This window comes from Macrobrachium rosenbergii, chromosome 2, assembly GCF_040412425.1.
Source record: "Macrobrachium rosenbergii isolate ZJJX-2024 chromosome 2, ASM4041242v1, whole genome shotgun sequence".
Lineage (NCBI taxonomy): Eukaryota > Metazoa > Arthropoda > Malacostraca > Decapoda > Palaemonidae > Macrobrachium > Macrobrachium rosenbergii.
In genome coordinates, this window is record NC_089742.1 from 76,961,125 (window position 1) to 77,031,124 (window position 70,000).

The window sequence follows — 70,000 nt, forward strand, 5'->3', positions numbered from 1 at the left end:
ACACTGTTTGTTCCGAGAGAGAGAGAGAGAGAGAGAGAGAGAGAGAGAGAGAGAGAGAGAAAGGGGCAGGAGGTCACGGTACGAAGCAAGTGTACATGTTTTGCAAATCCTGCTACAGTTTTAGCCGTATTACTTATCATAGATCACACAATAATAAAAGAAAATGAACAGAGTTCAGCCGTTTCCTTACATCTATGGTAAAATAACTTCAAATGGCTGTTCAGATAAAGCTCATAATCTAAGCAAATGGACTTGAATTTTTTTTTTTTTTTTATTCTGCTGCATCTAGCGTAATCTGTGACCTTCCCTGACTTCCCCGTTTTAACAAAGCTACCTATTCAGTCAAGCATCAAATATGAAATTAAACTTGCATCTCCTTAGTCTGCATGTTAAAGTTCCAATGCATTCATCATTCACAATTTTCCAAAATTACGGTGTTACCCGGTGACGTAACGTCAGCTGGAGGAAGCCTCTCTTTTTCAGCCAATCAGAGGGTCGGTTCCTCCTCACGTCTGTAAAGGAATGTCACTGACGTTCTGATTGGTCCAAAGATTGTTAAAGGCAACCGGAACTTCGAAAAGCAAGAAAAAGGGCAGTGTTATGACTGTGTTTCGTCTGTGGGATTCTCAGCTATATTCGTAGGATTTTTCCACATTTTTCCGACGTTGTTGTGAAAAAGGTACGTTTTTTTGTGATTTGGGTTCATCCGCTGAACGAGGTCTTTGGTGTCAGTCTAGAATATAATCAAGTTACGAAGGCGTTTCGTCCTCAAGCTGAAAGCCGCCCAGAGGAACGGTCATATGGTCGACCATTTCAGTAGAGAAACTGGAGTTGAATTCAGTAATATTGTGAATAGGAAAATGATTAGTGATTTATGCAATGAGATTTCTTGCAAGGGCGATTAAAGTGACTAGGCAGCAGGATAAAAGTCCTGGGGTTTAATTCATATCTTTACAGGGTCTCCTATAGGCCCTCGTTTAGTGCAACAAGTACTGCTTATCATGAGATATCAGTTGATGGCATTGCTGGCCTGCTTCCCCGTGCAGTCGGGTCTCGACTGAGGAAAACTAATCATGGTTTTCCCGACTGTCGTTGAAACATATTAAAATGGTTACTATACACTGACCGGAGAATAAATTATTTTATTATGGGTGTTGTTAAAGTACCTTGTCTGAAGCGCTGAGAGGTTTATAATGAGGCGGCGAGTAGGAGGCCGAGTCAAGGTGTACCCTGATTTATTATTGTTGTTTAAGATTAAGCTAGCATTGCGCTGGCACGGTCTCTTGCTCTAGGAGCAGCCCGTACAAGATTTATTGGCACTGTTGTTGTCATTGATTGAGCTGGCTTTATGCCAGCACTGGCTCTTGTTCATAGAGCAGCCCGTAATTATTGACACAAAATCTCGGGCAAGTCAAGAGCTCTTGTGAGCTTAAAAGTAGCCAGATGTGTTTTCTCACACCTGGAAAAATGGGTAACAATTGTATATACAGATTGGAAAGAGAGTTAGTACATGCGGATGGAAAGCTTGCAATGTCTGACTTGCGTTCGTAATTACAGTTCTAACAATGTCATAAAGTGGCTTCCGAAAAATGCGCAAAAGATCCTTTGAATCAGGAGCGCTGGATCTGTGTTTCTTGAGAGTACTGTACTCGGTGCGTCGCTCAGATTTTTGTTTTCGAAGCGAGGATGCCCTGAGGGTCAAGGAGACCGATCGGGACCTCTTAGGTTTTTGTTATAATTTTGGCAAATTGAAGTAACAAAAAGTCTTTATTCGATAGGGAATAATAGACAGATTTCTTGAAGTTATTCATGCTGGGTATTCTTGCTATTCTTAACAGCTGACGGGATAACATATTCGTTTCAATAACACCATCATTTGACTTACAGGTCAAGAAAGTACATAAATGAAACTTGCTACAGTACATCACCCGCTCCACGAAATAGCTAAGGGACATATCCTGTAATTTAAAGCCAATACCAAAGAATACCAGTGATTTATTGAAGCAAATATTACGTTAATATTTACGTGTAGTTAAATTATAGTTCACACCCACGTCCCTACCACCCCTGACAATGTCTATATACTGTACCTCTGATGTGCTAAGTTTTTCTATTGCTATGGGGAGAAGTCTAATCTTGATGCTTAAATAACGTATAATTGGAATGTTTAAAAGTTCTGTGGACGGTGAAGTTACTACTTGAATGCCTTATTACTTCAAAGCCAGATTTAAACTTATGAAGAGGTTTGTGCTTAACGCGACACCACTGAGTATATCGTATGGGTTTTCCCCCTTAAATGCCTCTGTTTATATTGACTGAAATACTTTGCTATCAGAAAATTACATTCAAAATAAATCATATTGGTGTTAAAATTATCGTTCAATTCGTCGTTTGCTTTCAGAACAAGCGTGTTTTAAATGGATCCTGTCAGACGTGTTAAAATCCAGATGGATTCCAATCAGTTTTTTGCACAAACAATGTATAGTGTCGTTCAAAAAAACTACCACGCCCCCCTCCCCAAAAGTCCCACCGCCTTCCTTCGCACGAGGATTGAAGTAAAAAACTTGAGTAGGGCAGGAAACGAGACAAACCTATTGAATGGCTAAGCCTCTACATCACATAATAAATCAACAAAGACAAAGTGTGAGCCACAAAAAATGCATATTTCATGTCCACGTTTCCATGTTTTCTCGCCGTGAGATTCTCTCTCTCTCTCTCTCTCTCTCTCTCTCTCTCTCTCTCTCTAACAAGGCAGACCCAGTTACGGTAAAGCTGGAGATGGGTGAGAAGTGGTTGGTAGTAGAGTGGGAGAGGAATGTTGGTGTGTTTTTTCTGCCAATGTCTCTGAGGAAGGTAGGTGGATTTTATTTGTCCTAAATCATATTAAATCCAATTACATATCAAATTTATATTCTCTGATTAGTGCTTTATCTTCCTGAACCTACAACGTTTACTCTATGCATTATGGTCATTATTGATGATTTTCCGTAAATTGATTGATTTAGGTTCATTTAAAGTGGCTTCGTTAGTGATACGTTGTTTTTGATTAAGCTGGCTCTATGCCAGCACGGGCTCTTGCTCATAGAGCAGCCCGTAAATAGTGAAACAACCCGCTTTGTAGCTGAGCTCAAGACGGATTGTTTATTAGCAAATATTCGCTCCTCAGATGTTAAAACTTTTTGGTCTGTTGCCTGGATTCCAATGTGAGGTTCAGAGGAAAATGGTATCCGAATGTTAGACCAAATGAGGGTCAATAGTAGGGCTTCCAAAAATTGACATCAAAAGCGTAACCTAGAAACAAATGGTACAAAGTGAACTCTTCGTCCTGTTTTTGCAAGACGTTCAGTTCCACCTGTTGCTGAGTGTTTTACTTTTAAGATTAGCTCGGTTTTTAACTCGTTTCTGAAAATGTATATATAGCTGTTGTCAAATCTTTCTCTTGTATTGCTCCAACCAGGGAAGCTTTTGATTTGATGTCGAATCTGTCTCTTAATTAAGGACCTTCACGTAGCTTCAGACCCTTGTAGAGGGTTAGTTCCGTCAGTGAACCTCACGCGGAGCACTGAAGGTATTACTTACGGTTCTTTGCAACGGTCTCGGGCCCCCAGCTGCAATCCCTTTCATTAATTTTAATGTACCTCCGTTCATATTCTCTTTCTTCCATCGTACGTTCCACCCTTTCCTAACAATTGTTTCATAGTGCAACTGCGAAGTCTTCCCCCTGTTAAACCTTGAAAGGTCTTCTGTAGTCTCAGCACTGAATGACCACATAGGCCCCAGCTCTTGCTTTTTTGCCTAAATTTTATATTCCATTCCATGTCGCTTCAGACATTTCCTTTGAATTTCGGATGGTGGAAAGGGCATATGAAGCCATGCATCGAAAATGTGTGAGTTTTGGATTTTTATTTCTGGCGAATGTACAATGCTCGACAATGATGGTCATATCGTAGATTTGAAGGCCGTGACCTGAAACGTTTTCACAAGTTAGGCTTTGCCTTTCAACACGATGTCGAACTTCTGATAAATGTGCTAAGTGTGTGCTGTTGATTATTTGATGTCCTGATTTGATTCTTCCTCATTTTGTGACCTATCGGCGCCAGTATACCTAAACGAGAGAGAGAGAGAGAGAGAGAGAGAGAGAGAGAGAGAGAGAGAGAGAGAGAGAGAGAGAGAGCGAGCGCTCCAGTCATTGCTCCATCGTGTCTGGTGGCCATGGCAAGGAAGGTTTGCCCCGCATATAGCTCGTACGTTACTTGGTTTTCATTATACATAACTCCTGACTTCTACTCGCCCATAAGTAGCTATCATTCCGGTTGTTTTGCAGATACAATAATTAGAGAGGGGTGCCCTTGATTTAATTTTCTTTAGACGGACGAAAATCAGGGTTAGTTTCCTTCTAAAGTGAAGACACAGTCAGGTCCAGCTTTCGAATAGAGCGTTATTGAAACTTGAAGCAAACCGTAGCACTCTGCCTAAGCGACAGCTGTTCAAAGAGAGATCTGAAATATCAAAGTTATATGATAAAAAGTTCATGCTTCATGCTTGGCAAGTCAAAATGGTCATTACTCATATTGATTGTTCTTCAATTCTCTCTCTCTCTCTCTCTCTCTCTCTCTCTCTCTCTCTCTCTCTCTCTCTCTCTCTCTCTCTCTCTCATTTCACTGGTAACGGGTTTTCCGACTGACGGGCCAGATTTCTTTCTTTAGTCTGGACTTGGTCCACATGTTATAGGTGACCAACTTGGATCTGCATGAACTGTCTAGTTCCAAACTTTCTTCCCTGAAATAACTGGAGTTAATTGCTTTTACTGACTGTAGATTGTTCAGAATAATTTGTCTGGCCATATTTCGGTAATAGTCTGTGGTACAGAAATGAACAAATTACTAACACGTGAAATCAGATACTTTCTGGTATGTTTCTTTATCACTGTATTAGTTTTCATCCTGACAGAAGTGTTTTTCGAATGACATTTTTTGGAAATTGTGCCATATTCATTGCAATTCGACCCCCGTAGGACGGTAGTGTCGTCAGTGCACCTCATGCGGTGCGCCGTAGGCATCATTTAAGGATCTATACAGCGTCCCTTCGGCCCGAGCTGCAACCTCTTTCATTCCTTTTAATGTACCTCCGTTCATATTCTCTTTCTTCCATCTGACTTTCCACCCTTTCTTACCAATTTTTAATAGTGCAACTGCGAGGGTTTTCCACCTGTTACGCCTTTCAAACATTTTTACTGTCAATTTCCATTTCAGCGCTGAATGACCTCATAGGTGCCAGCGCTTGGGCTTTGGCCTAAATTCGATAGTCTATTCTATTACAATTCGACAACTAACAGGCAAGAAGCAAGATGCCTTGAAAGTTATAATAATCCTGCCCGCCATATAGCTAGCCACAAATAGGAATGATAGCATTTAGTAAGAGTAGCCCCAGAAGAGGTTAATTAACAGATTATGTTGGCGTGTCAGGAAACGAGGTGGTTGACGAGCTCAGTCAACTATAGTGGAGAAAGTGTCACAATGATTATCCCATAGTAGATCAAATGTTCAAGATGCACTGGCAATCCAAGTGGAAAAGAACAGATATAGACCCCTTAGCATCTCATGATACTCCAAATTAAAAAAAAATAAAAGATAATTGTTTGAAGAACACTGGTCTTAACGTGAATCGAGTTGAAAGCAATTGTATGATATTGTCTTTCTCTTCCAGTTAAGGCCTTCCTGAGAACCTGGGTCTTGGTGATGACACAAAAGTGCCTTTGGCCATATGATTACAGACAGGAACCCTAGAGTGGCGTGATGGATGTAGAAAGAAACTTCGGGAAGAGGTTTTATTCCAGCATGGTAAGTTTTGTGCAAGATAGTTGTATTCTTTTTCTGGTACCTGTTCCAGCAGAGTCTGATGAAAGTGCCACTTATTTTGAGGCATCATATTGCACAATTGCAAGGAATTACTTACACAGTTTAATATGCCTATTCTAAAACTAGAATTTTAACAGATACACTCATCACCTATTTCAAAATGTTTATTGAGTCTTGAGAATATGACAGATATTATTACTTCTGGAATTACATGATATTGTCTTTCTCTTTCAGTTAAGGTCTTCCTGAGAACCTGGGTCTTGGTGATGACACAAAAGTGCCTTTGGCCATATGATTACAACAGGAACCATAGAGTGGCGCTATGGATGTAGAAAGAAGCTTCGGGAAGAGGTTTTATTCCAGCATGGTAAGTTGTGCGCAAGATAGTTGTATTCTTTTTCTGGTACCTGTTCCAACAGAGTCTGATAAAAGTGCCACTTATTTTGAGGCATCATACTGCACAGTTGCAAGGAATTACTTACGCAGTTTAAATTAATATGCCTATTTTAAAACTAGAATTTTAACAGATACACTCATCATCTATTTCAAAATTTTTATCGAGTCTTGAGAATATGACAGATATTATTGCTTCTGGAATTACCTTTGTACAAAAGCACGAACCCAAGCGAGAGAATTAATGCCTTTCTATAGCGATAGGTTGAACAAAAGCTCCTCTCTCCCTCAAAATAAAATTTCCTGTAACTCTACTTACAAGAATGTCATGAAGTTCTTTCATTTTTCAGGTTAACGATCCTCGACCGAGAGACTACTGCATCCCTTCACTGCTGTAGAAGGTAATTGTAAGATATATCTGTCATATCAAGCTCCCATCCTTGGACGAATGTTGGCGCCCTTTTAATTGAATTAAGGGATCATGATATCCGTGAGTTTATTCATGTTGTAACACGCTTATATTTGTAAAAGTCGATGAATTATTGCAGTTCTTCTGAGCTTTCATTCATGTTATAACATAGGACTAATTTATATTTAAAGAGAAACTCTTATTGCCTAACATTCCTTATAGCAGTATAACAATGCCTGAAAAATCAAAGTTTACAACAACAGAATTCGTGTTTGCTTAGATATTAACTGACTCTATTTTTGTAGTTTTGGTTTTCAAAAACACTGAAAAAGGGATCTCTTCATTTGGTCACACATTTAGAAAACCCCAAACCTATTACTTTAGGATTAAAGTTCCGCATTGAATCACAACTATGCAAATTTCAAGTAAGAATTCCTTGTGACAGAAGCTTTTGTAATTTAAATAGTCCCATTGAAATTTAAATGAAGGAATGAAGATGATAACCTTGCCAGAAGAAACTTTAGACCAAAACTGTAATATAAACCGTTTGTCTTCTATCACGCCTTGGTTACAGTGAAGGTCAAGAAGGCTTCATAAAGGCTGATCAAATGCTAACTGATCTGATGCAAGAAATTATTGTAAGCTATTTCAGATCAGAGAAGTTGGTGCAAATTCTAAGGGCTAAATAGTGGCTTTAGTGCGTCCATGATATTATTAGCCTTGGCACAGAATATTACACTCGTATTTTAACAAGTTATTAAAAAATAGGCAACTGAAATAGGAAAAGAACTTAATGGCGAATTATTGGTTCATTGCTACTTTCCGCCGACGTCCCCTGAATTCAGGTTTATCGGTTTATTTTCTATTCCCTCATACTGATTTATTCATCACCTTCTATAACTTATCTATATGCAGGCTGATTTCCCTTTGGAGCCCTCTTGGTTTATTCTAGTCTGTTGACTCTGTCCTAAGGGTTTTCAGCTGATGATTTAAAGAAAGGAAGAAAAAGCTGTCCTAATAAAGATGATAGTAAAGTACACAGTCGGAAAAGAACTGAGTTTTACATCGTATATTCATTATACCCTAGGATTTCGTAGATGTGAGATCTGAACTTGAAAGAAAGACGTTTGAATAGTGGAAAGACATGAAGTAATTGGTTGGATGTCCTTTGACACTGTCCCTTGGTGAGTTTTGCAAGAGAGTAAGGTGTTCAAGTGGTGGTGCTTCTTCTGTATCAGTGTCATTCACACTAACTCAGTTCCTTATATTGTGGTGGTTATAGTCTGGTCTTTCCCTTTCGAGCAAAAATAAGTTAATTTGGAAAGTTCATACTTTGTTCAGTGTTTTGGACATTTCTGAAATATATAAAGGAAACTAAGAGTTTTACAAATGGTAAGAAAAGATTCAGCACTGATCTGGTTAACTTAGAGCTAAATTAGTGAAGCACAGTCAGTAAACTAGTTTCTTAGACCAAACTAGGGCAAACTTAAGTCATGCCCCAGAAAGAAACAATTTCGCTTTTATTTTAATCATCACTGAATAGGGTGTTCCTGTACTTCTAAGACAGTCTTCTCAAAGCAATTCCTGTTGTTTAAATGAACTGAAAGAAGGGAGTCAAAGCATTATGGCTTATCAACTCCATCGAGGTCGGTGATCTTCTTCCAGATAGTAAGGATGTCACCACCATCATTATTATTTTATGTCAGCTTTTCCCTTGAAATTGTCAGATGTGGAAGGGGTGGTCTCCACATCTCTCTGTTTGACTGAATCCCCATCTGCTCTATCTCCTGTTTCTTCTATTTACTTTTCTTTTGATGCTTATTTTCTGGTGCTTCCTTATTTCTGCTTTTTTGACCATCTGCTCCTTATTTTTCCTTCTAATAAGTCCCAAAACATTATCATCTCCCACTGACTGCACTTTGTCCATGGATCTTAATATTTATATATAATGATGATGCGTTTCGAGACCCTCATTATACTTTTGTCAGAGCTCCATGTTTCTGCAGCACTGAGTTATGCAAGCCTTATGAATGCGTCATGATTCCTAACTTGCCTGATGATAAGGCATTTTTATAGCAATCATTTTCCTTTTCATCAATACAGGGCTTTTCTCGTCATTACATACTAACCTCTCAATACTCCTTAACAATCCAGTGTCCCCATGGTAACATAGTTTTATCCCTTCCAAGACCTGCCTTTTGGCCACAGTGTGGTGTCCCACCTTCACGTTGTTGTTGTTATGTATTTTGGTCATTGTCAGTCCTTGTATTTTTTTTTGTAATCCTGGCAATCTCTTGGGACACCACCTATAACACTGAGCATATACTACAGTGTCGATTTCACACACATTTTTGCCCACAGCAATTATATGGCCACTTTCCTGACAGGGCCCTTTCCTTTGCTTTCCTTCTAGTCACAATAAGATCTGTTTTGTTTACGCTTATTTTCATTCTCTCCCCAAATTTTATGGTACTCTGTGTCTTAGCAATGACCACCGAGTGTCTTGCTTTTCAGTACCTTTGCAAGATGTACAAGTTTGCCAAATTCTTCCAAATTTTTAGTATCCCGTTTTGCTTTGTAAGTTCTCATTGTCATACTCTTTCGGCACACTTCCGGTCCTACCCGTTCCTTTATCCGATTTTACCATATGTTTTCTAATTATCAGTGACTAGCTCACTTGGGTGTTATTCCTGATGGTCCCTGAATTTTCCACTTTTTGATCTCTTTAATGGTATATTCTCTGTTGGACCCTTCACCATGTAGCACTCTCTAGCTCAATGGTTCTTAAACTGGAGGGCGCGACCCCCAAGGGGGGCGCCAGAATCTTCCAAGGGGTGCGCAGGTAGGGTTGCCAGATGGTGCCTATTATTCTTTTAATTTGTGATGTTAATTGCAAAGTTGCCAAAAACATTATCACTGCTTCCATGTGTTTTCTAATTATTATCTCAAAACATGCCAAAAATTCAAAATAAGTCAATTTCCATTTCAAATCACCCATCCCACTGATGAGTACTACCAAGCCAAAAAGGCCACTGGCTATAATCCACTGTTTTGTTGATATTATTACATGCAGTTAAACTAGTAACGATGGCAAAAAATTGTAATAAATATGGTTTTATTGTCATCAGCGTCTTTTGTTTTCCAATACTACATAAATATAGATAAATAAATCACCAAGGAGAATGTGTAATAATTTTTGGTGTGGTCATGATCCATGAATAAATATATTAATAGTAAAAATTATATTTATTTTTGTAGTAATTATTATTTTTTCTAACATTTTCTGTCAATGTAGTCTGTATAATGCTGAAACTGTTTGAATAAGGATTAAGATAAAATTTGGTTTCATTATACGTTTGTTTTACCCGTTTTCTGTGAACATTGTTTATCCACTGAAATACAGTACAGTGCATACTTATAAAAAATTTAACAGCAACGAAACAAAACTCTATCATTCATCTATATACTCATGAGCAATGATATTTAACATTATACAAATAAACATCATATTGTTTATAGTTTATAGCTGGCAAACATTTCAGGGGCAGGGGCGTGGGATCTATGCATAATGCAGAGGTGGGGTGCAAGGCAAAAAAGTTTAAGAACCACGGTGTCTTCACTGTCATCATTCAGACGATTTTCAAAACTCCTAAAATATTCCATTGGGTTCCTTTTCCTCTTATCTCCATTTTCATCTTTCCTTGACATATCCTCTTCTGAATATTTGTGCTGTGTTGTTGATCTGATTCAACTCTCCTCATCTCGTTTGTCCTTGGTTTAGCCGGCGCCTCTCTTCCTATAGCTTGAAGGATGTCTTTTTCTCTCCTGTAGGCCTTTGTACATCTTGATTCTCCCACCATGTCTCTTGATGTCCCGTCCACTGTGTCACACACACTCTTTTTATGCTATATTTATAGACACTTTTTCTTGATGTATATTCTTTTTAAACCTTTCCATCCTCCAGTCTTCATTCTATCCTGGTCCTTTTCTTCACCTTTTTTTTCTCTCTCACCGTCAGATCATTTCGAGCTCCCTGGTCTATCAGCAGAAACCTCTTCTCAGATCTGTGTTTGTTTCCCACAACAAAATTAATTATTAACTTCTCTCTGGGATGTTTTTTAAACTGCTTCTCCCTCTACCTCATTTGATCAACCTGATTGCGGGCAATCTAACGATAATACTTGTGTTACCTTTATGCATATCTTCTATATTCTTTCATTTATTTGACTCACTCGTCACATTCGCTATTTCCAATCAGAAGGAACCCGCTCTCCTCTAGTGTTCACATATTCACGGTTGGTTGATGCCTTGGCCAGCTTGGTATGAAAATATCGGTGATTTCACCAAACTATTCAAGGGAGATTGGTGCTCCCAATAGTCTGGCTATTAGCTGATGCTTAGGGCCTTCAGCAACCATAGGAGATAAAAGTTTTATTATTGTCACTGCATAGGAATGCAATCTGCTTCAGGAACTGTTTAATTTTCCATCATGTAGGCCTAGTTGATTGGCATGGATATTCAAGAAAGGTTTAATCAGTTGATATTTAGAATATCTACTTACCTCTGTCATAAATTTCCTGTTAGGTGTTCTTGGCGTCGTGGTGGCGTTTTTCTTTTCAAGAGCACGTCATGTGCTGTTTGAGGAAAGGCAAGAAGAGGTTTGTTAGCTCGTGTCAATTTGACCCTCGAATGAAAGGGACCTCGCTGATTTCAAATATTCACGTCTGCTGTTTGAAGAACCGACTTTCTTATCACTTATAATTTCTGTGATTTGATGTGTGTGTTTCGTGTGTCATTTTAAAGGGGCCAGGCACTGGCTGCTATATTTCACACTTGACTAAGATGAGGTAAGAAATCATTTTAACTTGTATTCGCTGAATAAAAGACCATTTCGTTATACAGCTTGCGTGAGGACTTCGTTTTTGGATTTTGAGGAGAGAATAACCATATCCAACTCAATAACAGTCATCACCTAACAGTGTGGCAATCTGCAGTTTTGAGTTCGCTATCCTCAGGTTTGTTGTCACCACTGACATTCTTTCTCTTGAACTGAATTGAATTGAATATAGAATTTAGGTCAAAGGCCAAGCACTGGGACCTATGAGGTCATTTAGCGCTGAAACGGAAATTGACAGTAAAAGGTTTGAAAGGTGTAACAGGAGTAATACCTCGCAGTTACTCTAAGAATCAATTGTTAAGAGAGGGTGAAAAGTAAGATGGAAGAAAGAGAATATGATAGGAGGTACAGTAAAAGAAACGAAAGGGGTTATAGCTAGGGGCCGAAGGCACGCTGTAAAGAACCTTAAGTAATGCATACAGTGCACCGCATGAGGTGCATTGACGCCACTAACCTCCTACGGGGATTCCTTCTCTTGAGTTTTGCTCAATCCATTTTTCTTTCAGAAATTAACTGCTTTCTTCTGCACAGTTTCTCTCGGTATAGGTTATCATGTATTTTATCAGAGAAACGAAACACATTGTCGTTATTTAAAATCGCTTTATTTCATCTGGTCACCTTCAAAAGATCATATTTGATGAAAGTCTAGAAAACACACATCAGAATTTCAGTTTAAGAAGCACTGCTCTGAAGTAAAGATAATAACCTGATAATACAAAGATGATAACAAGGAATCTGTCACATTCCTTTACTAGGTTTTGCATCCTAAATGGGCGTCTGAACTCCTGATCAGTCTAAAATGATGAAAGAGTTTTCACTGAGACTAAGACTGGTTGCGTTGTTGAGTAGGATAGAATGTTAAAGAACGTTTCTTGGCAGTTTGTGTTTAGCATTTATTTGACTACGAGTAGTGTTGGCAAAGTGAAACTGGAAACCTCAGAAAGTGCTAAAGGACTAGAATTGGGGGAGTTTTAGACAATTTAGCAGGCAGTAGTGTTAAGGAATAACCCCTAAGTAGGATATAACCTAAGATTTATTAGGTAAGTGTGGTTAATCGAGTTCATTAAATCACGTTAAAGCTTAGGTTTATTCAAGTCAACTTGTCTTTCCAGTTAAAAAAAATCGTTCTGTTCAGTTAATTTAGACCTAAAATATACACACCACCATACCTCATACTCTGGTCTTTATAGTGGCTGCAATTAAAATTTTAGTATGAAAAGGCAAATACAATAGAATAGCTCAGGGGTTCCCAAACTGGAGCTCGCGAGCACCTCTGTGCTCTCCGATGGCCTGGCAGTGCTCTTTCGAAGTTGTTAAAATCGTGATCGCGAGCACCAACTCATCGTAGGCATAACTGCCGAATTTAAAATACCCTTCCGCTTTTTTCGTTTTGCATATATAACACTGCTTGCGAGTTGCTTTGGCAAACGCTGATGAGGCAAATATAGAAAAGCTAGACAAAGCAGTTCAGCGCCAGGGTTCTCACTGAATCCACAAATTAGCTTGGGTATCAGTATTCAGGAAATAATGGTTCATATGAATTTTATTTGTTCCTTTTTTTGTAGTTTTCCACGTATATCACAACATGATTAACGTAAAGAGGAACATAATTGATAATAAGCATGTGTATGTTTTAGTTTGTTATTGAACAATAAAACTCATTTAGCTACATTTTTAGATATCAATATAATCTGACTTAAGAGGTAAACATATTGCCTGTGAATCATTGTGTGCCGCTAAATCTATGAGTTATGTAAAATATGCCAGATTAGTGAATGTCAGTAACTTTGAATAAACATCGAAGTAGTAAAAGTTCATTTTTGAATTTTCAACGCAAGTAATTTCAAATTTTTGTTACCTTTAAATAAACAAAGACTAAGTCTTTCACTTACTAATTGAAATGCTTCTTAATTCACAATCTATAAAATTATTGTGGTGCTCTCACAGTTATCCAGAAAACAGGTGGGTGCTCAGCTTAAAAAGGTTGGGAACCCCTGGAATAGTTCTTGTATTCCCGTCTAAGTAGTTATAGTACTAACGTTCTACACTGTGAAGAATGAGATGGTAGTGTAGGCCTAATAAAGATCAGTCTACAGATTAATGTCTCCTGCCTTATGATCTTATATGGTCTGCCGCTGGTAGTGTCATTCTCTCTCTCTATCTCTCTCTTTCGAATCTAGGTAGTTTCATCTCGTCAACTGAGACGCAGTGATTGTGTTGTAGTAACGTAGTGATGAGTTCTTGATTGTGGTGTGATTATTTCGGTGGTAACGTCCAAAAAAATGAGTAATTAATGTAGAAAATTTGTATAAGAGCTCAATAATGCCATTTCCCATGCCTCGGGAATAGGTATCTGGCCGTAGTTTTCGAAATGCTTCGTAAAACTTCTTTGCATGAACATATCACGGAAAGCCTAAGTCTAATAAAGTAAAAGGGTACAGATTGAGAGAGCCATGATGTTTTTGTATGAGTTTTTCCATCAATAGAGTTTTTTTTCCTCCACGCGAATATCATAGACTAAATTTTGGTATGTTAGAATAAATAAAAGTTCTCGGCTTTTTCTGTACCGTTTTAGTAAGTCTAAAATTTAGAATTCTCATAATGTAGAGTAAATTTATAGTTTACCATTTTCATGGATTTGCGAGTGGCTTCTACTTCAGATGTAATAATCTTATATCAGATATATATTACCGTAATGGGTAAATGGAGTGAGGTATAGATACATTAACTCGTTAAATTGCATAATCTCAGTTATATAAATACAATGGGGTAAAATTGAGAAGAACAGTATTTGACAAAGTCATGACCGAAAGGAAATCACCCAGTGAGGAAGTATTTCTTTCTCCAAAAGGTGTTGAAGCCGTTCTGCTTTCTGTCTCAACAGAAAATGTAAATTTTCGAAATCCCTTGTTTGCTGATCCAGTAGAGGTTAAAATAGGTACTTAAGTCTGACTCATCCCGCGTACAGTTTGATTAGTGTTACCTAAAGTTTCATTTAATTTACAGATATCTATTTTTCAACTTAGTAAATCAGAGTTTATCCTAGGTCTACGTTTAGTTAGTTACCTTTGCTATATTGCTGTAGGGGAGGTTGTAGTTTGTAATAATAGTCTCTTTCTCCAAGTTAGTCTTATATCACGAAATATATAAAATAAACCCTGTTAAACTGTCTTCCAGTACACAATGTGAGTACGTTGCTGATTGACCCTTGAATGGTTTTGGAAAGTGTCTGAAACGTCAGCAAGACCATTAAAGTACCTCTAGTAAATTTTATATACCAGATATATTTGCCGCTTAATGTACCTGTATTTTCTGACTCTTGTCTTACAGATGACCCAAAATTTTATAAAGAAAACTACTAGATATATTTGAGGAGAATTCAATGTACATGTATTTTGGCTTACATTCACTGCATTTGCACTGGTAACACGTAAATCGCACTGTCTTCATTCAGATCGCACTGGTGTTCATTCACCAAATCGCACTGGTGACATGAAATCGCACTTGTGTTCATTCAAGAAAAATCGCACTGGTGTTCATTCACTAAATCCACTGGTGTTCATTCACTGATGGTTGACTGGAGAATTCACTGGCTCGCACTGGTGTTCATTCACTGCAAATCGCACTGGTGTTCATTCACTGCAAATCGCACTGGTGTTCATTCACTGCAAATCGCACTGGTGTTCATTCACTGCAAATCGCACTGGTGTTCATTCACTGCAAATCGCACTATCTCCAAATATTATTGATATATAGAACTAGCTGGCAACTGAGGGTTATACTTGCCATATAATATGGTTACGAGGAAAGAATATTTAAAAAATCTCACTACTTGGAATACATTTCCTGGTTACATAAAATAATGAACATAAAATAATGACTTGTTTCCGTATCGTTCCTTTCACTATAAGATAAATGAAACCATTTTCGGAAATTTCAGATATTTTATTATATTAAGACAGCCATAATTATATTAACAGCAGCCATAAGTGGGAGAAGCTAAACTATTTATAAATTATAGAAATCTTGGACCACATACCAAACCAAACCGCAGCCCAACCAAAAAAAAAAAAAAAAAAAAATTAAAAATAATTTTGAAATTTCAAAATGTGAGGCGTCCAGAAATTTATTTTCACAGCCCTGGATTACCGGCTTAATTTTATCATTAAAATGGTGTTCCGACGATCCTCTTGGCCTAAAAGTCCTCTCGTGCTGAACAGTATAGTTTCACAGTTCTCTCTCTCTCTTGCCTGTAAAATAGGAAGGGATCTTGAATATTAACAATCTCTAACGAATTAAAATTTCAAAACTGGAAATGGGTACTGTACATCTTTAATCAATCTGCTTTGGACTTTTGTCATTTCAATGTTTTAAACAGAATTTTAAAATTTTGTAACTGACATTACAAAATTATAAGCAAATGATTAATTGTATGGTCCATTGCATTGTTCAATGTTGTATAATTACAAAGAAAGGCTATTTTGAAGAACGGCTACTTTGAAGAACAGGATAAAAAAGAAAGGCTATTTTGAAGAACGGCTACTTTGAAGAACAGGATAAAAAAAAATAACACTTTTCTCGCATATTTAGTCTCGATCTCTTAATAAAAAACAATTGAAGGCTTTCCTTGTCAACCCATCAAGTGCATCAAGAACAATAAACCGAAATTGTATACTGAAGAAAATTTTTTTTAACCTATTCTTTAAAATGCAATTGCATATTCAATAATGTGAAAAGTTTATAAGAATGTGCATCTTTGTAGCATTGTATTCTTTAAAATACGTGATTCTCCTTATTTTGCAATATGTCATTTAAAATAATTTGAAAAGTTTAAATTGCTAAAAGATGTTGGAAATATTCTTTAAAATGTGAAAAGTCCTTCTTATTTTGGAAAAGTCATTTAAAAATTTGGAAAAGTAAGTTATTTTAAAATAATTCAAAATCTTACTCAAATAATCTTACTCAAATAATCTTACTCAAATAATCTTACTCAAATAATCTTACTCAAATAATCTTACTCAAATAATCTTAAATTTTAAATTATTTTAAAATGACAACTTACTTTTCTCAAATAATTCAAATTGAATTATTTGAGAAAAGTAAGTTGTCATTTTGAAATAATTTAAGAAAAGTTTACAATGCTACCAAAAGTAATCCATCTTTATATAAAAGCATTCAATGTTCAAACTATATATACTTTTTAAAAATATCTCACTGAAAATACCTCACTTACATTTACTGACAAACACAGGATGCCTCCTGCACTAACATACAAGTTCGTTAATAGTGCTAAGCTATAATAGACTACCCATCATAACAAAAGATACAGTGAGACTAGCAATATCCAGAACGCTAATTTAAAAGAAGTTTTTAATAAATATACAAATGCTTTTGGATGTATTAAAAACTATGCAAAATGCTTTTTTGAACGCACAATCTTCCTTTGGAACAAAACACTAAATCACGCTTCCCTGAAGATTCAAACAATGACCATCAAATGCCCATGAATTGCGTAGACCAGGCATCGGTCTATGCAAATGAAGAAGTGGGGTTATTAGTGAAGGTTGCTAACGCCTCCGTCTTACGAAAATACGAGGAGTTACTTAGATTTGCAACAAAGTAACAGCGTGGCAAAAGCAGTGGGGGGTAACCTGGAGTTTTGGCCAGCTAAAAATCTGTCTCTTGAACATCTAGGCACGACGGTCTACCTTTGTACCAAGTTTAACTGAAATCCCTTCAACAAGGACTTAAAAACAGGCAGCCAGACACGGACTAAAAACTAGACCCAACCTTCATCAGCAAGCGACTAATAAGTTAACCTTACCTATTATTATTATTATTATTATTATTATTATTATTATTATTATTATTATTATTATTATTATTATTATTATTATTATTATTATTCAGAAGATGAACCCCATCCATATGGACAAGCCAACCTCAGGAGCCATTGACTATAAATTCAAGCTTCCAAAAATTGTGGTGTTCATTAGAAAGAAATGACAGAAGGTAAAAGGAAATACAGAAAGAAGAGATCTCTTATTAAAAAATTAAATTACATTACCAAATTAATAAATGGATAAAAATTTAAGTAAATCACTAAAATGCACTTACTATTAATATTATTCATGGATTAAAGGAAAATTATCTGACATTCCGAAATTCAATCACAAATCGATATAGAAACTTCAGCTAAACCAATGGTTCATTTCATCATTTTTGGACAAAGCCAAAATATATTATACTTTTACAGGAAATTAAAGCCATTGACTATAAATTAAAAAAAGTAGTTATCCAAAAATGTTGATATTCAAGGCCGTTCATTAGAAAGAAATGACAGAAGGTAAAAAGGTAAATACAGAAAGAAGAGATCTGCTTATTAATAAATTAAAATTATAAACCATTAGTCTTCACTATAGTCTGTTCAAATTAATAAATGGATAAAAATTTAAAAGTAAATTGCCAAAATGCACTTATCCTTTAAATCTCTGGTTAATCCCTTGTTTATGGAGATCTGTCAAAACCCTAAAGAAAAATTATCTGACATGATTTTCCTTTCTTTGAAATTCAATCACAAATCGATATAGAAACCATAATCAGCATTAAAAATCAAAATTTGGTTGGTTTCATCATTTTTTCAAGCCATTTGATAAAGGATACTCCAAAATATATTATACATTTTTTTCAGTGCGCTTAAAAAGCAGGAAAAATTACCATTAAAGTCCTTTGTTGTTTCTTTAATATGAAATAAAAAAAAAAAGTAGACCTATAAAGATGTTGGCCACAACTCCGCTTTGATATTCCAGTGACTGGCCGTTGAGGTAACTACAGTTTCAGCGTTAATTAATGACAGGACAAGTTATTTGTTTTTACGATATACACTGCAAATGTGAACAAAGCTTTAAAACGAATAACTTTCCATTACATGGTCTAAAAGGCAAAATTTAATAAACCATTAGTTTGACACTGAGATTCTTTTCCTGGCCCCACCCCAGCGATCTTAGAATGTTAAACAGACTATAAGAAGAGAGAGAGAGAGAGAGAGAGAGAGAGAGAGAGAGAGAGAGAGAGAGAGAGCAAATGCCGAAATCCTCTCTAGGATCAAATCTCTCTTCAGATGGACGTGGCTTCTGCTACGAACCACAATCAGTAGTTGCGGTACTGAGGGGTCCGTATCTTGCCCAGAGCAGAATAAAACTTGAAAAGGGGAGACTGGGCCCAAATTATTATCATTACTATGATTATTCCAATTATCTGTGTGGAAGGCCTGTGACCAGTGAGAAATCTTCCAATGAAGCCATCTATAAGGTTTGGTCATTACTGGACAAACAGACCACAAAAAAGTTGCAAGAGACCTTAGAGTTAGGTATGAAAGGACACGTCTCAACAGTGCGAATTCTGATGACTCGAAAGTGGTAACTGGGTTAGAGAAAATTGGCTTGAAACACTCGAGAATAAATTCCGTTAAAACGTAACCAAGAATACCTTTGAAAAATACTTAACTTTAGCCAATCCCGATGTACGTAGAGAGCATCTGGAAATTCAGTTTGCTAGTACCATTCTTGCTATCAGGAGAGGTGAGGATTTTCAAAAGAGGGCAGGAAAAAATTGACATAGCCAGATGAAAGATGGAAGGTGGCCCCTGAACGTAGTAAGTAGGACTGTAACGTGTCTGCACTGTTCATGACCATAAAGACCTCAACAAGTCTACTGTAGGATGGGTGGCAACTGGGAATAGGCTACATGAACGCATCATTTCGATGTCATGGCCACTACTACGTTCTAGACCCACAAAAACTTTGGAAACTGGATCAACAAGACCTAACTAATGCTTAAGAAGTTAACGTCTAGTTGACGATTACAAGAAATTATGACAAATACAATCGAAATTTTACTAACTTTCAGCCTTAAAACCCTAACACTTCCCTTTTGTATCCAATCAGACACTGCAGTAGTATTACCAACCAAATACAGCACACACACACACACACACACACACACATACAAAGAGAGAGAGAGAGAGAGAGAGAGAGAGAGAGAGAGAAATACGGCAAGGCAAGAGCCTAATAATGTTAAGTTTTAAAACAAGCATTAACGTGCCACAGTCGGCAAATCCAACTCGTATCTGCTGTCGGACAAGACGCACTGGTAATTTTACATGCGCTCAGAGAGAGAGAGAGAGAGAGAGAGAGAGGTATGCGTTCATAAAAGTGCTGAACGTCAAAATCCAGCTGTCACAATATCCAAACCAGACGGATGGAACTCCAGCAACTGTCTGCTATGCCAATGGCCAAGCGCTAGGACCTATGAGGTCATTCAGCGTTTAAATAGAAATTGACAGTGAACGAGTTTGAAAGGCGTAAAGGAGGAAAACTTCGCAGCCTCACTACGAATTAATTGTTGGCAGACGATGGAATGTAGGCTGGAAGAAAGAGAATATGAACAGAGGTACAGTAAACGGAATGAATGGGGTTGCAGCTAGGGGCCGAAGGAACGCAGCAAAGAACCTTAAGTAATGCATACAGTGCACCAAATGAAGTGCACTGGAGGCTCTAACCCCAACGGGGGGAATTTGCAGAAGGTCGGAGGTAAATGCAAAAGTCACAGAATTATATATGACATGGAGTCAAATAGATTCTTTCAGGTACGAAATCCAATGGACGAGCAACTAGATGTCCTCACCAACACCAGGAACATAAGAAAGCAAATGGCCACGAGATTCAAACCTTCGGTTTTTGAGGCAACAAAGACTCTGGATATTTTTTTATGGTTGTTGAAGAGATTAGTAGAAGTTTCGAGTTTGTATGGTCTCACAGAAATGGAGGTTACCTCGTCGAGGCCTTCTGGGACAGGACGAGGTCTAATCATGGCTGGTAGGGGTCACAGGAGAGAGAGAGAGAGAGAGAGAGAGAGAGAGAGAGAGAGAGAGAGAGAGAGAGAGAGAGAGAGAATCTAATCGCGCTGAGAGCTGTTTTCTAGTGGGTCCGTGTGTGTATGAATGTTGTGTGTGTAGAGCCGTGTGTGTGTGTGTGTGTGTGTGAGAGAGCAGCTGTGTGAAGAGAGAGAGAGAGAGAGAGAACCGCTTTCTGTTGCTACCAAGAGCAGCCATTTTCTGTTGCTACTGTAGCCGTGTATGAGAGAGAGAGAGGGAGAAAGGGAGTTGCTAGTGAGAGCTGTTATCTGTGTGTGTGTCTGTTAGAGAGAGAGAGAGAGAGAGAGAGAGAGAGAGAGAGAGAGAGAGAGAGAGTTACTGAGAGAGCCGTTTTCTGTTGCTACTGAGAGCCGTTTTGTGTGTGTGTGTAAGCAGGTTATATTTACAGTAAACACGGGCAATATGGAATAGTTGTATATTCACGTAATCCAATATAACATCATGGGCTGCAATGCACCTAACAATGTTGGTGCCACTCTCACTCAAGCGAGACTGCCGGGCAGACTCAATATCTCCCGCCTTAAACACATTTTGGCGGGAATATAAGTAATGCTTCTTTTATATGCGACATATGGAAACATCCTACAATGTGTGAGAGAGAGAGAGAGAGAGAGAGAGAGAGAGAGAGAGAGAGAGAGAGAGAGAGAGAGACAGAGAGAGACCCGAGAGAGAGTTGTTAAAGAGAGAGAGCGAGAGAGAGCTGTTTTCTGAGAGAGAGAGAGAGAGAGAGAGAGAGAGAGAGAGAGAGAGAGAGAGAGAGAGAGAAAACCGTTTTTGTTGCTACTGAGAACCGTTTTCTATGAGTTTGTGTGTGTGTGTGAGAGAGAGCGAACCGTTTTCTGTTGCTACTGAGAGCCGTTTTGTGTGTGTGTGTGTGTGTGTGTGTGTGTGTGTGTGTGTGTGTGTGTGAGAGAGAGAGCGAGAGAGAGAGAGAGAGCCGCTTTCTGTTGCGACCAAAAGCCTTGTTCGAAAGAGAGAGAGAGAGAGAGAGAGAGAGAGAGAGAGAGAGAGAGAGAGAGAGAGAGAGAGAGAGAGAGAGAGGACGGATATGAGGTCAAGAAGCAGCAACGTAAAAACAATAAAGAACATAATTATAATTAAAATGAGTCACGCTCTAAAAAGCTTTTCTTCAAAAGGTTTAAATTGGACGAGAAAGCAGCCGCTGCTGCTTCAGTAACTGGCATTATTTATTATTATTATTATTATTATTATTATTATTATTATTATTATTATTATTATTATTATTATTCAGAAGATGAACCCTATTCATATGGAACAAATCCACCAGATGACTTGAAATTCAAGCTTCCAATAAATATGGTGTTCATTTTGAAGCAGCAGCAGTAGGTAATGCGAAATACAGAGAGAAACCAGTTATTAGAAAAAAAAATAGATTAATAAATTAGATAAAAATATAAGGCAAATTGTTTTAGGGCAGTAATGCATTGCATCTTCGCCTGAACTTTATAAGTTCCAATTGCACCACATCCTCAAGGAGACAGTTCCACAGTCCAACGGTGTGAGGAATAAAGGACCTCTGGCACTAAGAAGTTCAACAGCGAGAACATTTACCATAAACTGATTTATGGATATTCGACTACAAAGACAAACCAAGGGGGGCGATTTCAGCCATTCAATGCTTTAGACAGTGAAAAGGGTTGTGCTAGAGTGGTTGGACAGCAAGACCGAAGTAAGGAATCAGAATGGAGATAAAGTAAAAGGTTAAAAAGTGTAGGTGCAGCTTCTAAGCGCCGAAGGGACGCTGCAAGCAACCTTTAGTAATGCTTACAGTGCACGGCCTGAGGTGCACTGACAGATCTAACCCCCCCCCAAACGGAGGAAAACAATGAAAGTCTTCTAGTGAAACAAACAGTGTGCATACACACACACATTGCATTGTGGGCTCAAGGAATATAACAGAGGGTTTAAGATTATATACATAGTAGATATAGAGATATATATAACTACCATATAAGAAAGAACTATATATATATATATATATATATATATATATATAGATACATATATATATATATACATATATATATATACATATATATATATATATATATACATATATATATACATATATATATATATATATATATACATATATATACATATACATATACATATATATATATACATATATATATATATATATATATATATATATATATATATATATATATATATATATATATATATATATATATATATATATATATATATATATATATATATATATATATATAGAGAGAGAGAGAGAGAGAGAGAGAGAGAGAGAGAGAGAGTTAAACTGCTATGATTTACCACCTACTCCCACGTATTTGGACATTTCAACTGTAAAAAGAACAAAAAATTCTGTAACCCGATAAAGAAAAATTCTGTTTGGAAGTAGGCCTAAAATACAAACCAAATAAAACTGCATGTAGAGAAACTAACCACCACAGAATACTGATCGCTGTAGGTCAACAAGAAGAATCACCAAGCGCTGTACAAATGAAGTTTGTTCACTATCTATTCATAGCGTCATCTCATTCCTAACAAAGAAGCGACTTTACCCCAGAGTTCATTCATCAATTAAATTTCTTTCCCAGTCATCCAAAACCTCGCAGCTCTAACCACCGTGGGTTACAATGAGGCCCGGCTGCCTCCAATGGAACAAGTCAATTCTTAACGAGTAAACAAAGTAAACAGCTCATTTTACCAACTAAAGCGACTTTTCTTAACACAAGCCCTGCTATTTAACAAATCATGAAGAAAAACACTGAAGAAAAACTTAAAACATGAAAAATGTTTAACATAACTGCTCTATACCAAACAGTACTATTCTGAACAGGCTTTCCTCCCTATGGAGGCTTTACGGAAATAATTGCCATGTCACCATGTGAGACATAGGCCTAATGATTATACCAGACTATAATAAGGTAAGGAGGCCACCGGCTGAATACGTAAAAGCAGCACTCACAACAACCAGTAATTGTGAAAGACCATACAAATTGTTCTTGAGTCCTAAAACAATGTCATATGGAATTCTCTGTCCTAAGCAATAGTTAATAGCTATATCATGGAAATTACTAGCATGGTATCGAGGTACAAGCCCTAAAAAATGCTCCAAGTTATCACAATTTATAACCCTTTGCACTGGTGCGAGAGGTCGTCAGCGTGTCACTAAGGCATGAAAGCTAACAGTCAGCCAGCCAAGTACACAATTCTTGCGAGAGAGAGAGAGAGAGAGAGAGAGAGAGAGAGAGAGAGAGAGAGAGAGAGAGAGAGACGTTTTATGTTGCGTTTTCTAAGAAATGCAATGTAAACAACAAAGAGCATTTAATGAAAGGAAAACCACGCACTATAAAGCTCTCCTATATCAGGTTTAAGCTGGACAGGAAAGCAGCCACTGCTGCTTCTGTAACTGGTATTATTATTATTATTATTATTATTATTATTATTATTATTATTATTATTATTATGGAGCAACCCCAAAGGGGCCAATGAAATGAAATTCAAGCTTTCAACGAATATGGTGTTCATCTTGAAGTAACAGAATGGAATAGGAAACATAGAAAGAAGAGATCAGTTATTAGAAAAAAAATTAAAAGATTAATAAATTATACCCAAATGTAAATAAATTATTAAAAAAGGGAAAATTGTATTGGGGTAGTAATGCGTTACATTTTCGCTTGAACTTTTAGGTTCCAATTGCACAACATCCTCAAGGGGACTGTTCCACAGTCCAACGGTGTGAGGAATAAAGGACCCTTGGAGCGGAGAAATTCGACAGCGAGGAACATTTACCCTTGATTTATAGAAATTCGGCTACAAAGCCAAGCAACGGGGCAATTTCAGCCATTCTGTACTTTAGACAGTGGAAAAGGCGTTGAAATGGCTGAATAACAAAGTTGATGGAAGGAATCAGAATGGAGATCAAGTAAAAGGTTAAAAAGTGTAGGTGCGGCTTATAGGAACTGAGGGGACTCTGCAAGCAACCTTTAGATGCCTACAGTGCACCGCGTGAGGTGCACTGACGCCCTACGGAGGAAAACTATTTAAATCTTTAGTGAAACAGTGTACTGAATCTCAGTAACTCACAAACCTACTCGTCACACACACACACACACACACACACACACACACACACACACAAGGAAAATGAGAGAGAGAGAGAGAGAGAGAGAGAGAGAGAGAGAGAGAGAGAGAGAGAGAGAGAGAGCCATTTAACTATCGCCCAGGGTTCAAGAAGAAACTTTGGCTTCATATGAAGGGAAATACTCCAGTTTTTAAAAACTGCCTTTCAGAATTTTATATTTGTAACTATGAGTACATAGTACATAGAATCTACATACAAAATGTTCCGTCTACCCACATTTATCAACAGTTCAACTAGTGAATCATGGCTAGACCTACAATACGAAACTATTGTATGGTCTATGCATCAAATTTTATGAACAAAATCTTCCGAGATGTTTAAAACACTTTACTATTTGACAGAAAATGCTGATTAGCAACCCCACCCAACGTATTAGTTGTTGAAAAAACTTTACTATTTGACAGAAAATATTAGCAACCCCACCCAACGTATTAGTTGTTATCTCTCTCTCTCTCTCTCTCTCTCTCTCTGTGTGTGTGTCATGTCCTTGCAAGAAAAAGCTACGGTGAAGTCAATAATATTCAGGAAATGTTTTTAGTGTTTACGACAAAAATGCGCAAATCATGTGTCAAGTTTATACCATAAAACTTAAAGATTCATCTTATGATTCAAGATTAATGTTTTTAACGCCAATTTCATTCCAGATTATTAGCAGTAAAAAAACCTTAAAAAAAAAAAACTTGAATAAGGCACCAAGTTGTGATATTGCAGCCTGTGATAATCTTCGTACAGGCCAAAAGCCTTTAGTTCCCATGATAAAAAAATTCTTGATACGACACCGACAAAAACATCACACTGCTGGTCATTCCCATTACTCGCCAGAGAGAGAGAGAGAGAGAGAGAGAGAGAGAGAGAGAGAGAGAGAGAGAGAGAGAGAGAGAGAGAGAGAGAGATACCGATAACGAATTCTGTACTACGTCACTGATATTCATGTGACGGCGTAAGCTGTGAAACGTACACTTAGGCCTGTAACCTAACGTCACTTATGTACTGGGAATTAGATATTTAACTCTAATTTAGTATGTCATAATTTAATTGAGAGAGAGAGAGAGAGAGAGAGAGAGAGAGAGAGAGAGAGAGAGAGAGAGAATACATTTCTAACAAGAGTATTTCAATACATTAACTTTACGTACTACAGTAAATAATACAGATTTAGCAGATGACCCACAACGAGCAACAAGGAGCAAAAAGCATATGAATATAGGACTAGATTTCCAGTCTTGGTCAACACGATATTATCCGAATAATCCTTATACTACAAACTGGATACTAGCGTAATTTTAAACATGTCAACCACACCCATCCCCTCCCCCTTTCCCTCTCTCTCTCTCTCTCTCTCTCTCTCTCTCTCTCTCTCTCTCTTGACTGCCAGTTTAAAAAAACTGAAAAATGGATAACTAGGCCTATTGAGCCATGACTGTTTTTTTATGTAACACACACTCTCTCTCTCTCTCTCTCTCTCTCTCTCTCTCTCTCTTTAAATATGATTATATTCAAGCCCCCATTTCCAAAACTGTTGGAATACGTATATCCAACACACAAAGTTCGCAGTCAATAAAATTCCTAAATTTCATATAAAATGTCACTGAACTTTTAGACAATCTCTGGATACTACTGCTCTTGACACTAACCTTCGATAATCATTCTCAAGATTAATTTTAAACTAACCAAAAAAAGTCCATCCAGTAACCTCGGAAAATACCGCACTGAACTTGGAATGAACAACATTCTACGGGAATTTAAACACGTTCCCGTAATGTAAGAATCAGGAAATTCCCAGTGCACCACTTTAAGATACAAGCCCCACGTACGGGGTATAAGAGGTAATGCATACCTTCCAAGTCATAAAAGTAGAGGCTAAGAAAAAAGTTCCTACGAATATTACCTGTTCTTCAAGAATATAACCACTGACGAATAACAAATATTGGGTTAATATGAGGCAACAGTAAACCCATTCTTACCTGCTTTATCTTCGCTTGCTTCTCCAGCAGCTTCCTCTTGTCACGAGTATCGAAGCTGAAGGGCTTTAGCTTCTTGGATCACCTGCCCTCCACCCCTCCACACGGGTTGGGGAGGGGGGTGGGGTGGCTAGCAGAAGTAGTGGGAACATCCAAGGGCCTCACGCATTTCTTTCAAGTTGGCGCCCAACGCTTCTCCTCCTGCAATGCTGAAAATTTAATGAATGAAAAATAACAAATATGACTATTTTTCTATTAACTTAACTCTAGTCTAACACCAAACTTAACTCCTTTGTAGTTCCTATTTATCTGCAATATCCTGTGATGTGTTACAATTCCTTAATACGAGTTAATGTATCCAACTGAATAGAATATGGAATTTTAGACCAAAGGACAAGCGCTGGGACCTATGAGGTCATTCAGCGCTTTAAGGGAAATTGACAGTAAGGAGGTTGGAAAGGTGTAACAGGAGGAAAACCTAGCAGTTGCACTATGAAACAATTGTTAGAGAGGATGGAAAGTCAGATGAGAGTGAATATGAATGGAGGTACAGTAAGATGAATGAAAGGGGTTGCAGTTGGGACAGTAGGGACGCTGCAAAGAACCTTAATTAATACCTACAGTGCACCACATGAGGTGACTCCTACGAACAGCCCCCTACGGGGGAAATTTGTAGGAGGTCATAGGATTATATTTTACAAGGATTAAAAAATATCCTTCCAGTACGACATCCGATGGACGAACAACATATCCTTGAAAAGACCAAGAACTTAAGAAAGCAAATGGGCGCGAGATTAAGACCTTCGATTTTGATGTAACAAAGTGTCAGCCAGTACTCTCTACCACTCTTCTAGCCTAGAGGCACAAGATAAAAATTATTCGTACTCTTAGCACATTGCCAATCTGTTAAACGTGAGACAGACAAGAACTCTTCTTTGGCGATACAACATAACTACTGATAGGTTCGATAAGTTCATAAAACTCGTGTCATTTTATTAAAACCAGGTACATAATTAACTTCTTAGGTGTACGAGAGAGAGAGAGAGAGAGAGAGAGAGAGAGAGAGAGAGAGAGAGAGAGAGAGAGAGAGAGAGAGAATACATTTCTAACAAAAGTATTTCAATACATTAACTTTACGTACTATAGTTATATAGATTTAACAGATGACCTACAACGAGCAACAAAGAGCAAAAAACATATGATTATAGGCCTAGATTTCCAGTCATTATCCGAATAATCCTTACAAACTGGATACTAGCGTAGTTTTAAACATGTCAACCCCCACCCTCTCCCTTCTCTCTCTCTTCTCTCTCTCTCTCTCTCTCTCTCTCTCTGCATTCCCCCTTTTAAATATGATTATGTCCAAGCCCCATTTCCGAAACTGTTGGAATACGTATATCCAACACACAAATTTTGCAGTCAATAAAATTCCTAAATTTCATATAAAATGTCACTGAACTTTTAGACAATCTCTGCATACTACTGCTCTTGACACAAACTTTCGATAATCATTCTCAAGATTAATTTTAAACTAACCAAAAATATCCCTCCAGCAATGTCGGAAACTACCGCACTGAACTTGGAATGAACGACATTCTAAGGGAATTTAAACACGTTCCCGTAAGAATCAGGAAATTCCCAGCGCCTCACTTTATGAACGAAACCCCAACTACGGGGCATAAGAGGTAATGCATACCTTCCAAGTCATAAAAGTAGAGGCTAAGAAAAGAGTTCCTACGAATATTACCTGTTCTTCAAGAATATAACCACTGACGAATAACAAGTATTGTGTTAGTATGAGGTAACAGTAAACCCATTCTTACCTGCTTTGTCTTCGCTTGCTTTTCCAGCAGCTTCCTTTTGCCACGAGTATCGAAGCTGAAGGGCTTCAGCTTCTTGGACCACCTGCCCTCCACCCCTCCACACAGGGGGGAGCTAGCCGAAGTAGTGGAACATCCAAGGGTCTTGCGCATTTCTTTCAAGTTGGCGCCCAACGCTTCTCCTCCTGCAATGCAGAAAATTTTATGAATGAAAAATAAAAAAATGACTATTTTTCTATTAACTTCACTCTAGTCTAACACCAGACTTAACTCCTTTGTAGTTCCTATTCACCTGCAATATCCTGTGATGTGTTATAATTCCTTAATACGAATTAATGTATCGAACAGAATAGAATATAGAATTTTAGGCCAAAAGCCAAGCGCTGGGACCTATGAGGTCATTCAGCGCTTTAAGGGAAATTGACAGTAAGGAGGTTGGAAAGGTGTAACAGGAGGAAAACCTAGCAGTTGCACTATGAAACAATTGTTAGAGAGGATGGAAAGTCAGATGGAAGAGAGTGAATATGAATGGAGGTACAGTAAGATGAATGAAAGTGGTTGCAGTCTGGGACAGTAGGGACGCTGCAAAGAACCTTAAGTAATGCCTACAGTGCACCACATGAGGTGACTCCTACGAACAGCCCCCTACCGGGAAAATCTGTAGAATGTCATAGGATTATATTTTACAAGGATTAAAAAATATCCTTCCAGAACGACATCCGATGGACGAACAACATATCCTTGAAAAGACCAAGAACTTATGAAAGCAAATGGGCGCGAGATTAAGACCTTCGATTTTGATGTAAGAAAGTGTCAGCCAGTACTCACTACCACTCTTCTAGCCTAGAGGCACAAGATAAAAATTATTCGTACTCTTAGCACATTGCCAATCTGTTAAACGTGAGACAGACAAGAACTCTTCTTTGGCGATACAACATAACTACTGATAGGTTCGATAAGTTCATAAAACTCGTGTCATTTTATTAAAACCAGGTACATAATTAACTTCTTAGGTGTACGAGAGAGAGAGAGAGAGAGAGAGAGAGAGAGAGAGAGAGAGAGAGAGAGAGAGAGAGAGAGAAATACATTTCTAACAAAAGTATTTCAATACATTAACTTTACGTACTACAGTAAATGATATATATAGATTTAGCAGATGACCTACAACGAGCAACAAAGAGCAAAAAACATATGATAATAGGCCTAGATTTCCAGTCATTATCCTAATAATCCTTACACTACAAACTGGATACTAGCGTAGTTTTAAACATGTTAACCGCCCCTCTCTTCTCTCTCTCTCTCTCTCTCTCATTTCCCTCTCTCTTTCTCTGCATTCCCATGATTATGTCCAAGCCCCATTTCCGAAACTGTTGGAATACGTACATCCAACACACAAATTTCGCAGTCAATGAAATTCCTAAATTTCATATAAAATGTCACTGAACTTTTAGACAATCTTTGGATACTACTGCTCCTGACACTAACTTTCGATAATCATTCTCAAGATTAATTTTAAACTAACCAAAAAAGCCCATTCAGTAATGTCGGAAAACATCGCACTGAACTTGGAATGAACAACATTCTAAGGGAATTTAAACACGTTCCCGAACGAATCTGGAAATTCCCAGCGCACCACTTTAAGATACAAGCTTTCCTACGGGGCATAAGAGGTAATGAATACCTTCCAAACCATAAAAGTAGAGGCTAAGAAAAAAGTTCCTACAAATATTACCTGCTCTTCAAGAATATAACCACTGACGAATAACAAGTATTGGGTAAATATGAGGCAACAGTAAACCCATTCTTACCTGCTTTATCTTCGCTTGCTTCTCCAGCAGCTTCCTTTTTTCACGAGTATCGAAGCTGAAGGGCTTCAGCTTCTTGGACCACCTGCCCTCCACCCCTCCACACGGGAGGGAGCTAGCCGAAGTAGTGGAACATCCAAGGGTCTCACGCATTTCTTTCAAGTTGGCGCCCAACGCTTCTCCTCCTGCAATGCAGAAAATTTAATGAATGAAAAATAACAAATATGACTATTTTTCTATTAACTTCACTCTAGTCTAACACCAAACTTAACTCCTTTGTAGTTCCTATTTATCTGCAATATCCTGTGATGTGTTACAATTCTTTAATACGAGTTAATGTATCGAACAGAATAGAATATGGAATTTTAGACCAAAGGCCAACCGCTGAGACCTATGAGGTCATTCAGCGCTTAAAGGGAAATTGACAGTAAGGATGTTGGAAAGGTGTAACAGGAGGAAAACCTAGCAGTTTCACTATGAAACTATTGTTAGAGAGAATGGAAAGTCAGATGAAGAAAGTGAATATGAATGGAGGTACAGTAAGATGAATGAAAGAGGTTGCAGTCTAGGACAGTAGGGACACTGCAAAGAACCTTAAGTAATGCCTACAGTGCACCACATGAGGTGACCCCAAGAACAGCCCCTACCGGGGAAAAAGGTGGTGGTTCTTCGTTTAACGTGTCCCATTTTTTTATATGGGATTATATTATATTCTACAAGGATCAAAAAATATCTTTCCAGTACGCGATCCAACGGACGTACAACAAGATGTCCTTGAAAAGACCAAGAAAGTAAGAAAGCAAATGGGCGCGAGATTAAGACCTTCGATTTTGATGTAACAAAGTTTCAGCCAGTACTCACTACCACTCTTCTAACCTAGAGGCACAAGATAAAAATTATTCGTATACTCAGCACATTGCTAATCTGTTAAACGTGAGACAGACAAGAACTCTTCTTTGGCGATACAACATAACTACTGATAGGTTCGATAAGTTCATAAACTCGTGTCATTTTATTAAAACCAGGTACATAATTAATTGTAAGAGAGAGAGAGTGAGAGAGAGAGAGAGAGAGAGAGAGAGAGAGAGAGAGAGAGAGAGAGAGAGAGAGAGAAATACATTTCTAACATAAGTATTTCAATACATTAACTTTACGTACTACAGTAAATGATATATATAGATTTGGCAGATGACCTACAACGAGCAACAAAGAGCAAAAAGCATATGATAATAGGCCTAGATTTCCAGTTATTATCCGAATAATCCTTACACTACAAACTGGATACTAGCGTAGTTTTAAACATGTTAACCGCACCCCCCTTTCTCTCTCTCTCTCTCTCTCTCTCTGCATTCCCCCTTTTACATATGATTATGTCCAAGCCCCATTTCCGAAACTGTTGGAATACGTACATCCAACACAAATTTCAGTCAATGAAATTTCTAAATTTCATATAAAAATGTCACTGAACTTTTAGACAATCTTTTGATACTACTGCTCCTGACACTAACTTTCGATAATCATTCTCAAGATTAATTTTAAACTAACCAAAAAGCCCATCCAGTAATGTCGGAAAACATCGCACTGAACTTGAATGAACAATATTCTAAGGGAATTTAAACACGTTCCCGAACGAATCTGGAAATTCCCAGCGCACCACTTTAAGATACAAGCTTTCCTACGGGGCATAAGAGGTAATGAATACCTTCCAAACCATAAAAGTAGAGGCTAAGAAAAAAGTTCCTACGAATATTACCTGCTCTTCAAGAATATAACCACTGACGAATAACAAGTATTGGGTAAATATGAGGCAACAGTAAACCCATTCTTACCTGCTTTATCTTCGCTTGCTTCTCCAGCAGCTTCCTCTTCTCACGAGTATCGAAGCTGAAGGGCTTCAGCTTCTTGGACCACCTGCCTCCACCCTCCACACACGGGAGGGAGCTAGCTGAAGTAGTGGAACATCCAAGGGTCTCACGCATTTCTTTCAAGTTGGCGCCCAACGCTTCTCCTCCTGCAATGCAGAAAATTTAATGAATGAAAATAACAAATATGACTATTTTTCTATTAACTTAAGTCTAGTCTAACACCAAACTTAACTCCTTTGTAGTTCCTATGTATCTGCAATATCCTGTGATGTGTTACAATTCCTTAATACGAGTTAATGTATGAAACAGAATAGAATATGGAATTTTAGACCAAAGGCCAACCGCTGAGACCTATGAGGTCATTCAGCGCTTAAAGGGAAATTGACAGTAAGGAGGTTGGAAAGGTGTAACAGGAGGAAAACCTAGCAGTTTCACTATGAAACAATTGTTAGAGAGGATGGAAAGTCAGATGAGAGTGAATATGAATGGAGGTATAGTAAGATGAATGAAAGGGGTTGCAGTCGGGACAGTAGGGACGCTACAAAGAACCTTAAGTAATGCCTACAGTGCACCACATGAGGTGACCCCTACGAACAGCCCCCCTACCGGGAAAATCTGTAGAATGTCATAGGATTATATTTTACAAGGATTAAAAAATATCCTTCCAGAACGACATCCGATGGACGAACAACATATCCTTGAAAAGACCAAGAACTTATGAAAGCAAATGGGCGCGAGATTAAGACCTTCGATTTTGAAGTAAGAAAGTGTCAGCCAGTACTCACTACCACTCTTCTAGCCTAGAAGCACAAGATAAAAATTATTCGTACTCTTAGCACATTTGCCAATCTGTTAAACGTGAGACAGACAAGAACTCTTCATTGGCGATACAACATAACTACTGATAGGTTCGATAAGTTCATAAAACTCGTGTCATTTTATTAAAACCAGGTACATAATTAACTTCTTAGGTGTAGAGAGAGAGAGAGAGAGAGAGAGAGAGAGAGAGAGAGAGAGAGAGAGAGAGAATACATTTCTAACGTAAGTATTTCAATACATTAACTTTACGTACTACAGTAAATGATATATATAGATTTGGCAGATGACCTACAACGAGCAACAAAGAGCAAAAAGCATATGATAATAGGCCTAGATTTCCAGTTATTATCCGAATAATCCTTACACTACAAACTGGATACTAGCGTAGTTTTAAACATGTTAACCGCACTCCCCCTTTTCTTTCTCTTCTCTCTCTCTCTGCATTCCCCTTTACATATGATTATGTCCAAGCCCCATTTCCGAAACTGTTGAATACGTACATCCAACACACAAATTTTCGCAGTCAATGAAATTTAAATTTCATATAAAATGTCACTGAACTTTTAGACAATCTTTGGATACTACTGCTCCTGACACTAACTTTCGATAATCATTCTCAAGATTAATTTTAAACTAACCAAAAAAGCCCATTCAGTAATGTCGGAAAATATCGCACTGAACTTGGAATGAACAATATTCTAAGGGAATTTAAACACGTTCCCGAACGAATCTGGAAATTCCCAGCGCACCACTTTAAGATACAAGCTTTCCTACGGGGTATAAGAGGTAATGAATACCTTCCAAATCATAAAAGTAGAGGCTAAGAAAAAAGTTCCTACGAATATTACCTGTTCTTCAAGAATATAACCACTGACGAAATAACAAGTATATATGGTTAATATGAGGCAACAGTAAACCCATTCTTACCTGCTTTATCTTCGCTTGCTTCTCCAGCAGCTTCCTCTTCTCACGAGTATCGAAGCTGAAGGGCTTCAGCTTGGACCACCTGCCTCCACCCCTCCACACGGGAGGGAGCTAGCCGAAGTAGTGGAACATCCAAGGGTCTCACACATTCCTTTTCAAGTTGGCTATGCCAACGCTTCTCCTCCTGCAATGCAGAAAATTTAATGAATGAAAAATAACAAATATGACTATTTTTCTATTAACTTCACTCTAGTCTAACACCAACTTAACTCTTTGTAGTTCCTGTTTATCTGCAATATCCCAGATGTGTTTACAATTCTTTAATACGAGTTAATGTATCCAACAGAATAGAATATGGAATTTTAGACTAAAGGCCAACCGCTGAGACCTATGAGGTCATTCAGCGCTTAAAGGGAAATTGACAGTAAGGGAGGTTGGAAAGGTGTAACAGGAGGAAACCTAGCAGTTTCACTCATGAAACAATTGTTAGAGAGGATGGAAAGTCAGATGAGAGTGAATATGAATGGAGGTACAGTAAGATGAATGAAAGGGGTTGCAGTCGACAGTAGGGACGCTGCAAAGAACCTTAAGTAATACTCTACAGTGCACTTACATGAGGTGACCCCATGAACAGCACTCCTACGGGGAAAATTTGTAGAATGTCATAGGATTATATTTTACAAGGATTAAAAATATCCTTCCAGTACGACATCCGATTGACGAACAACATATCCTTGAAAAGACCAAGAACTTAAGAAAGCAAATGGGCGCGAGATTAAGACATTCGATTTTGGGGTAAAGTGTCAGCCAGTACTCACTACCACTCTTCTAGCCTAGAGGCACAAGATAAAAATTATTCGTACTCTTAGCACATTGCTAATCTGTTAAACGTGAGACAGACAAGAAAATTTTTTGATAGAACATAACTACTGATAGGTTCGATAAGTTCATAAAACTCGTGTCATTTTATTAAACCAGGTACATAATTAACTTCTTAGGTGTACGAGAGAGAGAGAGAGAGAGAGAGAGAGAGAGAGAGAGAGAGAGAGAGAGAGAGAGAGAGAGAGAGAGCATAGCCACAAGGCCATAAACAAACTTAAGGGCAAATACTGCTTAAAGTCACAAAAGAAGAAACAACGAATCTTTCTACAAACGTCTAGCCATAGAAACGTCTCATATGGACCTTTCACAAAGTCCATAAAATATTAAAACTTTCAACAATAATATTGAAAGCAAGATGACGCAAAAGTGACTAAAAATATTGTGATTTCTGCAGAAACTAAAAACAGTGTGATTTCTGCAGAAACTAAGTCTATTTAATACACAGCCTCCTTGAGTGAATAAAACCATTTTTTTAAAGAATAACAGACGAGAAGTATAATCAAAATTAAACAAGGAAAAATGCGCCGAAGTTTCTTCGGCGCAATCGACTTTTCTGTACATCGCATAATCAAGGCCACCGAAAATGGATCTCTTTCGGTGGTCTAGGTATAACGCTGTATGGGCCGCGGCCCATGAAACTTTAATCACGGCCCGGTGGTGGCCTATCCTATATCGTTGCCATTAGCACGATTATGGCTACCTTTAACCTTGAATAAAATAAACACTACTGAGGCTAGAAGGATGTAATTTGGTATGTTTGATGATTGGAGGGAGGATGATCAACACACCAATTTGCAGCCCTCTACCCTCTAACCTCAATAGTTTTTGAGATCTGAGGGCGGACAGAAAAGTGCTGACAGAAAAAACTGTGGACGGACAGACAACGCCAGCACAATAGTTTTCTTTTTTAGAAAACTAAAACTGAAGACAGGCTTGGTATTTACATCAAGGAAACCTAACAAAGTTTTGATGGAATTAAAATTGTGCTTCCAATGACGGACTGAACATAGCCCAGTGAAAAATACCTATGAGAAGAACATTCAATCTCGAACGAGCTTGAGGAAATTGCAGAACTGATTAGAATGATTTGGATATTTACACAGTAACGCTCAAGAACCCGAATGTGTGGCTGGGAGGTTTCTTGGTTAAGATTCTATTAAGTTACTGATAAAAGCAACTCAAACCAATCTCCATTAAAACCAGTTACAAATACCTAGTTGCAGAACATTTCAATATAAATTCAAATTATCAATAGGAATCAGTCACTATTGCAACTTATGTCCTATCTTTCAGAATTCCAAAATGAACCAAAAACTAAACCAAAAATAACATTGATATTTTTTTTTTCTCTAACGGTTCTAGCCAAAAAAATCTTATAACTGAAAAATAAGACTAATACGAGGACAGGAGCCACATTGCTCACCTGAGACAAATTGTTGCAATGAACAAGTGTTTGACCGAAACGACGTATTGTTATTATGTCAAACTCTGTCCCCCGGGGCTAATGTTTGAACAAACTTGAATCTGACTTGCGTATGGAAGCTGTCTCTCAAGTTTCGTCATTTCTGGTCCTGTACTTCTTTAGATGGGTCTTATTACATGAACCAACCTCCTTTCACTTATTTGTCTCCCCCTGGAAAGGGGGCGTGGCCCCAAACGTATAAACTTTTATCATATTTACCTAAGAATACTTTGTACTAATTTTGTTTGAAAGTAATTCAGTGGATCTGAAGAGGTTCATAACGTGAAAAGCTTACTTTCTACATACATACGTACATACATTTGATAAGTTCGCCTGATCTAAAGATCCGTTCAGAAACTTATGAACTAGAACAGATAAACACAGGAAACCCCATGAGGACTGCCATCAATGTTTCCAAGAATAAAACCAGACAAGGAAGTCACGTCGAAACTCATGTAAAGGGTCGTCGTAGCTGAAGACTTCTACCAGATCAAGGTTCTGAGAAAGTGCAACAGAGCGGAAGAGGAGCCAACTCAGACTTTCAACCCGGTTTAGGGGGAAACGGACAGTAAAAATATAAACGAAGCCCACACTGGAAGTTTTCATTTTACATAGATTTGAGGCGATAATTACATGGCAAGGGGAGGAGGCAATAAAGAAAGAATTATAAGGTAAACAGCCATACATTTGCAGACTCCAGGAAACTGACAACAGACTAAGTTTCATAAAATCATAGGAGTTGACGCTAGTACTAACTAAATCATTCATTTCTTTATCAGTTTATCAGAAAGGAAGGGAAAGCAAAATCATCTGAAACAGAGTTCACCTGGAAATGGAGATTACCTAGTCGAGGCTCCCGCGCCAGGTCGAGGTCTGTTTGCGGGTGGTAGTGGGTCTGAGAGAGAGAGAGAGAGAGAGAGAGAGAGAGAGAGAGAGAGAGAGAGAGAGAGAGAGAGAGAGAGAGAGAGAGAGAGAGAGAGAGAGTTAAAATGCTATAAGGAGAAGTGAGAATTTTTAACAGGGAGCAGGAAAAAGCTGACATACCCAGATTTAAGATGGAGGGTGGCAGCAGAACGTGGTAAGCAGGACTGCAAAGTGTCTGCATTGTACATGACCAAGTATCAATGAAACTTGCAAGAGACCTCAACAGCCTGAGGTGAGAGGATCTGAAATCGGCAGAAACTTTGGAAACTAGATCACCAAGACCTAATACTTGAGTAGTTAGCCCCTAGTAAACGTTTACAAGAAATCTATGACAAATACAACTGAAATTCTTGAAGCTTCCTTTCTGCCAACATCGAATCAGCAGCTAAGGAACAGCCAATGCTAAGATTTGGCGACCAACAAAGAATGGCAGATAATAAGGCATACACTCCCAAAAAATGAGTGCTGAGAAACATACAACAACCTTTAGAGGTCTCGTGTGAGTGGCGACGGATATGAAAAAGCAGCTCGAACAGCCAGAACGGTGAGCGATTGACAGGCAGAGCCAGTTGAATGGACAGTAAAGTATCGGACTCATTACCAATGTGAGGCTTACTTTAACCCAATAATGAACAGAGAGAGAGAGAGAGAGAGAGAGAGAGAGAGAGAGAGAGAGAGAGAGAGAGATAAACATGTTCAATATCAAAACTCAGGAATTACAACATCCAAATTAGAAGGGAAAGACCCCCAAAAAGTGCCTGACCAGAATTTGTAAACAGTCGAAGGTAAATGCAAAAGTCAAAGGATTAGATATTATAAGAATTAAAAAAAATTTTCCTTAGCGTACGAAATCCAATGGTCGAGCAACCAGATGTCTTTGACCTTTCAGAGAGAGAGAGAGAGAGAGAGAGAGAGAGAGAGAGAGAGAGAGAGAGCCCATGAACGGTTTGATCATTATGAGATGAGAATTACTTCGTGGAGATCCTACAATTCCCAAGTATGGGTAGAAAGTATGCATTTTGACGGAGCGTTCTTCAAAGCACGAGTTCATAATCATAAACAAGTTGAAGAACAATGACAACACCACTTTATAATGTCACAAGAGAAGGAACTGAAACTTTCTCCAAACGTCCAGCAGCCAAACTCCCAGGAAAGGTATTGAAAGCAAGGTATTGCAAGTACACACGAAACATGGAGTGATCACTGCAGAAAAAAAGGCTACAGTACGTAGCCCCCATGAATGAATAGATCATTTGGTTGACTAACAAATGGGGCACAATAAAAATGGATAATTAAAGCAACTCACTTTGTCGAATTACAGACTATCTTGTACACGATTGGCCTGGAAACCTAGCAGAAATGTTTCCTAATCACCTTAATGTGCTTCCAATGACGGACTAGACATGGCCAAGTGACAAATACCCTATATAAAGAATGTGCATTCCCTAGAAAGCTTAGGGAAATTGCAGAATTGATTAAAAGAATGAGTGTTTGCAAAGCAACACTGAAGAACCTGGATGTGTGGCTGGGAACAGGTTTCATGGTGAAAATTTTATCTGGCTATTGAAAAAAGCAACTCAAACCAATCTCCATTGAAACAAGTGACAAATACTTAGTTGCAGAACATTTCAATATAAACTGAAATTATCCGGAAGAACAGGAATCAATTACCACTGCAAACTACAATTCAAAACTAATGACTACCTAAAAGCATAAAACCAAAAATATATACCATTGATATTAATTTTTTTCTTTACCGGTTCTAACCGAAAATTCTTATAACTGAAAAAATAAGACTCGTACGAGGTCAGGGGCCACATTGCTCACCAAAGCCAAACTGTCGCACTTGACGAGTGTCTGACCATAACGACTTATTATTATGTTAAACTCTGTTCCCCGGAAATGATGTTTGAACAAATTTGAATATGCCCTACGAACAGAAGCTGTCTCGCAAGTTTGGTGATTTCTGGTCTTGGACTGCTTGGGAAGAATAGTGTCAAATGACCCCCTCCCGCCCAGATCTCACTGTTTTTAAATCACTACCCCTCCCTCCACCGGACAGCGGAGTGGCCCCAAATGTATAAGCTTAAAACGCCTTTACCCAGGAATGCTTTGTAGTAATTTTGTTTATACAGTCAAATATGTAAAAAGTTTACGTTTTATACATGAAGATTTGATAATTTCGCCTGAGCTCCAAAGCCTTTCAGAAAATGATGAACTAGGACACACGCGAAACCAATTTAATGAGGGCGGGTAGTAATGCCTCAAAAAATAAAACTAGACAAGGGGGTCACATTGAAAATCCTGGAACCAGAAGGTAATCCAGACTACTTCTGAAAGCCCAACAGACAGCGGGGAAGAAAACTAATGCAACTTTCAACTTCATTTATGGGTTGAAATTGAAACGCAAACGTATACAACGACAATTGCCCATACTAGAAAATCGAATTTCATATGGATCTGAGGCGATAATTATATGACAACGGAAGGAAGCAACAATGAAAGCTACAAGGTAAACAGTCATAAATTTGCAGACTCCAGAAGCCTTGGGAGACAGTTGACGCTTGGTACGAATTAAACCATTAATTTCTTTATTAGTATGTCAGAAAAGAAGGAAAGGTATGGAGGTTACCTCGTCGAGGCCTCCAGGAACAGCCATTGTCTGCTGCTAGCGAAAGCCGTTTTCTGAGAGAGAGAGAGAGAGAGAGAGAGAGCCAACGGTTTTCTTCTGCTACCAAGAACCGTTTGTGTGTGTGTGTGTGTGTGTGTGTGTGTGTGTGTGTGTGTGTGTGTGTGTGTGTGTGTGAGAGAGAGAGAGAGAGAGAGAGAGAGAGAGAGAGAGAGACCGAAGCCGTTTTCTGTTGCAACCAAAATCCGTTTTCTGAGAGAGAGAGAGAGAGAGAGAGAGAGAGAGAGAGAGAGAGAGAGAGAGAGAGAGAGAGAGAGAGAGAGAGAGATTAGAAAGCAATGTAAACAACAAAGCATTTAATTAAACGGAACCACGCACTAAAAAGCTCTCCTGTATCAGGTTTGAATTGGACGGGAAAGCAGCCACTGCTGCTTCAGTCACTGGTATTATTATTATTATATTGCTCACAAGATGAAACCTATTCATATGGAACAAGCCCACAAGGGCCATTGACTCGAAATAGAAATTTTCAACGAATATGGTGTTCATTCGAGAGAAGTCACAGATGTTAACAGGGAATACAGAAAGAAGAGATCAGTTTAGAAAAAATTAATACAAAATTAATAAATTAGATCAAGCTGTAAGTGTAGAATGGTCTGCAAGACGGTTTATTAACTAAGCCTTAGCGCCACGACGGCTGCACGGTGAATGAGGGGCAACAGTCAGTGTCTCGCCAAAAGGTTAGCGGCCAAACATCAGTAGTGCGCGGTTGATACACGTGCTCCATCGAGCGATTGCATAAGCAGCGCCACACAATCAACATCGTATCTTACATACCCCCCACCAACCACAAGAGCCAAGCACTACCATAAAACAAAATATTAAATAAAACAGTAATAGTTGGTAATCTGCATCCGCACTGCACATCTCTCGACAACCTCACTGTCAAGAACAATGTCATTCTCTATCCTTGCAATGGCGCAATCGCCACGGCAGACGTCCTAACGTCCACATCTTCAGCATCTATGATATCTACGTCATCTGGGGTAGCCTTAAGACTAGGATATCAAGATAAAGTGTCGGCAGCTGTATTTTTCTTGCCAGCAATATATTTCACTATAAATCTGAACTGCAGTGTTTTCTCTTGCAACCGGAAAAGCCTTGGATTGTCAATGTGCTTTAATTCAAGATCGCCAAATAGTTTAACTAAATAGTATAGAAGCAGATTTTAAAAAGTCGCTTATTTTAGGAGTTCAAATCACTTTGGGTTACAAGCTGGCATTCACCCTAGTTCGGTAATCCATAGAGCTAAGCATTACCCCTGGGTGGATGCCACCTCTGATTTTTCCTCATAGGCATGAAATCAGCCTTTTTTGAAATGACCAAACAGTGGGGGGTAAGAGAACTAAACATGCTTGTAGGTTGGCCCAACACTGCAGTAAAAGAACAGACTGTACCCTAAATTGAACCTTGTATTATGCACTGAGACATCATTTTGTCAAATATTGCGATATACCAGTCACCAGGGGGTAATTGAGGTCTTGTTCACTTTGACCCTTTACCTCCCCTCAAATTACCTTTTTCGCCTGGAAATGCCCCAGATTGTGCAAAATTCATAGATTCATTACATTTATGGTATGGAACTTGGAGAAGACATAGAAAGGCAGCTTTTAACCAGGTTTTATCAGCCTGGGGGAATTAGGGGAAAAATGCTGGAGGGTTGCATTAACCTCATTTTTTGGCAAAGACACATGAAACAGAAAGAAACATTAAAGTGTTCCTTTAGAATACATTTATTTTACATTTTTTTGACCACCAAACAGGATTTGGAGTCAAGATATTAACTTTTCTGGTCTATATCAGTCTTAGTGAAATTACTCTATGCATCCTCCCCCTCCTCTCCCTCACCCACTGCCGCCCATACCCTAGGCTACCCTTCCCCCTTTGCAATTTGACAATTGTTGTTCATGAAAATGATCTGGGCAGTAAAATGATAATTTTGTAAGCAGTCTCATTGTTAATTAATCATTTCAGCTCCTTGTTTCACATAAATTTTGTTTTTCAGGTGAATTCTGAGACGACCCCTTAAATACTCTGGCCCAAGTTCCAGGATTGGTCTGTGCAAAACGTAAAGTCAGTGGATGAAAACCTATTGGAGGTTGTTGGCGATGTTTTGGAAATGTTCACAACCAAAGATGAAGATGTCACTGAATCTTTTTGTGTGCTGGTGAGAGTTACATCTACTGTACTTGATCTGCTTAGGGAGTTTGATGAATCAGAATTGGCTCACCCATCATTCAATTTCTGGTGGCAGTATATGGAGATCGTTTCCATTTGGTGGGATCCATTAGAGCAGACCGTAAAGGCAACTGGGCCCTTAATTTGGAACTTTTCTCAAAGATGTTGCCTTGGTTTGCCATTTATGATTACACTAATTATGCTGGCTGGGGCCCAGTGTACCTGGCTGATATGAGAGCTCTCCCAACTGCAGCACCAGAGGTCTTCAATAAATTTGTTGCTGGTCAGAATTCAATCAAGAGAACTGAGGGTAAATTCAAATAGGTGGCGACTGACCAGGCACTTGAACATGTTAACCGGATTGCTAAAGTGAGTGGAGGTAGTGTGGGGATCACACTACAGATTCTGCACGAGATAGATGGTGTTTGATATACAAGGAGCGTGACAGAATTTCAGATGCTGCATCTCTTTGGCCAACAGCATGTTGATACAAATGGCGACTGGACTCTCAATGATGCTGGAAGAGCTGGTTTGAAGAGAGACAAAGATGATGTCAAAAGTTGATGAAAGAGTTTGAGAGGTTCCAGGTCTTTTCACATTCCACGTATGAACTGATGAGCTTGTCAAACAATGACATCGTGCCCAATGAAACTGCATCTGATATTCTGTCTGCAGAGGAAAGGGGCACAAATTAGCGACTGAATTTTAAAAATCTCTTCTTGATGAACAGGACACTGACTTTTACTCCAGAATCACACACATCAAGGCCAAGACCATGGCAACTATGTACAGGTCAACAAGGAAGCTGTCACTGTTGTGGAAGAAGAGCGGGATATACTCAGCAAGCTGCTAGTTGTGAGAGATAGGAAGAAAGTTGACCTTGGAAGCATCCTCAAGTATGAGCTTTGCCCTTTACCACTAGCACTAGCGTGCACAAATAAAAAATTGAATACGAAAACCAAGGCTGATCTGGCCGACATCCTCACAGAATCTACTGAAGTGAAACAAACGCTTCCCACAAGCAGCAATCCAATTTGCCTTCTAGTTGATGGTCCAGCCCTGATTCGGGCATTTGGTAAACCAGAGCATGCAAGAACGTTTCAGGATCTAGGCAATGTATTTATTAAGAACATTTTGGCTAAGTTCAAGTCCGGTTACTCTAGAGTTGATGTTCTATTTGATTGCTATCAGGAGACATCAATAAAGGATGGAAAGAAGCAAATCAAGTTGGAAGTTCACAGCCAGTCAGACGGAAAATAGACTAGGGCACTCTGTCAAATTGCCTCATAGTTGGTCCAAGTTCACGAGCCGCACATCTAACAAGTCTGAAATGACAGCCTTTATATCAAATGAATTGAAGAACTGTTCTAAGCTTCCTTTAGACTGTGAGTTGGTACTTGGAGGGGGCTTCACAGATATTAGAATGGTGTGGTCATCATTATCACGAGACCTTTCCTACTTAATCAGCACCACAGAAGTAGTATACCCTAGGATTTTTTACATGCTAAGGATGCTTTTCATGGGTATCAACGGGTGGTCATCAGCTGTTGGGACACAGATGCCTTGGTATTAGCACCTGGCCACAGATCTGAACTGTCTCCAGAGATTTGGATTCATTCCGGCACTTCGAAAGATACAAAGTACATCCCTGTCCATTCAATCAATCCGGGCCCCATCAGTGATTGACAATCTAATGGCATTCCATGCAGTCACTGGTGGTGATACAACCAGCCAGAAAGCATACCTGCTGGAAAGTATTCTTAAAGGAACCAGACTTACTAAAAGCGACTGGCAGTTCAGCAGAATGCAGTGAAGATGCACAGAAGAGTGCAGAAAAGTTTGTTTGCCATCTGTTCGACTACAGACATTGTGGGTCCATGAATGAAGTTCAGCTGAAGATGTTTGTGAAGGGGAAGTCCTCAATAGAAGCCTTACCACCTAATGAGGATGCTCTTTCTTTTTATCTCATGCGAAGTAACTGCCAAGCTTTCATCTGGAAGACAGCCCTTATGAATAACATGGATCTTCTCTCTCCAGATGGGAATGGATGGACCATTAAAGCTAGGAAACTTACGCCAGTGCTAATGTCCTTGCAGTCAGGCAGTCAGTGCCAAAATCATGCATGGCTTTGGTCAGTTGCTCTTGTAAGAAGGGGTGTAGCCCCACCAGATGTGGCTGTCTAAAGGCTGACTTTCTAGCTTGCACAAGAACTTGTAACTGTGAAGGGTGGTGTAAGATGGATGACGATGATTAATGAACTTAATTTAGCATGGTGACAACAGTAGTTAAAGTTAGTATGTTCTCAAACTCTTGAAACTGTCATAAAGATTTGACACCCCACCCCTACCCCCTCATCCTTGTCCTCACCCTCTCCCCCATTGCTAGGTGGTATGTTTTAAAAAAAATATACGGATTGTAACTAAGCTTCTAATGATACAGAATTACTAATTGAATTTACAACAAAATTTTGTAAAACCATGGAAATAATCACTGAAATTGCATATATAGAGGTTGGATGCAATCCTGTGTAACTGAATATGCAAATGGCCTAAGAAAATGGCTGCATTTGAACTTACCCCTAAGCTAGGGTGTTGGCCTAAGGTCCTAGGCCCTTACCTAAACTCTTCTATTTCGTGTAAAACCATGGAAATAACCACTGATATTGCATATATAGAGGTTGGATGCAATCCTGTGTAACTGAATATGCAAATGGCCGAAGAAAATGGCTGCATTTGAACTTACCCTAAGCTAGGGTGTTGGCCTAAGGTCCTAGGCCCTTACCTATACTCTTCTATTTTGTGTAAAACCATGGAAATAACCACTGATATTGCATATATAGAGGTTGGATGCAATCCTGTGTAACTGAATATGCAAATGGCCTAAGAAAATGGCTGCATTTGAACTTACCCCTAAGCAAGCAAGGGTGTTGGCCTAAGGTCCTAGGCCCTTACCTAAACTCTTCTATTTCGTGTAAAACCATGGAAATAACCACTGATATTGCATATATAGAGAATGGATGCAATCCTGTGTAACTGAATATGCAAATGGCCGAAGAAAATGGCTGCATTCGAACTTACCCCTAAGCTAGGGTGTTGGCCTAAGGTCCTAGGCCCTTACCTAAACTCTTCTATTTTGTGTAAAACCATGGAAATAACCACCGATATTGCATATATAGAGGTTGGATGCAATCCTGTGTAACTGAATATGCAAACGGCCTAAGAAAATGGCTGCATTCGAACTTACAGCTAAGCTAGGGTGTTGGCCTAAGGTGCTAGGCCCTTAAAACTGTTCTATTTCGTGTAAAACCATGGAAATAACCACTGATAATGCATATATAGAGGTTGGATGCAATCCTGTGTAACTGAATATGCAAATGGCCTAAGAAAATGGCTGCATTCGAACTTACCCCTAAGCTAGGGTGTTGGCCTAAGGTCCTAGGCCCCTACCTAAACTATTCTATTTCGTGTAAAACCATGGAAATTATCACTGAAATTGCATATATAGAGGTTGGATGCAATCCTGTGTAACTGAATATGCAAATGGCCTAAGAAAATGGCTGCATTTGAACTTACCCCTAAGCTAGGGTGTTGGCTTAAGGACCTAAGCTCTTACCTAAACGCTTCCATTTCTGTAAAACCATGGAAGTAACCAATGAAATTGCATATATAGACGTTGGATTCAGTCCTATGCAACTGAATATGCAAATGCCTTAAGAAAATGGCCGCATTTGAACATACCCCTAAGCTTGGGTATTGGCCTAAGGTCCTAGGCTGTTACCTAAACTCTTCCATTTCGTGTAAAACCATGGAAATAACCACTGAAATTGCACATATAGACGTTACATGCAATCCTATGGAACTGAATATGCAAATGGCCTTAGAAAATGGCCGCATTTGAATTTACCCTAAGTTAGGGTGCCTGCCTAAGTATGAAAATAACTAAATGCCTTTACATATCACTTTGAGATTTGACGCCTTCAAATACAAATGATTAGTTCCTAAACACTATTTTAGGTGGTAAAAGCCTTAAACAAACTTAGTATAATTGCAAACATCAATGGCCGAAACCGGGTGATATAAGGCGGCCTCGAGTCACCCCTATACCTAAACACAAAGGCCAAGAGGGCTCATTTTAAATGCCTTCACTTTTAACTTTATCTAAGATCGGACGTCTTCAAATACAGGTACCTGATCTTACCTTTATTTCGGTGGATGCAGTAAACTGATTATAGGGTTTGCCAGGGAAGTGTGGATGTGTCATGACTTCCAGTCTTCCACACTCCACAGTTTGGAGGTGTTCCAGTAATGCTTCATTCAGCAAAACCGAATCCTTAAATCCCTTTTATCCCCTTTATAACATTCCCTGACATTATTAATCAACTAAAAATAATTATTTATAAATAATAATAATTATTTAAATTAATACTGACGTCTAATAATGAAAATAACGCAGTTAAATAAGGAAGGTAATTTATTTTCTAAATTGATTTTCTCTAGGCTTTGATGCATAATGAAAATAACGTCTCATTTCCCGATTTTCTTGCCATTAATAAGCAATTACCTAATCAATTATAAGTCATTTACATACAATAATAACTAATCATTACCCCAATAACGTCGGATAAACAGTATTCCAAAATTTTTAAAAAGTTTTTGGGTGTACTAAACTGGTTTATGGCATGGGTTCCATAGGGACTGTTGGAGGTTTTCCAACAAAATTAAAATCTTATATTCTCTTTATAACTGTCTGTCTCACGGGGGTACGGGTTTGCAACCTACCTTAATAAGTTCATTGGGTCAAACGATGGACACGTGCCATATTTTGTCTAGATCGGTCAAGTGGTTCGGGGATTTCTATAGTGCACAAACATTCACTTATATATATATATATATATATATATATATATATATATATATATATATATATATATATATATATATATATATATATATATATATATATATATATATATATATATATAGGTCTATCAGTGGGCAGCGCTTAGAATCGTAAATTATTTTTTAGTCTTCCCTAATGACAAGATTTTTTTTCTAGAAGGCAAGATTACAATTCTTGTTGCAGTCATTAACCTTACCCAAATAAAAAATTGATTAGCAACTCGGTTAATTGTTGTACTTAGTTGCATATTACACTGAAATGTAGTCAAATAACTTCATACTGATTTACAGTTAATGTTAAATATATTCACACTATAATTTACATCACCCTAATGCCACTGTGTTGTAAATACCGGTGTTATTTTCGTCTCCAGGATTTTTTTTTCAGCGAAACCTCTAATCGCCTAGATGAGACAGGAAAAAAAGTTGTAGTGGAATGATTCTTATAGCTTTAGATTTAGTATATATTTTTTTATCTTTTACTTCAGGATCTTTTTGTCTACGTGTGCATGAATGTTTCCCTTTAGAGGGAACTCCCAAATAAAGGTCTAATAAATAATCTACTTCCATCAACCATTAACCCTCTTATTCTTGTGCCACATGAGTTATAGTAGATCCTACTTTATTCGTGTAACGTTAACGTTCCTATTTTCTTAAGGTGACACTCTGAAACATAACAGATGTCTCTTACTCGGACTTCTGCAAGTCTGTGGAACAGTCCTCTTTACACAACTGGAGTTCCTCGTTGGACGAGTCGGTAGAGTTCTCGGATAGCACTCTGCTAGGCCCGAGTGCGAGTCTCCGGCCGGCTAATGAAGAATTACAGGAATTTATTTCTGGTGACAGAAATTCATTTCTCGGTATAATGTGGTTCGGATTCCACAATGAGCTGTAGGTCCCGTTGCTAGGTAACCAATTGGTTCTTAGCCACGTAAAATAAGCCTAATCCTTCGGGCCAGCCCTCTCTAGGAGAGCTGTTAATCAGCTCAGTGGTCTGGTTAAACTAAGATATACTTAACTTTTTACATTACTGGGGAGGTTGGTGCTCCTAGGAGTTGGCATCTCTACCCAAGCAGGCAGTACGAAATGAAGATGCCGATAAAACATTCCAAACTTCAACCAGCATTCATGGAATAATAATTCCGCTGTTCGATCATGGTGTTCTTTATTCAAATAGAACGCCACATTGAAGTAATATATCATCCAGTCTTCGAAAGGCCACGTGCGTTTGATCCATGGATATTTGATGACTAACACACATGACCCAATTCCAGAATACAAGGAATGCAGAGCCACATAAATAATTGAACGTATATCGTGTGACTGTTTAATTTTCAGCCAACATCGAATGCCAAGTTTTGGAAACAGATTTTTTGATTAATTTAAGCCAAAATTTTCAAAATTTTCAGTTAATCTAACACTTGCACTTCTAAGGAACTGTGATTGATAAAATAAGATCTTATGTATTTCTTAACAATAAACCCCATGTGAGCTAACAATGCTAACTCAGTGGGGTGGTTAAACTTGTTATTAATAATAATTGCAATAATATATAACAGAACAAATATAGATTCGTAATACTATGCTTGCAATTTTTCATATAAAAATCACCGATGTAGGGTTGCTACCTGCCATTAACAGAAAAGGATGTTAAACAGTATTATGAACGAAATATATAGACGACATTTTTACTCTTTCGAACAAACACATACGTATGTTAGATACTGTTTTTGTAAAACTGAATAATTAGACGTGATCATGCTCTAAATCGGATCACACCATGGACACTAAAAAGGGCAAAAATATGCACATATGTATCATATCTTTCAAAGAAATATATGTTCAACACACATATGTACCCTCAACATGTCATGGAACACATAAGACGGAAGGGTAATCCCTTCATAATCTATACAGATGGATCCAAAAATGAAGATGGAGTGGGCTCATCAGCCTATTCAAGTGATGAAACTATCCAAATGGGCCTTCCTCTAATATCATCAGTATTTACGGCTGAATTAACAGTCATACAATTGGCTCTTAAGATTATAACAAAAAAAGGAAGTCCTTCAGCACTCATACTGAGCTACTCAAGAAGTGCAATTGAAGCAATAGGATCATTTAAATCAAATAATCACCTTGTCCAAAATATCCAACGGGAAATTCATCAGTAAATTACAAATAGCCTTCAAGTTCAAATTTATTGGATCCCAGCCCATGTAGGCATTGAGGGTAATGAGAAAGCAGATAAAGCTGCTAAATTGGCTTGTGCAATCCCCCCAACTACTACGAAAGCTCCCATATCAGACTGGCTAGCATCAGTTAAACCTTTAATTTATAGGGATTGGCAAAATGGTTGGACAAATATACCCCTTAAAAACAAACTAATACAAATTAAGAACGAAGTTAAAAAGTGGCATTCTTCTACCCAAAAACAAAGAATTAATGAAGTAATTTTAACAAGACTCAGAATAGGACATTCCAGACTCACACATGGTCATCAACTCCGCACACAAATCCAATAACATCCCAATAACAATCAAACATATCTTGATTGACTGTCCCAGATGGCAGCATGAAAGAAATACTTATTTACAAAATAAATCAATAAAGGATATTCCAGCAGAAGGTAATAACTTTTCAATTAATAATATCATTCTCTTCTTAAACAAGATTAAATTGATAAATAAAATATAATCTCCCCCCTTTTTTTCCCTCCCTTTCTTTTCCTTTTTTCTTTCCCTCTTGATCTTTTATTTTACTTTTTTTCCCCTTATCTTATTATTTATTTATTTAATTACTTATTTTTTTATGTATGCTTTCTTCCCTTCTTTTTCCAGTCCGAGAAGAACCCTAAAAGAGTTCAGAGGTCTGGTTAAACAAATCATTTATAACTAAATCTCCGGAGCCTGAGTGAAACGTGGCCTATTTCAATACTGACACAGACTTTCTCCTGAAGACGGACAACTCCACGGAGGATGAACTCCCGATTTCAGTAAACATCGTCGTTACTTTCTAACTGATACTGCGCATTCGTCTGAAATAAACTCCCCATGAATGACAAACATCGGCTAGTTACTGGCAGAATGCAGTAACATTGCAAAATCAATTATCAGAAAGGTGGAGAAAATTGAATGCAGCTGATGGAGCTATCACCTTCCATACTACTGTATATGTTAAAAAAGGGCTACTACCTACATATAATAATAATAATAATAATAATAATAATAATAATAATAATAATAATAATAATAATAATAATAATAATACTTACAAATTTACATATGGAATTCTACGGAGTAATGTCGCTACCTGTTATTAACGTAAATTATTTACACGACAGTTTTGCCATAAACAGAAAAAAAAGTTTGTCAGACACATTGCTTGAAAAACTGAATACTTTGGAACCATCGATAAAATTCTCAAGTGAAAATAGGAGGGGATCAGCATTAGCTTTTTTTCTGATGAACAAAACATCAAGGGATTTGAAACGAAAGTATACAGGAAATGCACGCACACAGATGCTTACATACACTATTCTTTATACCATAGTGGAAGCGTGACGAATCTTGTATTAGTATGTTAATTTTTAGAGCTTCCAGAATATGCGATCCAAAAGGAAAATAAGAAGCTTAGGGATATAAAAATTCGTTTCATGAAATTGGCATACCATAATCATAATGGTTCCTAAAAGAAGCTATAAAAAAGTGAAGAAATTTTCAGTGCCAGAAGGGAAAACAGTAATGGATGTCTTATGATAGAAAAGTAAAAGAAAACGTTAGTAAATAAAAAAAATGATAACTATAATACCACCATTACAGGCAAGAAGAGAATACGCTGTAATAAAAGCAAACATAACAAAGAATAAAGGGCCCTGTGGCTCATAAAATTCTGACTGGGGGCTGTGATCTTCCTTCCATGGGGGAGACTGGGAGAAATGTGGATAAGCGTCAAACGGAACATGAGAATTGTAAACTTCCAAATTATTATACAAAAGTAATGGCAACAGAAACAAGTAAATAATGTGTCGAACTTTCTTAGGCACAATCATGTTTTCTGTACAGCGTATAATACTGTATGAAAATCTCAGCCAGGGCCCATGAAACTCTCAGCCGCAGCCCAAGAAACTTTCAGCCACTGACCGGTGGTGGCCAGTGTTGTTGCATCTATAGCGGTGCCAGACGCCCGATCATGAGTAAATTTAACCTTAAATAAAAAAAAAACTACTAAAGCTAGAGGGCTGCAATTTGGTAAGTTTGATGATTGGAGGGTGGATGATCACCATACCAATTTGCAGCCCTTTAGCCTCAGTAGTTTTTAATACCTAAGGGCGGAAAGACAATAGTTTTTTTTTTAGAAAACTAAAACGCAGGGTAACGGAAAAGGCACATATAAACTCACTACCCTCAATAGCAGTTAACGGAAGATTCAGCTGCCTACATAACAACATTTTAGTTCTAAAAGAGTCAGGCCTATTAGATCTGGTTAAAAGATCAAACAGGGTATCACAGAATAAGGACCGTAAGAGAGAGATTCTGAAAATTCTCCGGATTGGTAAAGGAATAGCGAAGACACCGTGGAGGTATGCAATAGACTGGAGACGAGATTAAGGACCAGAAGATGGTGTCAACCGTACTGAAAATTATATCACAAGGACACCAATGCATTAGGAGCTTTCGTATGCTACGAGTAGTATTTTGTATATCGTTCACCTGAAAAAAAATTTGCATATCATTAGAAAAGGATAAAAATCAGTTACTGTGTCATTTTCTCCTATTATCAAGATTTTTTGTGAGTTGTAACTTTGTGGCACAAGAATTTGTTTTATCCAAGGAAAATCACTGTTTCTTTTCAATCACCAAAGTAAAAATTGCTGGCATTTATCTCTCTCTCTCTCTCTCTCTCTCTCTCTCTCTCTCTCTCTGTCCAAATATCATTATCATTATCAAAAAGTACCTCATTTCTGAGTGGAATAGATCGTCAGGGAACGTATAAGTACGATGCTTGATAGTTCAATCTTTACTGAAATGTCATAACTGAAGACAAGAATGTGAATATCGAGAATTTTTACTTTGAATTTGTAATTTATGATATACGTAATTATTAGTACATTCACGAAAGGAAGTCTTTTTAAAGGTAACTTGGGAGAAGAGAGAATTCATATCAACACTGGTTTTTTGGGGGAAAAGGATTATTCTCGTCGCTGAATTTTATTCCATAGGTCTTTAGATGTTTTATGTTAGAGAGTGTGGGAGCCACAAAAAGTGAAAAAGGAGATTTACTATCCATTGACTTTAATGGGATATTAAATATGTGTTTTGGTGTGATTTATGTGTCAGAAGATAGGACGCAAAATGAGGCCGACTGATGGATACACTCGAGCAAGAGCTTATTGATGTATGCAATTAGGAAGAACTGACAACAGTACAAGGTAGGAAAAAGCGGTAAGGATGAGCGCAAGAAAATGAAGATTAATTCGCAAGCAGAGCAGCGGATCACAGACAGACGTACGAGAGCATGAATTAAGATACTGAAGGTTAGAGTAAGAGGAAGATAAGGTGGAATATACAAGAAATTTCGAAGGAAGACTGAACGTGTATACTGCAGAGGGATAAACCCTCTAGAGGAAAGGAAATCCAGAGAAAAAAAAAAAGTCGTCAGGATAATCGATATTAGATTAAAAAGGACAGATGGATAGGTTTCTGAAAAATGAAAAAGTATAATAGTTAAGTTGAGTTTTGAGAAAGAGAAGTTGGTGGAGAGTAAAGGATTGAAATAAAACATTTTATAGCATACAGTTTTACGCTCATCACTAATGTGAATTTCCATGTTGAGTCAGTGAATACCACAACATCTCAGGAAAAAAGGAATAGGAAGTCACTGACCGCCTGATATTCCTTACCTTCCGTGCTCTATCAGCAAGTGGAACGGTGGTTACATTTCCGTTATGTAAAATGTGTTGGAAAGTGATCCCTGTGTGCATTCAAAAAAGACTTTAACTATAACTTGATCTTAAAACTACGGCGCAGTCACGCAAAATATAATGAGTCAGATTTTGTTTTTCTGTGTAAAAACAATTCCATCAAGTAAAAACTGGATGATTTTTACCAAAAATAAAACTCCAAAAGAAATTTTTTTATCAACAGAATCTTAGCAAAGGAAGACTATTCCGAAAACATTCTTGGAAATTTTGTAAGAAAAAGGTTCCAAAAGTCAAGTGGTTCTCCTCTTTCGAGTTCCATTTTTGCAAAGGTTGGAGGGACGCGAAAGAAATAGACAGGAACTGCTGATTTTATAGGCGAACGTCGTTTTTAGTTTTATTCTAGTTTCAGGCGCTTCGAGAAACTCAAAGCTAACAATAGCAACTGACCATTTTTTGGAAAGAGCCAAGGCGACGATGCTGAGCTATTTTGCGAATTGGCAGATTACAAACATGACATATAAAGATTACAAATATAGATTATATACAAATAAAGATTAAAATATAATTTTTTTACCCACTACTGTTAAAAAGGCGAAAGTGGGTAGATAATGATTATGGATAATAAGAATATTCTATTTTCTCAAAGTGGTAGATTTCAATATATATCACAAGCAAAAAATGATGAAATCACAAAAGGGGTAGTAAAGCCCTGCCACAAGAGAAAGCTATGGAGGTCAGGGGATGCAAAGGGAGGGGTATGGCAGAACCAGGGCTTTACTCCGCAACCTGAATTTCTATCACCAGAAAAAATTATGATGAAAGGGAAAAGCAGAAGTAAGAGTCTTTTCTCAGCCAGTAATGAAAGCGAGTGTCATTATAATATGCACAACGCTAACCATACCTGAAGGGATACAGACTGACACTTCTTCAGGCAATACAATTTGAAGACATAGCAAATGTATCCACTCAGAAGCATGCGATCATATAAACGCAACGCTTCTGAACGACAAAAATCGATATCTGGATCTCCAGAACGACTTAACAGATTTCGATGAAATTTGGTACGATTAGAGACCGTAGTGGGAAACCTCTAAAGCCAGAGTTTCATACCGGTCGGTTGAATATTTCCAGAGTTATATATAAAGGGCCAAAGTCAGGGTTTTTGTGTACTCTGGGTGTCTAGGTTTTTACCAAGCGCCAGCTACTGTGGCGGTTGACATATATATATATATATATATATATATATATATATATATATATATATATATATATATATATATATATATATATATATATATATATATATATATATATATATATATATATATATATATATATATATATATATATATATATATGTATATATATATATATATACATACATACATGCACACGGGAGTTGAATGTGAAGAAATGTAATAGCCATAAAAACTGGCAATACATCAAATGAAAGATGAGTCATACCTAATATATTCTCGCATCATCATATGACACCATCAAGGCCATGGTGCGTGCTGAGCATAAGTTTCTGCCAAACATGGTTAGCTTCGATGAAAGTACCTTAAATGTTCAAAATCGTTAAATAAATAAATAAAGAATAACGGTCAACGGTTGAAGAATTAGATTAATGAGGCATTACCCTAGTACAGTTGCAAGTAATTAAAAGAAGAACGGAATTTCATTTAGACATGGCCTTTATGAACCCTTTTTGACACACTAATATGAAGCAGAGGAAAGCTGAGAACGTAACAGATTTTTGGAAACGGGGAAAATGTTATACAAAAGTAGGAGTACCCCTTATGATATTATGCATGTGCGTAATATTTTAAATGAAAAGAGCGTAATGCAAGAATACCCGCATACTATAAATAAATAATGTTGAATACATGAATTGGACTAAGCAGACTTAAAGTAAAAGATACTAAATGTTATACAAAAGTAGGAGTACCCCTTATGAAAAATTATGCATGTGCGTAATATTTTAAATGAAAAGAGCGTAATGCAAGAATACCCGCATACTATAAATAAATAATGTTGAACACATGAATTGGACTAAGCAGACTTAAAGTAAAAGATACTAATGAATGTTTTTTTCTGCCATTTGTTGCAATAAAAAAGTTCTGATGCATTTTTCATTTTCTCTTATTTTTCTTATCACTTATCTCTACAGTAAATTAATTTTTCTATTACACTGAAGTCTATCAAATATATAACATAAGAAAAAATAATTTGTGAAATATGGATCTCCATATTTCATTGTTTCTTCGTTGCAAGAATATCGATGCCTTGTGCAACACGAGGGAGATAAGGTATTACAATGTTTGAGCAAAATATTTGGAGAGAAAAGGTAATGTTTAGTCACGCAGCAAAAATTCCGAATATCTTTGCGAAAACAATTCGGAATGTAGATTAGAACACGTGAGCCCAGACAACAGGCAGAGACACGCAGACTTGCACAAATAAAACTTTTGTCACTTTTTATGGACCATAACTCGGGAACAGGTATATTTCAGTAACTAGTGAACACAAGGGGCGATTCGATGTTGTTTTGTGTGGTTCTTAAATAGCTAAAACTATGAATTTATCCTAACAACAAGAAAGACATCTCATTACAGAGAGAGAGAGAGAGAGAGAGAGAGAGAGAGAGAGAGAGAGAGAGAGAGAGAGAGAGAGAGAGAGAGAGATTTAATCTAATATGAGGTTATTAAGTAATTCTCAAAATAATTTTTGCCAAAGATGTCATTCTTAATGTTAAGATCAATCCGTAGTCGTAGGTATTTAAGAACAACATAAAAACAAGGAAAAAATGCTCCGAAATTTCTTCAGCGCAATCGAGTTTTCTGTATATCGTATAATCAAGGCCACCGTAAATAGATCTACCTTTCGGTGGTCTGGGTTTAATGCTGTATGAGCCGCGGCCTATTAAACTTTAACCACGGCCCGATGGTGGCCTGGCCTATACCGTTGACAGACGCACGATTATGGCTTACTTTAACCTTAAATAAAAAAAAAACTACTGAGGCTAGAGGGCTGCAATTTGGTATGTTTGATTATTGGAAGGTGAATGATCAACATACCAATTTGCAGCCCTCGAGCCTCAATAGTTTTTAAGATCTGAGGGCGGACAGAAAAAGTGCCGACGGACAGACAAAGCCGGCACAATAGTTTTCATTTCATACAATTAGAAACATTGCATCGGCCATTATGTTTTATATATCACTAACGAAGTCTTTGGTTTTCATGTCAAGGTTCAGTTACATTTTTTAATTTTTTATTTTCGCTCTTTTCTTAGAAAAATTTTCATTCATACCAGGTTCTGTGACTGTTCATTAGTTACTGATATATATGTTACAGTCAATCTCTAAATCCAGACAATTTGTAAAGTGACTGATTATTTCAGGTAATTTGTGAACTGCCTAGTTCACCCAGTCACTTTATAAATCAGCTGAAAATCGCAGACAATTTACAAAGTGACTAAAATTTTGATAGATTTTCTTGGCATAATGACTGAAATGATCCTGTGTGTGTGTGTGTGTGTGTGTGTGTGTGTGTGTGTGTGACATATTGACTCATATGAAGTAATGACCTGAGGAACCTGAGGAAATGATCATTGTGTATGTGTTTTAACTAGCTGTTACCCTCTCACTGCCATTTTCACAGTCAGTGTGTGTGTGTGTGTGTGACACTGACCAGTACAGGCAAAGGGTACAGGCGTCTGCGGGCTGAACAGCTAATCAGAGCAGTTGTGTGTTAGCCTTGTCCCTGACACTGTCCTTCCGTGAGGTGTAGGCTAATTTATTTGCGGAAGCTATGGTGTGTGTGTGTGTGTGTGTGTGTGTGTGTGTGTGTGTGTGACATATTGACTCATATGAAGTAATGACCTGATGAACCTGAGGAACCAGATAATTACAAAAGAGTGCTTTGTATGGAGATTGTTTGATTCCAGAATGGTAACTGGAGTTCTTTTGGAACTGCACAAACCTGAGTCCCATGGGCCAGTCAGTTGTATCATTATCCCCTAACCATGAAATAAGCATGTCTTTTATATCACAGTTAAGGCGTTCAACAGATCCTTGGCTCTGTGGATGCCTTGGTTTACCATGAACAATCAACAGGTCTGGCCAAAGAAGTTTGAGTTCCGAAATTACCAATGCTGTAAATTCACTACCATTATCACTCTGAAGAATTTGAGGGGTTCCGAACATTAAAAATATGTCCATTAGCTGGAATGCAACCCCAGCGGCTCTTTTTGAAGTTAAGGGGCGCAATATGCAATACTTTGTTAGATGATCTTGGTACACCATTATCCACTTATACTTTCCTTTGGCGCAAGACTGCATGTCAACAAGGTCCACCTGAGATCGTGAACCGTAATCCTTAGATAAAATCTGTTTGACAGTTACTCCCTTTGTCGCACATCTCTTCCGTTTCTTTTGACACTGAACACACAAAGATTTGAACAGTTCTATAGTATCTCTAGTTATGCTCGCATATTTTGACAGCTCTTTGACCATTTTGTCTCTTCCGCCATGTCCCGTAGCAATGTGAGCACGTTTTATTGTTTCAAACATATCCTCAACGTGTACAAAATAAACAAGTTCTTGAGTTTCATCCTTCCGTTTTTTTATTAACTTTTCAACACCACCACACTGAAGAACTTCGTAACGTCCAAGGATGTAATACTGCCGATTTGATTTGTTTTTTGCGCTTGATGCAACTCTGAGTTCCTCTATCAGATTGTAGTACTCAATTTTAGTTAGTATTAATGACTTTGAATCAGAGTTCTTCTTCAACATCACTTTCTCGTAGAAATTTTCTTCTTGGGAACACGCCATAGCTTCCGCAAATAACTGCTCTGATTAGCTGTTCAGCCCGCAGACGCCTGTACCCTTTGCCTGTACTGGTCAGTGTCACACACACACACACACACACACACACTGACTGTGAAAATGGCAGTGAGAGGGTAACAGCTAGTTAAAACACACACACAATGATCATTTCCTCAGGTTCCTCAGGTCATTACTTCAAATGAGTCAATATATCACACACACACGCACACACACACACACACAGGATCATTTCAGTCATTATGCCAAGAAAATCTATCAAAATTTTAGTCACTTTGTAAATTGTCTGCGATTTTCAGCTGATTTATAAAATGACTGGGTGAACTAGGCAGTTCACAAATTACCTGAAATAATCAGTCACTTTACAAATTGTCTGGATTTAGAGATTGACTGTAACATATACATGCTTCCGAGTTATGGTCTATAAAACATGACAAAAGTTTTATTCGCGTAAGTTTGCGTGTCTCTGCTTGTTGGCTGGGTTCATGTATTCCAATCCACGTTCCGAATGATTTTCCCAAAGACATTAAGAATCTTTGCTGCGTGACTAAACAATAACTTTTTTCTCCAAAGGCTTTGCTCAAACATTGTTAAGGCATTAGTATTATTGCAAATAAATAAATAAATAAATAAAACATGGGGATCCAAATTCACCTCTTCAGCAATAAATATCTTAAAGAAAGTCACACATAATTATTTTTCCTTATGTTCCTTGACAGACTTTAGTGTACTATAAAATACTATTTTACTGTAAAGATGTGACAGGACCAAAAACAGTGAATTATGAAATATGGACGAAGTATTTATTCATACGCATCGGAACCTTTTTTCTGTAACAAGTGGCTGGAAGGAAAACAAGCGTCACCGTCTTAACTTTGAATCTGCTTAGTCTAGTTTGAATAGTATTTACAATTTACAAGTGTTCTTAATCCCGTACTATGTTGTTTCTGTTACATTATGGACATGCCTAATTTTATAAGGATTACTACTACTTTTTATACAATATTATACTCGTTTCCAAAAAAAAAAAAACTAGTACACTCTCGTCCTTCCTATGTTTCATATCCGTGTAGCAAATGGGTTCATACAGGTCATTAATGTCTAAATAAAATTCCTTTCTTCTTTTCATTACTCGTTCCTGTTGGACTCATGCCTTATTATTCCCCATACAGTTGGCTTTCATTTGTTTCTTGAACACTTGTGAAAATTTAAAGTACTATCATTGAAGCTAATTGTCATTGGCACACATCTTGACTCAACTGATGACATCTCCAGGGATTCATAATATATAAAAAGTAGTAATAATCCTTTTTCAATTAGGCATGTGCATATAATGTAATAGACAGAAATAACTTAGTGCGGGACTAAGAACACGTGTAAATTATAAATAAACAATGGTGAGTGTACAACCTAGAATAAGCAGATTCAAAGTTGAGACGCTGACGCTTGTATTCTTTCCCACCACTTTTTGCAGAAAAAAGGTTCTGATGCGTATGAATAAATATTTGGTCCATATTTCATAATATCTCTGTTTTGCTTTATTACATCTCTGCAGAAAATTAGTGTTTTATAGTACACTGAAGTCTGTCAAGGAACACACGGAAAAATAATCATGTGTGACTGTCTTTAGGATATATGTTTCTGAAGAGGCTCATTTGGATCCCCGTCAAACACAGAACAGACTTTAACTTTGCATGGATAAATAAGATATGGTTTATCTGCCCTCTGATTGATTTTCTAGGTTTTTGGTCTTTCTATATTTTTTTTTCATTTAATTACCAAGCAACTTGAGGCAAAGTTCAATTTCGTTAAGTCCGACTGCGCTCTCTTGACTTTGGTATTGAATCGTGAGTCTACACAGTTGAGGAGAGTCCTGAGTATGGGACATAAAGATGTGGATCAGGCAACCCCACTAATATATATATATATATATATATATATATATATATATATATATATATATATATATATATATATATATATATATATATATATATATATATATATATATATATATATATATGTGTGTGTGTGTGTGTGTGGGGGTGTGTGTGTGTGCATTATATATATATATATATATATATATATATATATATATATATATATATATATATATATATATATATATATATATATAGAATATACTGATTGACAGATATGTCCATCTCAATGGCGCGATGATCAGAAGTGCCTATATATTCACAGACCTTGGACTTGACAATAGCTGGAACATCTGTGAATATGAGGTCTAATCTATTACCAGAAATAATGGGTGGGTTCCTCAATTAACTGGACAAAATCTGAGGATACACAAAACTCGAGAGCAGACTGGCCGTGTTGGCCTGTAGAATTTTAATTTAGCCACTTGCTGTGCTTTGTATTACTTTCTGCACAAATAATAAATGAAGCCTTTGAATCCTGTGACTGAGCCTTACTAATCCTCTCCAAGACACAGCCATATATAGAGTCGTCGACATTTGGATTTTGGTAAGCAGCAAATATGTAAATATTATAGAACTTACTGAAAATTTAAAAACAAAGAACTTCATGGCAACTACACTCCAAAATTTCTGACAATAAATAGGTAGCCTGGACTTAGTGTATACAGCCATACTTTGTGCATGTGGGATGTTACGACAATAAATAAAATAAGGGCCATTCAATCCTGGGATTAAAACCTTAAACTTTGACTTGTTACCACTTACAAGAGTCTCAGAAAAAACATTAAATCGTAGATACGACCACAACTCAGGAGACCAAGAAAATTTGATCTTTAACCCAGAATATTTTGAGTAAAGTACTTTGTAATTTTTCTTACTGTAATGAGTAACAGGACCAGGGTTCAACTCGATGTCTTCCGAAAGAATTAAAATTAGCAACATAAAATCAGTATCAAAAGTAATAAATAGACTCATAACGACAGTAACATTGTAAAAATCAACAGAACAATAAACAACAATACAATCAACAACAACAGTATTTACATTATTTACAAAAATTCCCTTGAAAGTATAAGTAAACGTGACCATATGTCATTGAAAAAAGCGCTGGAGGCAACTGGTTGACAAGGAGGAGCCAGCATACTTGTAAGGCAAATAAGAAATCAGCCAGGTTTGCCACAACAACTGGGTAGAACAGTCAGGATGGATTTAGAAATTATACAATGCTCAGAAGGAAAAGATTAGGTAAAGATGAAGGTACTTTCTTAATAATCCACCAAACAACTTTTTCTTTCTCATCCCTGTTTTCAGAAAGCCCAAGACAATGGAAGGCTACGGTACAATGGGTATGGCGCAGTCCATGGTTGGAGAACAAGGTTTGTATACAGAGCAACCTACTCTTAGAAGGGTTGCCTACCAAGTCTAAAGGGTCCCTTCTACCTGCTGGTTTGCCTGCCAAGGTTGAAGAGTCTCTCCTACTCTAACTCGTGTAGGCTGGGACGTCACACCCTGAAGTGAATGTTGCTAAGAAAATCCACAATAATCCACTACCCATAAAACGAAAAATAAAAAGAATCAATCCTGGAGAAGTATTTGTGGATTTCACTACCATTAAATAAAAAAAGAAAAACTGGACAGTTGCCTTATGGCGGTATTTTAAGGAGTAATATCTTTTATCAACGAGGACATCATGTTAAAAACGGTCTGGATTTAGCAACGGGATTAATTTATACGAGGAAGATTAGGATGGAATTAAAAGCAAGTGTAAGCAAGATAAATAAATTACCCATGATCGAATTTATTATCCTGTCACGAGTTAAAAGAAACTTTCGAAACACACACACACACACTCTCTCTCTCTCTCTCTCTCTCTCTCTCTCTCTCTCTCTCTCTTAGACACTGACTAATGTTCACTGTTTTCAAATCTGTGTATCTTTCCATCTTTCTTCAATATTTTAAAGATATTTTCACATATATATCTACTTTGATTTCAGTCACTGGGAAATTATATTTTATGATATGAATGTTAGGATTTCTTCCTCAGGTTTGATAAAGGAAAACATCTATGCCTACGACACAGATAAAGATACTTTTATTTTTGTTCTTTTAAACAGATAAAAGTCTGATACCTGGATTACTCTGTGTTGTTGGCAAAATTATTGTAACTCCACAAACAGCACTGGTTCCTGGGAGATGACACAAGCAGATACTGGATCGGAGGCATCTCCTAATGGATAATGATGACCGTTAAGATAAAACTTTAATTTAGCAGATATTATTCGTAATACAAATTTGTTCGTTCAAGACTTGGTTGGGCAATGGCATATTTGTTTTCTGACAGTTCGATAAGTTTAGTGAGTTGCGCAGTTAAAAAAAAAAAAAAAAAAAAAAATTACATCAAAGTAGTCACTCTTGCTGTTTATTTAGTTCTCCGTATTAAAAAGCTGAGAACTAAAAGGAAAGATAAAAAAAAACATTGTTGTGTATTTGGAAGTAATTATACCAGAGAATATAACGAAGAGCTGTTTTTACCAACAAGATTACCTTACAAGCAACGGAAGTCCTGGAGTCTTGCCTTAACTTTTATGATCATCAGTTTCATCTCTAGTCCTGTTTACTGTTGTTATAAAGTCTGACCCTGGGTTATGTTAGGGATATGGTTTGAATTGAGTCTTGCGAAATGTCTGGTTTCCTTCCTCTAATGATTTTCCCGATTCCATTCAAGAGCACACAGACGAAGAGAGGATATCAACTCCTATTCAGTACAGGATTTAAGGTAGGATTTTGGGAGGGAAGGCTTAGACGCATTAAAATACGTAAGAATTTGCAATTTTCTGTGAGTTGGTGTTCATTCTCCACAGCTCTTCGAATTATGGTGTGTAAGATTAGTTGCCAACTACAAAAATGTTAGGTAGAAAAGTACTGAATGAACTAGTGAGTAAAGAAATTATTTATATATATGTTTACATACGTATATACATACACACACACACACACACACACACACACACACACACATATATATATATATATATATATATATATATATATATATATATATATATATATATATATATATATATATATATATATATATGTATGTATGTATGTATATAAATCATTTTCTTACTCACTAGTCCATTATATACTTTTCTACCTAACATTTTGTAGTCGGTAGCTAATCTTACACACCATAATTCGAAGAGCTGTGGGGAATGAGCACCAACTCACAGAAAATTACAAATTTAGGTGAATTTTAAAGATCGCTGCCTGTACTGATGCACGTGAGTGTAAATGTACGTACGTATGGGTGAGTATAGAGTACATATAGGTATAATTTTTATTTGTAGTTTCAAATATGGTTTGCCTTTAGCTTTAGTAATAAATTTTATGTTTCAGAGAGAGAGAGAGAGAGAGAGAGAGAGAGAGAGAGAGAGAGAGAGAGAGAGAGAGAGAGCCTGTTCAAATAGTTGCAGTGCAGTAACTCTTCAATGAGTCTGAGGGTAAGTACTTAAATGAACAGCAACTGTAGAGCAGAGGCGTGGAATCGTAGATGTATCAAAATTCCGACTTTGCCTTTCCCTTATCCCCGCTTTTCTTTCCTCTTCTTTTTACCTTCCCTCTCCTGTATAAATCGGCAGTCTTCGACTTTTCAGCCTTTTTTGGCTTTCTCTTCGTTTCCGTTAGACCGTAATCCTCTCAGCACACAGTTCTTGCCTATCGTTTTCTTTTCAGGTCAAACCATGGTTTTGTCTCTTTATTTTCCTGTTTTCAAAGACTAAGGCTGAATGAGAGAAATAAACTGCTTCTTCACTAGCCCTTTGCGTAGACATTAATAAACATAATTATATACCAAATGGCCTTTCAGAAGTCCGGACGATTACTCCTCTCCTGAGAATATGATGTGTCCACTTTTCTCTGGAATGCTTTAGATTTTGACGCTATTTTTGACGCTATCTGGTTATGAAATGAGGAGAAAAATCTACTGATTGAAAATACCTTTCTAAAAGCAGCTGCCTTAAAAAGGTAGATTCTGAATAAACAAGCAGCATTAAAGTAAATCTACGCGTGAACTAGCAGATGGCGCACTTGGATATAAGACTTTTTTTTCGAACGCGATGTTAGCATTATTATTGTTGTTCATGGTGTTATATTCGTTAGCAAAACACAAAATTCGTTCTCTACTTAAGGTCGCTAACATCTTTTTAACCTGTTTATAAGAAGTAAGTTATCAATATGTATATAACGTGCCCTGCAGTGTGGATCAGAGTAAAGCTTCTCTAGGAAGCTTTACTCTGATATAAAGAGGGTAATTGGCAAGTCTGGCAGTTTAAGAAACAGAACTAGTGACTCCAACCAGTAGACCTTTACTTACGCTAGTTGAATTACAGTACCAACATATGCTTCTAACGACTTACGCATACGCAAATACACGAACAGTAATGTGTATAACATATATATATATATATATATATATATATATATATATATATATATATATATATATATATATATATATATATATATATATATATGTATAAAAATATGTATAAATATATGTATATATGTATATATATAAATATATATATATATATATATATATATATTATATATATATATATATATATTCATCTTATATATAAAAGTGAATGTCTGTATGTTTATATGTTTGTTTGTATATTTGTGCGCTATGGAAATTCGAACCGCTTGACCGATCTAGACAAAATTTGGCATGTGGCCATCATTTGAACCAGCTTAGAGAATAGGGTAGGTTTCAAACCTGTGACCTTGCCTCTTTCCTCTTCCCCCAACCCCCTTCCCCCTTCCCTTTGTAACTTAGGTGGTAAATAAACTCAATGGGTTTATCATAACTAATTTCATGTGCTCGAGACCACAGAAACATATTATTGAAAATGCTTTTCAGACACCACAGTAATACCAGGATAAAAGGGACAGACACCACAGTAATATCTAGATAAAAGGGACAGACGCCACAGTAATATCTAGATAAAAGGGACAGACACCACAGTAATATCTAGATAAAAGGGACAGACACCACAGTAATATCTAGATAAAAGGGACAGACACCACAGTAATATCTAGATAAAAGGGACAGACACCACAGTAATATCTAGATAAAAGGGACAGAGAGCACAGTAATATCTGAATAAAAGGGTCAGACACCACAGTGATACGTGGATAAAAGGGACAGACAGCACAGTAATACCTGGATAAAAGGGACACACAGCACAGTAATATCTGGATAAAAGGGACAGACAGCACAGTAATACCTGGATAAAAGGGACACACAGCACAGTAATATCTGGATAAAAGGGGCAGACAACACAGTAATACCTGGATAAAAGGGACACACAGCACAGTAATATCTGGATAAAAGGGACAGACAGCACAGTAATACCTGGATAAAAGGGATAGTCACCACAGTAATACCTGGATAAAAGGGATAGTCACCACAGTAATATCTGGATAAAAGGGACAGACAGTACGGTAATACCTGGTTAAAGGGGGCAGACAACAAAGTAATACATGGATAAAGGGACAGTCACCACAGCAATACCTGGATATAAGGGACAGACAGCATAGTAATACCTGGATAGAAGGGACAGTCACCACGTAATTTCTGGATAAAAGGGACAGCAGTACAGTAATACCTGGATAAAAAGGACACACAGCACAGTAATATCTGGATAAAAGGGACAGACAGCACAGTAATACCTGGATAAAAGGGACACACAGCACAGTAATATCTAGATAAAAGGGACAGACAGCACAGTAATACCTGGATAAAAGGGACACACAGCACAGTAATATCTGGATAAAAGGGACAGTCACCACAGTAATATCTGGATAAAAGGGACAGACAGCACAGTAATACCTGGATAAAAGGGACAGACAGCACAGTAATACCTGGATAAAAGGGACAGTCACCACAGTAATATCTGAATAAAAGGGTCAGACACCACAGTGATACGTGGATAAAAGGGACAGACAGCACAGTAATACCTGGATAAAAGGGACAGACAGCACAGTAATACCTGGATAAAAGGGATAGTCACCACAGTAATACCTGGATAAAAGGGACAGACAGCACAGTAATATCTGGATAAAAGGGACAGACAGCACAGTAATATCTGGATAAAAGGGACAGACAGCACAGTAAAATCTGGATAAAAGGGACAGACAGCACAGTAATATCTGGATAAAAGGGACAGACAGCACAGTAATATCTGGATAAAAGGGACAGACAGCACAGTAATACCTGGATAAAAGGGACAGACAGCACAGTAATACCTGGATAAAAGGGACAGTCACCACAGTAATATCTGAATAAAATACCTGTGATACGTGGATAAAAGGGACAGACAGCACAGTAATATCTGGATAAAAGGGACAGACAGCACAGTAATACCTGGATAAAAGGGATAGTCACCACAGTAATACCTGGATAAAAGGGACAGACAGCACAGTAATATCTGGAAAAAAGGGACAGACAGCACAGTAATATCTGGAAAAAAGGGACAGACAGCACAGTAATATCTGGAAAAAAGGGACAGACAGCACAGTAATATCTGGAAAAAAGGGACAGACAGCACAGTAATATCTGGATAAAAGGGACAGACACAGTAATGCCTGGATAAAGGGACAGACAGCACAGTAATACCTGGATAAAGGGACAGTCACCACAGTAATATCTGAATAAAAGGGTCAGACACCACAGTGATATGTGGATAAAAGGGACAGACAGCACAGTAATATCTGGATAAAAGGGACAGACAGCACAGTAATCCCTGGATAAAAGGGATAGTCACCACAGTAATACCTGGATAAAAGGGACAGACAGCACAGTAATATCTGGATAAAAGGGACAGACAGCACAGTAATATCTGGATAAAAGGGACAGACAGCACAGTAATACCTGGATAAAAGGGACACACAGCACAGTAATATCTGGATAAAAGGGACAGACAGCACAGTAATATCTGGATAAAAGGGACAGACAGCACAGTAATACCTGGATAAAAGGGACAGTCACCACAGTAATACCTAGATAAAAGGGACAGTCACCACAGTAATATCTGAATGAAAGGGTCAGACACCACAGTGATACGTGGATAAAAGGGACAGACAGCACAGTAATATCTGGATAAAAGGGACAGACAGCACAGTAATACCTGGATAAAAGGGATAGTCACCACAGTAATACCTGGATAAAAGGGACAGAGCACAGTAATATCTGCATAAAAGGGATAGTCACCACAGTAATACCTGGATAAAAGGGACAGACAGTACGGTAATACCTGGTTAAAGGGGGCAGACAACAGAGTAATACATGGATAAAGGGACAGTCACCACAGCAATACCTGGATATAAGGGACAGACAGCATAGTAATACCTGGATAGAAGGGACAGTCACCATGTAATTTCTGGATAAAAGGGACAGCAGTACAGTAATACCTGGATAAAAGGAACAGTCACCACATTAATACCCGTCGGTTCACCCATGACTGTTCGAAGGGTGAACGTTCGCATGAAAAAAGTAGAACTGTCAGTTGGACTGTCAGCACAAAACCCACCCTCACCCCCTTCCCCTTTCCGTACACCTTCTCCCTCCCCTCCCCTCTCCCCATCCCCTTTCCGTTTTCCCTCCCCCCACACGTAGACTGTCATACGGAGTTTTCTGGGCAGCTAGTGTGTGTATATATATATATATATATATATATATATATATATATATATATATATATATATATATATATATATATATATATGAAGCAACAAAGAAACACAGACTTGGTTTTTCTCTTCTTCTTTACTTAAAAAATAATATATATATAATGGATACAGACACACAACAATCCTTTGGTGGCGAGGTAATAATCTCCTACAGGGCTTGACTTCAACTAACTGCCCATACTCCCCACTCTCCAAGAGAACTTCTTAAATAATCATTGACAATCGACAACAAGTAATATACTAGCTCAATTAGTCATAACTGGTCATTTACACCTCTTCCTTAATAACCCACAACAACAGAAATGCCTTTATACACAAACTGTCCAATTAAACCCAAACAGTAATTAACAGTTTCAAACAATAATTATACAATATATATATATATATATATATATATATATATATATATATATATATATATATATATATATATATATATATATATATACATATATATATATATATATATATATATATATATATATATATATATATATATATATATATATATATATATATATATATTACTGCTAATATCAGCCACCCATATATCTTTGTGAATGTCCTTTTGCCCTAATTTGACCAATGCACAACCCATGAAGAAAATCACCACTCTTTACGGTAATCTTAGAGGAATTTGGTAATCCATAAACATATTCTACGTCATTCTCAATCCCCTTCTTGTAGAGGCATGTACAATTTCACCGCAGCCAGGGTTACTTATTCCACCATCACCTTAAAACAAAAGAAATTATGATACCGCCAGCAAACATCACAAGCCCTTGGAGCAACACCTCCCCGTGCCAGTGCGCACACTCTCCACCCTAATCTTTTCCCAGACGCGATTTCCTTCCACCTCCTTTCTCTCCTTTTCCTTCACCCCTCTTGCCTCCTTTCTCCTGGAGTTAGTTATCACCAAGTCACTCGCTGATCTTAGGACTGAGAAATTCAGAGCTGTGAGAATACTAAGAAAATGGGTAAAATCCTTTATAGATACTAAATAAAAAAAAGCATGATACAGAAAGAACTCATCGAAGGCACTCAGTACGCCTAGGTCATAAAAAAGCACATAAGCAATTGCTATTCATTTACGTAATAAGCTCTCTTTCTCTACAACTTAAATTTTTACTCCTGTACTTTTCGCTCTCCTTTTGCCAAAGACCAAAACTATGTAAGGCTATCAGTGACGTCTGAGAAGTTTAAACCTTAGTTTTCCTTCTCTCTCTCTCTCTCTCTCTCTCTCTCTCTCTCTCTCTCTCTCTCTCTCTCTCTCTCTCTCTCTCTCTCTTCTCGGTTTCGTAATTAGTCATGACCGTAACTAAATTACCTTTTCTCTGTTTTCCACTTAACATTCAACCTTGAACTCTCTTGAATATTTTCATAAGAGTTGTTTTTCCTCACAGGAAAAATATTTCTTTCCTTCCATGCTTTCCATTTCTGTACCAGAACTTTTTTTTTTTTTTTTTTCATTTCCTTCCTGGCCCTTCTGAATATACCATAAACATTTTTCCTTCACTATTGGTAGAGTCAGGTTCAACGTGCGTTAGTCTCGCCTGTCTTGTTTTTTCTTATTTAGCAGATTCTCACTTCTATCCAAGGTTCTAAATTTACTTACGGGTTGCTCAAAGAGCATGACCTCGTGCCATTGTAATCCTGACTTAATCTAGAACAAGAACAAGTTCGTAGATTCAGTCGTGACGAAATTCTCCCCGGAAATGAAGAAAAGGTATAACAAAATATAAAAAATCTCATCCGTAAATAAGGCAACTGACCCTAATTGAAAATGTCTCGAAGAGAAAATACGCTCTAACAGCATATGTATATATGCGCGTACACACAATACACTAACAGATAATATATGTCCTTATGTATATATATATATATATATATATATATATATATATATATATATATATATATATATATATATATATATATATATATATATACATATACATATACAGTATATATACACACACACACACACACACACACACACACACACATATATATATATATATATATATATATATATATATATATATATATATATATATATATATATATATATATATATATATATATATATATATATATATATATATATATATATATATATATATATATATATATATATATATATATAGATGTATACATACATACATACATACATCCACACATATATATGTGTGTGTGTATGCGTGTTTGTGTGGTTATGTACGTACGTATGTGCTTGCGTGTGTACATTTATTCCCGTGAACCAGGTAACAAAATATAGTTTACTTAAACTTTCCCACTGGCAATTCAAGAAGCATACACTCGCTTCAATTCTCCATTGTGACATTGTTAGAAATTTGGTGAACTTTTCAGCTTGAAAATATGCAAGGAGAGAGAGAGAGAGAGAGAGAGAGAGAGAGAGAGAGAGAGAGAAATTAATCGATTATGAAATTATTAAATAATACTTGCAGCAAATTTTGCCATAAATGGCGTACTTGACATTTGGTTCAATATGTAGATTTAGCTAATTAAGTACCACATAATAAAAATCCCTCCCTCCATTATGTTTTATCACTGACAAAAGTTTCGTTTTACATGTAAAGATTCAGTTGTCTTTTACATTTTGTTTTCGCCCTATTCCTGAAAAAAAAAAAAAAAAAAAATATATATAT

General features: G+C 37.4%; 1 protein-coding gene and 2 long non-coding RNA genes across 4 annotated transcripts; 1 reads left to right on the forward strand and 2 right to left on the reverse strand.

Moving 5' to 3' along the window:
* The first annotated feature begins 584 nt into the window (after positions 1-584).
* LOC136849996 (uncharacterized) lies at positions 585-6,714 on the forward strand. The gene is made up of 4 exons (XR_010856501.1): positions 585-679; positions 5,707-5,840; positions 6,093-6,225; positions 6,602-6,714. It is a non-coding gene; the product is annotated as an uncharacterized lncRNA (long non-coding RNA).
* Positions 6,715-15,614: 8,900 nt separating this feature from the next.
* LOC136850003 (uncharacterized) lies at positions 15,615-46,250 on the reverse strand. 2 transcript variants are annotated; one of them, XR_010856506.1, is made up of 5 exons: positions 46,166-46,250; positions 30,229-30,410; positions 28,424-28,605; positions 26,604-26,801; positions 15,615-15,807 (listed from the first exon to the last, which is right to left on the reverse strand). It is a non-coding gene; the product is annotated as an uncharacterized lncRNA (long non-coding RNA). The 2 variants fall into 2 exon arrangements; XR_010856507.1 differs by having other exon boundaries at positions 26,604-26,809.
* A 4,702-nt stretch (positions 46,251-50,952) lies between these two features.
* Positions 50,953-57,624, reverse strand: LOC136843308 (KRAB-A domain-containing protein 2-like). The gene is made up of 4 exons (XM_067111548.1): positions 56,771-57,624; positions 53,237-53,271; positions 52,769-52,839; positions 50,953-51,072 (listed from the first exon to the last, which is right to left on the reverse strand). The coding sequence occupies exons 1-4, from the start codon at positions 57,622-57,624 to the stop codon at positions 50,953-50,955; spliced, it is 1,080 nt and encodes a 359-aa protein (XP_066967649.1).
* Between the last annotated feature and the right edge of the window lie 12,376 nt (positions 57,625-70,000).

Coding starts and splice junctions, on each gene's coding strand:
- LOC136843308 (XM_067111548.1), bottom strand. CDS start 57,624: ATGGCGTGTTCCCAAGAAGAAAATTTCTACGAGAAAGTGATGTTGAAG. Junction 52,840..53,236: donor TTGGCTCTTTCCAAAAAATG/GTCAGTTGCTAT, acceptor GAATGCACACAG/GGATCACTTTCCAACACATT. Junction 51,073..52,768: donor TTGCTGATAGAGCACGGAAG/GTAAGGAATATC, acceptor TTTTTATTTAAG/GTTAAATTTACTCATGATCG.